Below are 72,089 nucleotides of genomic sequence, written 5' to 3'. Positions count from 1 at the left end.
AGTCGGAGGTTGTCCAGCACGGGTGGCCGACTGTTTTAGCATGGGCCGACATGTGTACCGGCGTCTGTTGCGACGAGAACTTCGTTTGTGGAAGTCGATGATGAAGTCGGAGTTGCTGGCGCGCTGGTCACACATCGCCACGCTGCATGGTGGTGATTGATTTAAGACCATTGATGGAGACATACGTACATGTCGACCACCGCTAGTACTCATTTAATTTCATCTTCCAATAGAGATAATTCGGTAGGGCTTTTACTAAATGATGATTCGATGATTTTTGCTCAATGCATGCTTGCATATGCGAACGGGCAGTTGATTAGGCCCTTTTCTACATGTTAGTGATAGTGCGACCTGAAACACCGAATGCAAGGCTGTCTCAAAATGAGGTAACCAAGAAGAAGAAACTAATTGTTAATCTAAATTGAAACACTCAAATGAATGAAACACTGAATGCAAGGCTTTCTCAAAATAATAAGGTAACCAAGAAGAAGAAACTAATTGTTAATCTAAATTGAAACACTCAAATGAATAATGAGGGAGGTACTTCATCGTGCAAGTGATGCTCAAATAGAATGTTTGACAAAAAACTACCACTTTAGGGGTTTCCGTCCCACAGAACTACCACTTTGTAAAAACCGACTGAAAACTATCAAAAATTTCTAATTTTGTGCCTAAAAACTACCACTTACTGTTAATGCCAAGTTTAGGCGATTTAAATGTGTTTATGACAGGTGAGGCCGTCTGTCAGGGTTGATGTGGCGAGGAAGTCAACTACGTTAAATTGACCCTGTATATAATACGTTATGACATGTGGGATCAATATGCCTGCGATGACCAGCGCCTGCGCTTGGAGGCTCGTTGGGCGGCGCCTGGCAGGGGCGGCTGCGACGGGGCCGGCGTGGGCAGCGGCGACCCTATGTAGCGGGGCACGAGCGGCGGGGCGACTGCGACGGGACCGGCGCGGGCAGCGGCGACCCTATGTAGCGGGGCACGAGCGGCGGGGCGGCTGCGACGGGGCCAGCGCGGGCAGCGGTGACCCTATGTAGCGGGGCACGAGCGGCGGCGACTGTGACGGGACCGACGGGGGCAGCGGCGACCCTATGTAGCGGGGCACGAGTGGCGGGGCGGCTGCGACGGGGCCGGCGCGGGCAGCGGCGACCCTATGTAGCGGGGCACGAGCGGCGGGGCGGCTGCGACGGGACCGGCGCGGGCAGCGGCGACCCTATGTAGCGGGGCACGAGCGGCGGGGCGACTACGACGGGGCCGGCGCGGGCAGCCGCGACCCTATGTAACGGGGCACGAGCGGCGGGGCGACTGCGACGGGGCCGGCGCGGGCAGCGGCGAACCTAGGTAGCGGGGCACGAGCGGCGGGGCGACTGCGACAGGGCCGGCGCGGGCAGCGGCAGTGCGAGGTAGCCGGGCACGAGCGACGGGGCGGCTGCGACGGGGTCGACACGATGTAGTCGGGCGCGAGCGGCGGGGCCCGCTGCTGCTGCGCGGTGCGCGATGCCGAGCCCTCGCTGCTGAGTTCTGCGACGGAGCGACCCCGCACGACATGCCGGAGCCGGGCACGAGCGGCGAGGCCAGCTGCTACTGCTGCGCGGGGCATGACGTCGGGCCCTCCCCGCTGAGCTCGGCGACGGAGCGACCCCGCAAGACGCGCCGGAGCCGCGCGAGGACGATGCAGGCGGATGCTGGGGCGAGGCACCCGACGCTGACACTCGTCGACGCCATGGGGTTGGGGCGCGGAACAGAGGAGGCGGAGGAGGTGAGGACGGACGCCCGCCTCGCCTCGCCTCACCTTGCCGGACCGGCGGACGCGGATTTTCCACATGCGAGCGCCGGCGGCGGAGGTGGCGCGCAGGTGCACACGAGGTGTTCGAGAAAATGCCACACATAGAGAGGAGGAGGAGGTTGATGCTGACGTGTGGGCCTCACCTGTATTAACGGTCAAAATGAACAGGTTTAAATCGCCTAAACTGGCCATTATCCAAAAGTGGCAGTTTTTAGGCACAAAGCTAGAAATTTTTGGTAGTTTTCGGTCAGTTTTTTAAAGTGGTGGTTCTGTGGGACGAAAACCCCCTAAAGTGGTTGTTTTTTGTCAAACACTCCTCAATAATATTTGGATGCCCATGTGCTCATTCTTTTTTTTTTGAGGGGCCCATGTGCTCATTCTGGTAGTACTGAGCTCCATGAAAGCATACGACACGGTGTTCATATTTAAGCGTGAAAAGAGAGACATGACAACAATTTGCAAAGCAACCATATTGAGAACCCGAGCTGGCCAAGAAGTAGAGCTTAATTGTTCATAGGTTCATATAAACATATATACCACATAGGTTCGTATCAACATATATACCAGTGGTATAGGTTTGTCTCAACATATATACCACGTACTCAATGCACACAAAGTTTTCTGCTCTACTGGAATTTCTTTGTCAATGTCGTTGAGACCCATAGACATCCTAGGACTAGGAACCATCAAGATACACAACGGCAAAGCTATGGCTTCCTATAGGAACTAACAACATTATCCTGGTCAACTGGAGATAGATTTGTTCACAAGTTCACAAACAACCCTACGCACATGGAAACGTTATTACAAACTTAGCTTATGGGATTAGGCAGAGGCTCGAGGGGAAACCAGAGGGCACAATGAAATTCAGGGGTGAGGAGTAGTGGGTAAGATAACATGTCAGGATAAAGATTAATCCGTAACAAAATGGTACGTGGGTATAGGATTACCGCGAAGGTCACGATCCTAGTGAATTTTTTAGGTAGGCAACTAAAATTTCCAAGTAGATGCATGAAAAGCTAGTACATTAGGTTCATAAAAAATAAGAAGTTAGTCTAAGTAGATTTTCCACATTTGAAGTGTAACCCAAAAGTGAGATCTGATTAGTAATCCACAAGTTAGTAACAAGCATTGGCTTTAATTAGACACAACAATTCCAAGATTACCGATTCAACAAAAGAAGACAAAAACTTTCAACTGCACTTCACTGATCCTACAACGATCAAATCACTGTCCATGTTAGGAAGATCTCCCTCAGCCAGGGTTCATATGCAAATTAAGAAGAAAATTAGTGGGGCATTAGCATGTTGTGGTGATTCTGAACATGAAGGTGTTTAGGTTCTAGCCAACCACCTACGGCCTAGGTGTGGACTTCCGGCAGTGGAGCTGGGGGCGCGCGGGAAGGGAACCTGAGACCTATGGTAGCCACGGGGAGCACTGGGACGGTAATGAGATGCGGTGTGTTGGAGACATCGCCAAGTTGGGTGGAATAAGATGGCCATGGCAGCCTCACGGTTGGTAGGTGAGCATGGGAAGTTGCAAGTGCTGGGTGTACATGAGGATGAATTCCTCACTGGCTGCAGGTTGTAGTGGAAGAGAGTCGAATAGGAAGGACCTGGTCGATTTTGTACATGACCAACATGAGTGTATCTCCTATGGGAAAACCGCAAATGCGTTAATCAGGTAACATATATAAATGTACCAGATACCTTTAACTTGGAAGTTGAGCACTAAGTTCAGCCTAGTTTACAAACTCTCAAGTGGTTACATAAGCACTTCTAATTTTGTGTCTGCTTGGGTCTAAGTTTGAACACCCTCAAATGGTTACATAGTTAATCTTCGGGTGAAGAGAATTGTGCGGTGATTTATGAAATGATGGTCAAAATCATTGTTTCTCGATCAATGATTATTGTTGCATAGCTCCGTTTCTACATTTTTGTGGTTGATTGACTTGGGACACCGAATGCAAATGCTTCCTATCCAAAGAAACTACGACATGAACGTGAATTGATACGAGTAAAATGTATTTATTGGGAAGTTATTGCACTGTGAGAGGGATGTTCACAATTACACAAGAATTCCCAATTGCCCATGTGTCCATTATGGAAGTATTGAATTGCATGAAAGCATCAATCACATGGCTACATATTGCACCTAAACGTGTTCCTATATAAGCATGGGGAGAGAGATATAACACTGATTCGCAAAAAAGCCACCGTCCATTGACCAAGGAGTAAAGCTTAGTAATTGCTACGTTCATATCATCATACAATATATTCAATGAGCACATGTTTTACACTTAGTTAGATTTGCTTTCCCAATGTTGTTGAAACCCACATACATCGTAGGACTAGGAACCATCAGTTTTTGGGATTGCGTGATCCTAGAACTGTGCACCAAGTAACATCGTCATGTGATGGTCAGATGAGATGGGCTTCTTCCAGATTTCATCCAGCCTATATAAGGCCCGGTAGGGAGCCCCTGATAGGTACCAAGCAACATTTGTGGAAAAAACTCCTATTTGATCTTGGGATCGACCTCTTGTAGACACAAACCCTAGTTCTCATGTTAGATCATCAATATAGACAAGAAGGAAGTGGGGTATTACCTCATTTCGAGGATTGAACCTAGCTAAATCATTCCTGTATGCACCATCTCGATCTCCGACATGTGCGCTATCTCCATATGGGTATTGTCGGGAAAATACCACGATAGAACGCAATTTAGAGACATTACAACCGAGCACTATTTTAGCCCTCTCGGGCCATCAACATTTTCGGTCGTATGATATGGGGTTGTGTGCATTTTTGGCCTTCAATTTCTCAGTAGTCCTGCCTGGGATTTCTATTGCACACCAAAAAGTGCTACAAAGGCTAGGCCGCTGCTCCCATAACAATTTTGTTGATCCGTTGTTCATTTGGCTGACTGGGCCTTTGCACTGTTGTATGTCATCTGACTTTTCATGTTGCTTTGCACGTTTTTTGAGTAACCGTTGCTTTGCACGTGAAGAAATGATTACCTCAAAAAACGTGAAGAAAAGGATACGCATCAAGAGTGCTCAGCCGCAGCCTGTAAAGCGAGCAGCTAGCGGCGTAGCCCTTGGGGCCTTCCCGGTTGTGTCATGTGACACTACAGGGCGTCGGGGGTGGGGGAGAATATCCAGTGATACCACACCCTAAATGCTCTCATGATACCATTTTAGAAAACTCAATTTTAAATGTTTCAATTTTTTTTGAAAAAATTCATGAACGTTCACAAGGAATGTGTCTACATCCCCTAAAATTTCAGCTTCAAATTTGAAATATACATTGAGAAACAAAAAAAGACAAATTCAGATGTGAATAGTGTCAATTTTGCTTTTGTCCTTTTGTGACACTATTCATGCTAGATTTGTCATTTTTGTCTCTCAATGTGTATTTTGAATTTGGATCTGTTTTTAGGGGTTGTAGTCACATACGTTGTGAACATTCACACAAAAAAATCAGAATTTTTTGAAACATATAAAACTAATTTTTTTAAGTTGGTATCATGGCACCATTTTAGGTGTGGTATCACCGGGGGGCGGCAAATCTGGCAGCACCATGAGTGTGGTAATGGGGCAGTGAATCATATCCTATCGATTGGAGTCCACTCGCTAGTGACTGAGAAAACAAATCATCGTCGCTACATGTCTTTAATGGCAATTGATATGCGCTAACTCGCCCGCGGCCGATTACTGCAGGCCAGTTACCATGTCGATTTTTGTTCTTACATCACCCCACACGCGTCCATATAGTCTCTGTCGTCTATCGCCCCGTTGTTCGTTACCCACTCCCTCCCTGGCTCCTTAATTCCACGATAGTCTCCGACAGCCATGGTTGATCGTCCATCTTGTGCGTTCTGCCAGTCTCCCCTCCCTCCTACCTCTCCTCTTCCCCAATTCTTTCTCCATGGAATTTAGGGACTCTTCTGCCCCCAATTCTTTGATCTGGTTTCTACCGGTACATGCTTGTGTTTACATACACTAATTGGATGTTCTGAGGCGGATACGTCAGATTGTCACGGGGGTTGCGATGGTCACCCTCGATTAGATCATGATATGGCGATTGTATGTGAGGAAGTAGTGGCATGTCTGAGTACGGTTGACCTGAATGTGAGCAGTGGTCCAGTTGTGTAGTTCAGATTGCGTTCTATGGTTTCAGAAAGCTTGTGCCAGGGTGTGACGAGTTTTGGTTTCAGTTGTAGCTGATGCTTATCAACTCAATCATCATTGAAATACATGTGATTATAACTCAAGCAAATATGACATTGTGGCCACCTCTACATAAGGAATGAATGCCTTAGATATTGTTATTATTTGTGCTCGGTTATATTTGGTTGGCTTCTCCCTGGCCGTAGATTCACACCCATCTTCCTACCTACCCTCTTCCACCCAATTAATTATGGGTTCTGATTGTTGTTTGAGCAAGTACAATAAAGTGACATAGGCGGGCTATAAGAATTTAAATATTATACTTTTTGCTTAGTTAGAGGAGAGAGACTAGGAAAGAGAAAGAAAGCGGGCTGTAGAATAAGAGTTGGCTATAGCACCAGATCCAAAACACTTTGTGAGATTGTAAGATGGGCCAACCATTAATAAAGTAGTACATATTTAAAACTTACTATTGTACATGCTGGCTACTAGGTTGGCTCTAAATGACGTGGCAACTCCTTATAACCGATTGTTGACTATATTGTTAACCATGCTCTTATATTTTATTGCCAATTTCATGCAGGTGGTGTCAGTGTATGGATTGTCGATTGTTTCTACTCAATTGGCTGAAGGAATCCTGTAGTTATTTCACAAAAAGAAGGAATTGTATAGTTTTCAATCTCCAATGGCTAATGGCCATTTAGTATAGAGTAATGCTACACCTACGAAAATTTGTTTACGCGATTAACGTAATTAGCCAGGTGGAGGATTAGGATTAGAGATTAGGGGAGAAAGGGGCCAACCCCTTGAAAATCAGAGGGGGAGAAGAGTTAGTTAGGAATATTACGTAAGAGTTTTCATAGGACTAAGTGGATGTAACATTTTTGGTTAGTATATATGTACGTGTACTCTTATGCCTCCTTCCCACCTCTTTTCCGTCCACTGGTTTTTGGATGTTCATGTGATGAAAGTTCTTAGTTCTCCGTTCAAGACCAGATACTCCTCTTTGGTTATGACTCCATGTATATTGCTAACATCTAAAAATTTAAAACAAGCACCAATTTTTTTGTTCTATTACCTCACTGTACCAATTATTTGTGGATTTATGTGAAATATATTCAATTGTATATTGACCAAAGCTAATATTCATGTGTCATATTAGTGACTTTACATATTACATGCGGAAACTATGTTTAATCTCAAAAAGTGCTAGTTGGATGATATTATTGTTTGTTAGAAAAAGACAACTAAACTCAGATGATTTAATTCATTCATCCTCTTGCAGCTTGGAATATTTTATCCTATTGATAATTTAATCCATCTTCTTTCAGCTTGGAATATTTGGCACACTAGCACCATGTTAAATAAGAAGCAACATCGTTTCACATTGAACAATCTTGCATCTTGCAGAGGAGGCAGTGGTCCATACGTTGAGCCTAACGAATAGTGGTTTCAGAGGAGTCATGAGTGGGCGGCGGTGAAGAGGAGGAGGAGGAGGGTGATACGTCTCCGCCGTATCTACAATTTTTTTATTGTTTCATGCAAATATTCTACAACTTTCATATACTTTTTGCAACATTTTATTTTATTTTTGGGACTAACATATTGATCTAGTGCCCAGTGTCTGTTCCTATTTTTGCATGTTTTTTGTTTCACAGAAAATCCATGTCAAACAAAGTTCAAATGCGATAAAGTTTTATAAAGATTTATTTTGGAATATATGTGTTTTTTGGGAAGAAGAATCAACACAAGACGGTGCCTGAGGGCCCCACAAGGGAACAAGGCGCGTCATAGGGGGTATGGCGCGCCGGGTTGCCTTGTGACTCCCTCCTAAGTCGGTTGGAGCCCTTATTTCGATGCAAGGAATCTTATATCGGGGAAAAATCATGTTAAAATTTCAGCCTGATCAAAGTTACGGATCTCCGGATATTTAAGAAACAATTTTCGGCCAGAAACAGAGACGCAAAGCAGAAGAGAAACAGAGGGAGATCCAATGTTGGAGGGGCTCCTGCCCTCCAGGAGCCATGGCGGCCAAGGACAAGAGGGTAAACCGTCCTCCCATCTAGGGGGAGGCCAAGCAAGAAGAAGGAGGAGGGGGATCTCTCCCCCTCTCTTTCGGTGGCGCCGGAGTGCTGCCGAGGGAATCATCGTGACGGCGATCTGCACCAACAACTTCGCCGCCGTCATCACCAACTCTCTCCCCCTCTATGCAATGGTGTAAAACCTCTTCTCCCCGTTGTAACCTCTACTTGAACATGGTGCTTTATGCCACATATTATTATCCAATGATGTGTTGCCATCCTATGATGTTTGAGTAGATTCTTCTTGTCCTACGGGTTAATTGTGGTATGGTGTGATTGATATGAATTGTATGTTGGTATATTGTTGTCCTATGGTGCCCTCTGTGTAGCGCAAGCGTGTGGAATTACCGCTGTAGTGTTTGCAATATGTTCATGATTCGCTTATAGTGGGTTGCGAGACTTACAGAAGCTTAAACCAGGGTAAAGGGGGTTGTTGTTGCGTATGGGAGTAAAGAGGACTTGTTACTTAATGCTGTGGTTGGGTGTTACCTTAATGATGTTTAGTAGTTGCGGATGCTTGCTAGAGTTCCAACCATAAGTGCATATGATCCAAGTACGGAAAGTGTGTTAGCATATGCCTCTCCCTCACTTCATATGATTGAAGGAAATATGCCCTAGAGGCAATAATAAAGTTGTTATTTATATTTCCTTATATCATGATAAATGTTTATTATTCATGCTAGAATTGTATTAACCGGAAACTTAGTACATGTGTGAATACATAGACAAATAGAGTGTCACTAGTATGCCTCTATTTTGAATGGCTCGTATCAAAGATGGTTAAGTTTCCAAACCATAGACATGTATTGTCATTTGATGAACGGGATCACATCATTAGAGAATGATGTGATTGACTTGACCCATCCGTTAGTTTAGCACGTTGATCGTTTAGTTTGTTGCTACTGCTTTCTCCATGACTTATACATGTTCCTATGACTATGAGATTATGCAACTCGCGAATACCAGAGGAACACTTAGTGTTCTATCAAACGTCACAACGTAACTGGGTGTTATAAAGATGCTCTACAGGTGTCTCCGATGGTGTTTGTTGAGTTGGCATAGATCGAGATTTGGATTTGTCACTCCGATTGTCGGAGAGGTATCTCTGGGCCCTCTCGGTAATGCACATCACTATGAGCCTTGCAAGCAATATGATTAATGAGTTAGTCATGGGATGATGCATTACGGAACGAGTAAAGAGACTTGCTAGTAACGAGATTGAACTAGGTATTGAGATACCGACGATCGAATCTCGGGCAAGTAACATACGATGACAAAGGGAACAACGTATGTTGTTATGCGGTTTGACCGATAAAGATCTTCGTAGAATATGTAGGAACCAATATGAGCATCCAGGTTCCGCTATTGGTTATTGACCGGAGATGAGTCTCGGTCATGTCTACATAGTTCTCGAACCCGTAGGGTCCGGACGCTTAACGTTCGATGACGATTGGTATTATGAGTTTATGTGTTTTGATGTACTGAAGGTTGTTCGGAGTCCCGGATTTGATCACAGACATGACGGGGAGTCTCTAAATGGTCGAGACATAAAGATCGATATATTGGATGACTATGTTTGGACATCGGAATGGTTCCGGGTGAGTTCGGGCATTTACCGGAGTACCGGGAGGTTACCGGAACTCCCCGGGGAGTATATGGGCCTTATTGGTACTTAGTGGGAGAGAGGAGGAGGCGGCCAAGGTGGGGGTGAGCCCCCCAAGCCCAATCCGAATTGGGGTGGGGGCCCGGCCTCCTTTCCTCCTCCCTCTCTCCTCCTTCCTTCCTCTCCTACTCCAACTAGGGAAGGGGGGGGGGGGAATCCTACTCCCGGTGGGAGTAGGACTCCCCCTTGGGCGCGCCATAGAGAGGGCCGGCCCTCCCCTCCTCCACTCCTTTATATATGGGGGAGGGGGGCACCCCATAGACACACAAGTTGATTGTTTAGCCGTGTGCGGTGCCCCCCTCCACAGATTTTCACCTCGGTCATATCGTTCCAGTGCTTAGGCGAAGCCCTGCGCCGGTAGCTTCATCATCACCGTCACCATGCCATCATGCTGACGAAACTCTCCCTCGACCTCAGCTGGATCTAGAGTTCGCGGGACGTCACCGAGCAGAACGTGTGCAGATCGCGGAGGTGCCGTACCTTCGGTGCTAGGATCGGTCGGATCGTGAAGACGTATGACTACATCAACCGCATTGTCATAACGCTTTCGCTTACGGTCTACGAGGGTACGTGGACAACACTCTCCCCTCTCGTTGCTATGCATCACCTAGATGGATCTTGCGTGTGCGTAGGATTATTTTTTTGAAATTACTGCGTTCCCCAACAGTGGCATCCGAGCCAGGTCTATGCGTAGATGTTATATGCACGAGTAGAACACAAAGAGTTGTGGGCGATAATAGTCATACTGCTTACCAGCATGTCATACTTTGATTCGACGGTATTGTTGGATGAAGCGGCCCAGACCTACATTACGCGGACGCTTACGGGAGACTGGTTCTACCGACATGCTTTGCACACAGGTGGCTGGCGGTTGTCAGTTTCTCCAACTTTAGTTGAATCGAGTGTGACTACGCCCGGTCCTTGTTGAAGGTTAAAACAGCACACTTGACGAAAAATCATTGTGGTTTTTGATGCGTAGGTAAGAACGGTTCTTGCTAAGCCCGTAGCAGCCACGTAAAACTTGCAACAACAAAGTAGAGGACGTCTAACTTGTTTTTGTAGGGCATGTTGTGATGTGATATGGTCAAGACATGATGCTAAATTTTATTGTATGAGATGATCATGTTTTGTAACATAGTTATCGGCAACTGGCTGGAGCCATATGGTTGTCGCTTTATTGTATGAAATGCAATCGCCATGTAATTGCTTTACTTTATCACTAAGCGGTAGCGATAGTCGTAGAAGCAATAGTTGGCGAGACGACAACGATGCTATGATGGAGATCAAGGTGTCGCGCCGGTGACGATGGTGATCATGATGGTGCTTTGGAGATGGAGATCAAAGGCACAAGATGATGATGGCCATATCATATCACTTATATTGATTGCATGTGATGTTTATCCTTTATGCATCTTATTTTGCGTAGTACGACGGTAGCTTTTTAAGATGACCTCTCACTAAATTTCAAGGTATAAGTGTTCTCCCTGAGTATGCACCGTTGCTACAGTTCATCGTGCCGAGACACCACGTGATGATCGGGTGTGATAAGCTCGACGTTCACATACAACGGGTGCAAGCCAGTTTTGCACATGCAGAATACTCGGGTTAAACTTGACGAGCCTAGCATATGCAGATATGGCCTCGGAACACTGAGACAGAAAGGTCGAGCGTGAATCATATAGTAGATATGATCAACATAGTGATGTTCACCATTGAAAACTACTCCATCTCACGTGATAACCGGACATGGTTTAGTTGATATGGATCACGTGATCAGTTAGATGATTAGAGGGATATCTATCTAAGTGGGAGTTCTTAAGTAATATGATTAATTGAACTCTAATTTATCATGAACTTAGTACCTGATAGTATTTTACATGTCTATGTTGTTGTAGATTAATGGCCCGTGCTGTTGTTCCGTTGAATTTTAATGCGTTCCTAGAGAAAGCTAAGTTAAAAGATGATGGTAGCAATTACACAGACTGGGTCCGTAACTTGAGGATTATCCTCATTGCTGCACAGAAGAATTACGTCCTGGAAGCACCGCTAGGTGCCAAACCCGCTGCAGGAGCAACACGAGATGTTATGAACGCCTGGCAGAGCAAAGCTGATGACTACTCGATAGTTCAGTGTGCTATGCTTTACGGCTTAGAACCGGGACTTCAACGACGTTTTGAACGTCATGGAGCATATGAGATGTTCCAGGAGTTGAAGTTAATATTTCAAGCAAATGCCCAGATTGAGAGATATGAAGTCTACAATAAGTTCTATAGCTGCAAAATGGAGGAGAATAGTTCTGTCAGTGAACATATACTCAGAATGTCTGGGTAACACAACCACTTGACTCAACTGGGAGTTAATCTTCCTGATGATAGTGTCATTGACAGAGTTCTTCAATCACTGCCACCAAGCTACAAGAGCTTCGTGATGAACTATAATATGCAAGGGATGGATAAGACAATTCCCGAGCTCTTCGCAATGCTAAAGGCTGCGGAGGTAGAAATCAAGAAGGAGCATCAAGTGTTGATGGTCAACAAGACCACCAGTTTAAAAAAAGGGTAAAGGGAAGAAGGGGAACTTCAAGAAGAACAGCAAGCAAGTTGCTGCTCAAGTGAAGAAGCCCAAGTCTGGACCTAAGCCGTGGCGGGATCTACGTGTGAAGCGGAATACATAGCTGCTTCGGAAGCAGCAAATGAAGGAGTCTGGATGAAGGAGTTCATATTCGATCTAGGTGTCATACCTAGTGCATCGGGTCCAATGAAAATCTTTTGTGACAATACTGGAGCAATTGCCTTGGCGAAGGAATCCAGATTTCACAAGAGAACCAAGCACATCAAGAGACCCTTCAACTCCATCTGTCATCAAGTGTCGGAAGGGGACCTAGAGATTTGCAAGATACATACGGATCTGAATGTTGCAGACCCGTTGACTAAGCCTCTCTCATGAGCAAAACATGATCAACACCAAGACTCCATGGGTGTTAGAATCATTACAATGTAATCTAGATTATTGACTCTAGTGCAAGTGGGAGAATGAAGGAAATATGCCCTAGAGGCAATAATAAAGTTGTTATTTATATTTCTTTATATCATGGTAAATGTTTATTATTCATGCTAGAATTGTATTAACCGGAAACTTAGTACATGTGTGAATACATAGACAAACAGAGTGTCACTAGTATGCCTCTGTTTTGACTAGGTTGTTAATCAAAGATGGTTAAGTTTCCTAACCATAGACATGTGTTTTCATTTGATGAATGGGATCACATCATTAGAGAATGATGTGATTGACTTGACCCATCCGTTAGCTTAGCATGTTGATCGTTTAGTTTGTTGCTATTGCTTTCTCCATGACTTATACATGTTCCTATGACTATGAGATTATGCAACTCCCGAATACTGGAGGAACACTTAGTGTGCTATCAAACGTCACAACGTAACTGGGTGATTATAAAGATGCTCTACATGTGTCTCTGATGGTGTTTGTTGAGTTGGCATAGATCGAGATTAGGATTTGTCACTCCGATTGTCGGAGAGGTATCTCTGGGCCCTCTCGGTAATGCACATCACTATGAGCCTTGCAAGAAATATGACTAACGAGTTAGTCACGAGAGGATGCATTACAGAATGAGTAAAGAGACTTTCCAGTAATGAGATTGAACTAGGTATTGAGATACCGACGGTCGAATCTCGGGCAAGTAACATACCGATGACAAAGGGAACAACGTATGTTGTTATGCGGTTTGACCGATAAAGATCTTCGTAGAATATGTAGGAACCAATATGAGCATCCAGGTTCCGTTATTGGTCATTGACTGGAGATGAGTCTCGGTCATGTCTACATAGTTCTCGAACCCGTAGGGTCCGCACGCTTAACGTCCGATGACGATTGGTATTATGAGTTTATGTGTTTTGATGTACCGAAGGTTGTTCGGAGTCTCGGATCTGATCACGGACATGACCGAGAGTATCGAAATGGTCGAGGCATAAAGATCGATATATTGGATGACTATGTTTGGACATCGGAATGGTTCCGGGTGAGTTCGGGCATTTACCGGAGTACCGGGAGGTTACCGGAACCCCCCGGGGAGTATATGGGCCTTATTGGGCCTTAGTGGGAGAGAGGAGGAGGCGGCCAAGGAGGCCCCCCCAAGCCCAATCCGAATTGGGGTGGGGGCCCGGCCCCCCTTTCCTTCTCCCTCTCTCCTCCTTCCTTCCTCTCCTACTCCAACTAGGGAAGGGGGAATCCTACTCCCGGTGGGAGTAGGACCCCCCCTTGGGCGCGCCATAGAAAGGGCCGGCCCTCCCCTCCTCCACTCCTTTATATACGGGGGAGGGGGGCGCCCCATAGACACACAAGTTGATTGTTTAGCCGTGTGCGGTGCCCCCTCCACAGATTTCCACCTTGGTCATATCGTTGCAGTGCTTAGGCAAAGCCCTGCGCCGGTGGCTTCATCATCACCGTCACCACGCCGTCGTGCTGACGAAACTCTCCCTCGACCTCAGCTGGATCTAGAGTTCGCGGGACGTCACCGAGCAGAACATGCGCAGATCGCGGAGGTGCCATACCTTCGGTGCTAGGATCAGTCGGATCGTGAAGACGTACGATTACATCAACCGCGTTGTCATAACGCTTCCGCTTACGGTCTACGAGGGTACGTGGACAACACTCTCCCCTCTTGTTGCTATGCATCACCTAGATGGATCTTGCGTGTGCGTAGGAATTTTTTTGAAATTACTGCGTTCCCCAACAAGGATATGTATCTATCATGTTATATTAAATTGCCTATGGACAATCTTTCTCTTTGTGTTACAAAAATCTCTCTACTAAAACAGACTAACTTTTATTATCTAGCTAAGTACTTCTAGTTTTATTCTTGCAAACTTATCCTATTACACCTACAAAGTAGGTTTATTCGTGTTCTAGGTAAAGGAAACGTTAAGTGTGTGTAGAGTTGTATCAGTGGTCGATAGAACTTGAGAGGATATAAATTCTACCTTTAGCTCCTCATTGGGTTCGACACTCTTACTTATCAAAAAAGGCTACAATTAATTCCCTATACTTGTGGATTATCAGAGGACGTCGACAATGATCAAAGTAGATGCCTTCGTGTACAATGAACAAATCAGCCGCCTTTGTGTAAAATCTGTTTGTTTGGTCATGTTATCTCCCATGTTCCTGGTTTGTCATGGAAAATATTTCCAACATAAGTATATTTTCTTATGTATGCAGGTGTATATCCATTTTGAAAATTATACCTTCCCAAATTTTTATTTTTAACCTTCCAATTTCACACCTACATATATTTGCAAAGTTTATATCATTCTATTGGACAAATAGATGGGCACGACAACGCGCGTCTGCATGATCTAGTGTTTTGTCAAAATCGGGTCACCAAAAGAAGAAGAAACAACATTGTTAATCCAAATCGATACGATCAAAATGAATTATAAGGGAGTTACTTCATTGAGGGAGTGATTATCAACAATAGAGGGATGTCCATGTGCTCATTACGGGAATATTGATCTCCATGGAAGAATACAACCATTGGTTGTTGCATGACATATTGTTCCTATTTAAGTGCGAAAGGAGAGATGGATCAACAATTTGTGAAGAAGCTATATTGGGAACCTAAGTCAACTAACAATAGAGTTTTTTGTTCCTAGGTTCATATCGACATATATACCACATACTTGATGCACACAAGTTTTGTGCTTAACTGGATTTACTTTTCAATGCCATTGAGACCCATAGACATCCTAGAATTGGGAAATGAACTACATGTTTCCGACTTCCTACATGAAGTAGCAATATTATCTTGGTCAAGTGGAGATAGACTTGTTCAAAATTTCACGAGCAATGCTACAAATACGGAGAAATTCCTATGGACTGGGCATATGGGATTAGGTGGAGGCTGGGGGTGGGTGGGTAGGGTGAGGATTAATGGGGAAGCTGACACATCAGGTTTGCAGATTAGTTTATCAAAAATCTGCTAGTATACGATTGTTGAGAATTTACCATCTTATTAATGTTTTTATGTAGGCAACTAAACATTTCTAGTAGATGCATGAGAAGCTAGTACATATGGTTCATCCAAAATAAAAATTAGGCTATAATTTATAATTCATATTTGAAGTGCATTTGAAAGGTGGGATCTGATAAGTAATCCACATGTTAGCAACATGCATTAGCTTTTACTAGACGCAATAATTCCAAGATTAATGATTCAACAAATAAAAAGTCAAAAACTTTCAACTTTGTTTCACAGATTCTATGGTGATCAAGTCACTCTCTACTTAGGCCAGAGCCCACTTTGGACAGGCATCATCAGGAAATTAAGCAAAATATTAGTGAGACATGGCCACGTGTGGCGATTCTAAACATGAAGGTGTTAAGGTGCTAGCCAAGCACCTACGGGGTGTGGGATTTTGGCAGTGTAGGTGTTGGGAAGGAGGCATGTATAGGCGAACATGGGACTTGCAATAGTCTCCTGGAGCACTAGGAACATTGGTGAGAAGCAGAGGCTTGGAGACATCACCATGTTGGGTGGCATGAGATGACCGTGGACTGGAGGCCTCGCGGTTACTAGGTGAGCACAGGGTGCTGCACTTACTGGGTGTAGATGAATTCCTCACCGATTCCAGGTTGCGGCGCAAGAGGCCCACTCGGAAGAACCAAAGAAGGGTGGTTAATGAGGAGGCAAAATGACCCACATGGTGCATCTATTGTTGGCAAATCAAAAATGATTTAATCAAACAAATGTGTGAATAACATACTTGGCGGTTGAGTAATGAGTTCAGTTTAGTGTGCAAACTCTCGAGTGGTTACATAAGCACTTGCAATTTTGTGTCCTCCTAGGCCTAAGTTTTAACACCCTCAAGCAGTTACATAGTTCAGAATTGTGAGAATAATATCCATGATCACCGTGAATCAAAGTTGGAGAGGCCTTGTCATAGCATCATTGGTAACCTCTGGAAACCCAATTCTAAATATTGGGATAGTGCTTGTTTTGATGATAACTTCAAGAACAAGATTTTAGAAATTCTTGTCATCAATGTTGATTGCAAATATGATTTGTTGGACTCATACTCTTAATGTTGTTTGCACCTCAAAAAGTGCATATACTTTTTTGTGCAGGAATCCCAAGTTAGATCTACACATCAAAGCTCTCTTATTACGGATCAAGAAGTAACCTTTCTCAACCAAGTCTGGAAAGAGAAAACAATGGCCCCAAGGGTGATTTTTTTGCTTGAGGCTTAATAGAAGGGCAATTGCACCAGGTATGAGAGCTTCCATATTTTCAAAAAATATTAATAAAATTGTTGTAGATGTGGCTAGGATGAAACATATTTGAGTCTCTTCTTTCTCTATAATTTCTCAAGAATGATTTGATTTTACTTTGGTTTGAAAACTGATAGGCTGAATTACAATCTTCACTCCATTGATATAGTCCTACAAATCTTATTTACACAGCATCCAGAGCTAAAGTTAAGCACTGCTTTTACTATTATTTGGAATATTTGGAAAGCTAGGAATGGTCTCCTTTTTGGAAAGAAAACTTGGAGCCCTATGCATGTAATCCATGTTACAAAGGTAATGCTAAATGCTGGTTTAATGGAGGATTGCATAGAGGACCTCTCCTGGTGAGGGAGTCCTGGACTAAGGGGTCCTCGGGCGTCCGGCCTGTTATCCATCGGGCTGGACTGGTGGGCTCTGAAGACATGAAGGTCAAAGACTATACCCGTGTTCAGATTGGACTCTACTTGGCGTGAAAGGCAAGCTAGGCGATCGATTATGAAGATTTCCTCGTATGTAACCGACCCCATGTAACCCTAGATCTCTCCGGTGCCTATATAAACCGGAGAGCATAGTCCGGATGAGGACATATTCATTACCATATACTCATAGGCTAGACTTCTAGGGTTTAGCCATTACGATCTCGTGGTAGATTAACTCTTGTAATACTCATAATCATCAAGATAAATCAAGCAGGAAGCAGGGTATTACCTCCATAGAGAGGGCCCGAACCTAGGTAAACATCGTGTCCCCCGTCTCCTGTTACCATCGATCCTAGACGCACAGTTCGGGACCCCCTACCCGAGATCCACCGGTTTTGACACCGACATTGGTGCTTTCATTGAGAGTTCCACTGTGCCGTCGACATAAGGCTCGATGTCCCCTTCAATCGTCGGTAATGGCGTCGTTCAGGGAGAAACCTTTCTCCCCGAACAAATCTTTGTGTTCGGCGGCTTCGTACTGCGGGCCAACTTGCTTGGCCATCTGGAGCAGATCGACAGCTACGCCCCTGGCCATCAGGTCAGATTTGGAAGCTTGAACTACGTCGCGGATATCCGTGGAGACTTGATCTTGGATGGATTTGAGACCGCGGCGATCACTCCCCTTCTCTCCGATGAACATGACTTAAATCTGTCATCGGAGCACACCCAGCAGATGGATCCTGTTGCTGCAACGGCCTCAGAACCGAAGCAGATCGTGCCCTCCGAGGTCATAAAGTCCGTGGCATTGGAGCCGCGCACGGACTCGACATCCTGCAATGCTTGCGTCAATGGAACTCCGGACTCGTCTCCGGCTACGCGTTCCGGATCAAGTGCGCCTGCGGACACCGAGCTGGATCGATTATCGATTTTCGAATTTAGCACCGCAGACATCTTCCAGCATTCGCCTTTGGGTGACGTACTAAATTCTTTGAAGAACTTGTCCTTGGAGGATGACTCACAGCCGAACTATGTTCGGTTCGAGCTAGAGGCGGACGACGAGGAATTTTGCTTCCCACCCGCCGCCCACTTCATAGCCACCGTCGACGACTTAACCGACGTGGTTGACTATTGCTCCGAAGACATCACCAGTATGGACGACGATGCCAACAACAAGCAAGGCCAAGACCCGCCATTCACTGGACGCTGGACGGCCACCTCTTCGTACGACGTGTACATGGTTGATACACCCAAAGGATCTGGCGACGACAAAGAAGAGCCGGATAAGAACAAACCCTTTGAGACGCAGTCCAAGCGCCGGCGCCCCAAACACCGTTCTAAGCCTCGTCGCTCAAAGGATGGCAACACTGGCACCGGAGAAAATAGTACTCCGGGCGACGCCGAAAACAATGAAGACCCTGTCGGCGCTGCATCCGAATAGGAGGAACATGACAACACGCAAGACAACCCTGATGAACAGGCCATAGAAGATAACTCGGAGGACGATAGTTACCATCCACCCTCCGAAGAGGAGACAAGCCTCGGCAACAAAGACTTCATTGTGCCGGAGGACCCTCTGGAGTAGGAGCGCTTTAAGCTTCAGCTCATAGCCATTGCAAGGAGCTTGAAAAAGAAACAGCAACAGCTTCAAGCCGAACAAGACCTGCTCGTCGACAGATGGACCGACGTCCTGACAGCCGAAGAATACGGCCTCAAGCGCCCAGCCAAGAGCTACCCGAAACGCAGACTGCTACCTCAATTCGATGAGGAGGCACCGGAACACATATCTCCCTCGCGTAATGCGGAACGACCACCGCGTGGTCGAGACAAGGCGGCTGACCGGCCACCCCGCGGTTGGGATAAAGCGGCAACTCAGGCCGAACAACAGCCTGCCCCACCACCCCGCAAAAATAAAGACGAAAGAGTTCGGGGTCACACGTACGACCTTCGGTAGACCCTGGACAGTAGAGCAGGACACACAAGATCGATCTACGGATCGCGAGGACGTGCCTCGAGGCACGAAGACGGCTACCTATTCGGACGTGATAAATCTAACCACGCCCGGGCCGAATGCCGCAGATGGACTCCATCTGAGCTACGCCGCGATGTGGCCTGGTACAGAGGTGCCGCACACCCTCTCTGCTTCACAGATGAGGTGCTGGATCATGAATTCCCCGAGGGATTCAAGCCCATCAATATCGAATCATACGACGGCACAACCGATCCCGCAGTATGGATCGAGGACTTTATTCTCCATATCCATATGGGTCGAGGAGATGATCTCCACGCCATTAAATACCCCCCGCTAAAGCTCAAAGGGCCAGCTCGGCACTGGCTTAATAGCCTGCCTGAAAACTCCATCGGCAGTTGGGAGGACTTGGAAGAGGCTTTCCTTGATAACTTCCAAGGAACTTATGTCCGGCCACCAGACGCCGATGACTTAAGCAACATAGTTCAACAACCCGGAGAATCAGCCAGAAAATTCTGGACTAGGTTCCTAACCAAAAAGAACCAGATTATCGACTGTCCGGATGCCGAAGCCCTAGCGGCCTTTAAGCATAGCATCCGGGACGAATGGCTCGCCCGCCACCTCGGCCAAGAAAAACCAAGGTCCATGGCAGCCCTCACGGCACTTATGACCCGCTTTTGCGCGGGAGAAGATAGTTGGCTGGCTCGCAGTACAAGCACGGCCAACGAAACAAGTCCCTCCGAGGCCAAAAACAGCACCGGCAAGCTCCGGCCCAACAGAAACAAATGCCAAAGCAATGGCGATAACACCAACGACACAACAGTTCATGCCGGATTCAGTGGCTCAAAGTCCGGCCAGCGAAAGAAGCCCTATAAAAGGAACAGCGGAAAACCATCCAGCTTGGACCGCATACTCGATCGTCCTTGCCAAATACACGGCACCCCAGACAAACCGGCCAACCATACTAACAGAGACTGCCGGGTCTTTAAACAAGCCAGCAAGGTAAATATCAGAAACAAAGAAGGGGAATCACAGAGCGAGGACGATGACGAAGAGCCCCGACAGCCGAATACCGGGGGGCAAAAGAAATTCCCCCCTCAAGTCAAAACGGTGAACATGATATACGCTACACATATTCCCAAAAGGGAGCGCAAGCGCGCACTCAGGGACGTCTATGCGGTAGAGCCCGTCGCCCCGAAATTTAATCCATGGTCATCATTCCCGATCACATTCGACCGCCGAGACCATCCAGTTAGCATCCGGCATGGTGGTTCAGCCACACTGGTCCTTTCATCGACGGATTCCACCTGACTCGAGTCCTAATGGACGGCGGTAGCAGCCTCAACCTGCTCTATCAGGATACAGTACGTAAAATGAGCATTGACCCCTCACGAGTCAAGCCCACGAAGACTACCTTTAAAGGAGTCATACCAGGCGTAGAGGCCCGTTGTACGGGCTCAATAACGCTGGAGGTCGTATTCGGTTCCCCCGATAACTTCCGAAGCGAAGAACTAATCTTCGATATCATCCCATTTCGCAGCGGCTATCACGCGCTGCTCGGACAAACCACATTCGCTAGATTCAACGCGGTGCCGCATTATGATTATCTCAAGCTCAAGATGCCCGGTCCACGTGGCGTCATTACAGTAAATGGAAACACGGAACGCTCCCTCCGTACAGAGGAGCGCACCGCCGCCCTAGCAGCAGAAGTACAGAGTGGCCTTCTCAAGCAACACCATAATCCAGTTGCCGAGCCCCTGGACATCATTAAGAGGGTCTGGACTACACTGTAGCAGGACAGCTGGGCTCGTCACGGGCCAAACTAGCAAATTCGGCCTCCGTCCCAGCCCAGACGAGGCAATGGTATTAGTACCGCGCGCATATAAGCTACGCACTAATGGGTACTGACGGAGGCACAACTCGCTCGCAATCCATAGTTTGGCTTGATAGACCCTAGGATTCGCACGCTTTTGCTTTTTCTTTGTACAGGTCTTCTTCTCTTTTTCAAGGGCTATACGGACGACCTGCTTGCAGAACACACCAAGCAGGCAAGGAGCTCTGGAGTACAAGGGAACCCCCAGGTGGTTTCTAATAAACGATTACCATACTTGTTTTACATACCCGCATGCAGATCGCCCTTGGTTACGACACTTTCAAATAGCCTTACTTGCTCATCGCATTACTTGTACAAAGTACGCCTTGACGTACTGATTACATCACAACGGTGAATAAATGGTGGCGTCAGCCCATTACTTCATTTTTTCTGTTCCCTCACCTCAGTATCTATTACTCATTGCACACGTACACCATGGTACGTACTAATACGCCAGGAGCTTAATTACACCCCGCATCACGGCAATAAAAGTCCGAACACTTTTACAGTATAGTTCGGCACCCCGAACTTATAACATTATATGCATCGGCTCCGAATCATGTCTTTGGTCAATAGTTGGGTTGCTCGGCTCCTGTGCTTACTACCTTACGTTCCGCTATATCGGCTAGGGTAGTAAAGGGAGAACTACTGCGATTGTGTCCCGGTTCTTCCGGACGAGCACCTCAGTAGAGAAAGCCGAAAACTGACTGTCATGGTGTGGCGAGAGCCGGTCAGCTGTTCGAGAGGTTCCAAATCGTTAGAGATTTTTCCCGCTTCTTGCGAAGAATCGGTTTCTCCGATTAGGCGTGTATAGTGCCCCTAATTCGGCCTTCCGAATACCAGGGCCTTCGCCAACTTTATCAATTGTCAAACTCCTATGGCTAAGTGGGGGCGATAAAGGCCGCATAGTCTGATTGCCTTGTTCGTTGCGCTAAACACCTCCTTTAAGGACCAGAATGTGGAGTAAAGAGTGTTTAGATTTATCCCAAACACCCCCGTACAATCTATGTGGGGGCAGAAGCCGACGGCTGGTCATCCCTCAGATTTAATAAACGGCCGCACAAGAGGTAAAATTTAAAATCATAAACATTATACTACATAACATCTTTATTCCATATTACAGGGCAAGATAATACACATGTTCTTATGGGAATATAATATCCTTCGAACATTGCTCCGCCGCAAGGCGGGACCCCTCCAGGACTCCATCAAAATAATGCTCGGGTCGACGATGCTCCTTGCCCTCCGGCGGTCCCTCGGTCATCAGCTTCTTGGCATCCAGCTTCGCCTAATGCGTCTTGACGTGGGAAAAGGCCATACGCGCACCTTCAATACAGACCGACCGCTTCACGGCTTTGAGCCGCGGACAAGCACCCACAAGCCGCTGCACAAGTCCGAAGTAGCTGCTGGGTACAGGATCGGCAGGCCACAGCTCGACCAACTGCTTTAGCTGGTCGCTGAAGGGCACCGGACGTTCGGATCCCAGATATTGGGACCAGAACAGCTTCTCCGTGGACATCCCTTCCTCGGCTCTATAATGCTCGGCCGCATCCGACACACTGTGCGGCAGACCTGTAAATGCCCCTGGAAAACCAAAATTCAGGATAAGTACAAAGGACGTTGCTTCCACACGCTTGCTCTGCATGGTGAAGAACTTACCCGCCGCAATCTTCTTGGCCATCTCAATTTCCTAGAGGGCGCTCTGGGCTTCGGCTCGCGCATCCTGAGCGCTCTGGCGAGCCTTCACCAATTCGGACTCTTGCGCCTTACAATCGCGCTCCAGGGCTCAAATCTCTCTATCGCGCCCTGGAGCTGTTGCTGCGCCTCACCAACCAGGGCCTCGTGCTTCTCGCGCAAGACACGCTCTTTGGCCGCTTTGTCCTCTGCCTTGGCTAGCACCTTCTTCAAGGTTGCCACCTCGGCCGTGGCCCCTAATAAAGTTTATGACACTTTAGCCCAGTCGGACTATTCATTTCTTTTCAAAATATACCCACAGGTTACTGCATACCTTGGCTATCCTCCAACTGCTTCTTCGCGCGGCCGAGCTCCTCCTCGGCCGGCTCCAATTTCTGCTTCAGTCCGGAGACCTCCGCAGCATGAGTAGTGGCAGCCTGCAGCGATACCTGCTTATTCACATAGACAACTCATGTTAGACTCCTGCGATTTTTTGATCCTCTGTTCGGCTTTTCTTCCCGAACACCAAACAGAGTATCAGGGGCTACTGTCTTTACTGTGATATTTTTCCTATAATCACATTACTTACCTCAAAGCCCGTTAGAAGGCTAGTGCAGGCTTCGGCCAGTCCGCTTTTAACGGACTGAACCTTCTCTATTACCGTGTCCATAAGGACACGATGTTCATCCATGATAGAGGAGCCTCGTAGCGCCTCCAGCAGATTATCCGGTGCCTCTGGTTGGACAGAGGTCACCGGTGGAACACGCACACCCCCTCCTGGTGGGGAACGCCGTTCGCTGGACCCCGGAGCCGTATAGATTTCCGAAACGGTATCCGGCTGAGGGCCGAAGGGAACTCGGGCCCCATCACCAGTCCCCATGGGGGCTTTTTCCCCCATGTGTCCGGCGTCCGAGGAGTCATCCTGGGGCGTCACCCCGATATCTCCGGAACCTCCCCCGGCCTGGGAAAGTCTTTTTGGACACCGCCTCGTCATCACCCTTGGGTGAGATGGAATGAGCAGGTGGCGGAGACATGCTAGCCATCTCTTCCGTGTCCAGCGAATCCTCTATCGAGGATCGCGGAGAGCCATCGCGCGCCGGACTGCAAGGACAAAGTTTACAATATGTTAATATTACAAACCGAAAAAGCCAAACGTTTGCGAATTCTGGTACTTACGAAGCGGCCTGAGGCTTGGTCCGTCGAGGTCGTTCCGGACTGCTGTCAACATCCCACGCGGAGTTATCCGCGAGGGAGACTTTAACCCTCTTAGGCGCTTTCGCCTCCGGGCTTGTGGGGGCCGCTCTCTTCTTCCTCCCCGCGTCAGGTGGGGAGTCGTTTTCTTCTTCCTCTTCATCGCCGTCGTCAGCGGACGAAGAGGAAGTCTCACTTCCGGAAGTCTCGTCCGGAGTGCTTCTCCGGCGAAGGCCCTTCTTGGCCCCTTGGGCCGCCTTCTTAGCCGCCTTCTCCAGCACCTCATAAGGTGCAGGGAACATCATCTTCTCCAATAATGGAAATTCTTGGTCCTCGGGCAGCGGAGCCAGACAGTTAATCTCCTCGGCCAACTTAATCCAGGCCTGAAAATAGGGGAAGGAAGCTTAAATTTCCTCTCAAAATATGCTAGTAGGGGATACTCCTTGAAAACATTAAGGGAACTAACCGGGTTGGGCTGGCGCTTTAAGCTAAGCCCGCGGTCTTCGGTCGTAGGCGGTGGCGTCTCGCCGGCCTTGAAGAGCACCTTCCAGATTTCTTCGTGCGTCGTGCCGAAGAGCTCCAGTAGCGTCTGCTGCTTGGCCGGCTCGAACTCCCACAAATTACAAGTTCGGCGTTGGCACGGAAGGACCCGACGAACAAGCATGACCTGGACCACGTTGACAAGCTTGATTTTCCTTTCTATCATGTTCTGGATGCACGTCTGGAGCCTAGTCAGCTCGTCCGAGGGGCCCCAGGTTAGGCCCCTCTCTTGCCAGGAGGTGAGCCGCATCGGGATTCCGGATCAGAATTCGGGGTCCCCCAACCAGTCAGCATCGCGCGGCTCGGTGATGTAGAACCACCCCGATTGCCACCCCTTCACCGTCTCCGCAAACGAACCTTCGGGCCAGGTGACGTTGGGCATCTTGCCCACCATAGCGCCTCCGCACTCTGCTTGTTGACCGCGCACTACTTTTGGCCTCACATTGAAGGTCTTCAGCCACAGGCCGAAGTGAGGCGGGATGCGCAGAAAAGCCTCACAAACGACAATAAACGCCGAAATGTTGAGGATGAATTTGGGGGCTAGGTCATGAAAATCCAGCCCATAGTAAAACATCAACCCGCGGACGAATGGGTGAAGAGGGAACCCAAGCCCTCAGACGAAATGTGTAAGAAACACAACCCTCTCGTGGGGCTCGGGAGTGGGGACGATCTGTCCCTTGGCCGGGAGTCGATGAGCGATCTCTTTGGCCAGATATCCGGCCTCCCGGAGCTCCTTGATATCCTTCTTCTTGATAGAAGAGGCCATCCACTTACCTCCAGCTCCGGATCCGGACATCTCTGAAGTACTTTCTCGAACGAGGGAAAGGCTAAAGCTTGGGCGCTGGAGCTCAAGGACGGAAGGGCTGAGGAAGAGAAAGGGCGTGGGTGAAAGAAGGGAATCCTTACCCCCTTTATAGAGGCCGCGAATGTCAAGTGCCTTCCCACTCGCCTTAAACTTGCCTGTTCCCAATGACTGTGCAAATGGCGCGGTTGGGTTACCCATGCCCGCATTGATGAGGATCCCGCAATAAGCGGACACGATCTCTGCTTCGACAGGACGTGCCAAATAGCAACCGCATCTCGAAACGTGGGGTGGCAGATGAAAAATGGTTCGAGATTATAACCGGACAGACGTGGCGTCATGTTATAAAAAACTGTCAGCAGATTAGACTCGTGCAAGTATTATATTCTCTCTGCGGTTGTGTGTGGAATGCGTGTTAGGTCCAGATACAATCATCGCGTCCGAAGACTATCTTGGAGTTCGGAAGAAGGGGAACCCGCCTTACAATGCCGAAGAAAATCTGCGCACCGGACTCCCCGTCATTGAAGCCAGGTTCAGGGGATACTGAGGGAGTCCTGGACTAAGGGGTCCTCGGGCGTCCGGCCTGTTATCCATCGGGCCGGACTGGTGGGCTGTGAAGACATGAAGGCCGAAGACTATACCCGTGTCCGGATTGGACTCTACTTGGCGTGAAAGGCAAGCTAGGCGATCGATTATGAAGATTTCCTCCTATGTAACCGACCCCATGTAACCCTAGATCTCTCCGGTGCCTATATAAACCGGAGAGCATAGTCCGGATGAGGACATATTCATTACCATATACTCATAGGCTAGAATTCTAGGGTTTAGCCATTACGATCTCCTGGTAGATCAACTCTTGTAATACTCATAGTCATAGAGATCAATCAAGCAGGAAGTAGGGTATTACCTCCATAGAGATGGCCCGAACCTGGGTAAACATCGTGTCCCCCGTCTCCTGTTACCATCGATCATAGACGCACAGTTCAGGACCCCCTACCCGAGATCCGCTGGTTTTGACACTGACACCTGGTCTTAACCTATCCATACCGTTCCCAAATGCAAATTCTTCTGTTTTGCTTGCAGGTCTTAAATTATATGTCGATGCACCTTTTAACCCTAAGTAGACAACAAATGAAGCCTTTCTTGGAGTACTTCTAAGGAATGAGATCAGTGGCCGTACAATATTTATACAAGCTACCGATGACCCACAAGTATAGGGGATCAATTGTAGCTCTTTTCGATAAGTAAGAGTATCGAACCCAACGAGGAGCAGAAGGAAATGACAAGTAGTTTTCAGTATGGTAATATCTGCAAGTGCTGAAATTGTAAGTAGCAGAGTAGTTTGATAGCAAGATAATTTGTAACGAGCAAGTAATGATAGTAGCAATAAGTATGCAACAAGGTAGCCCAATCCTTTTGAGGCAAAGGACAGGCCAAAACGGTCTCTTATGATAAGCAAAGCGTTCTTGAGGGTACACGGGAATTTCATCTAGTCACTTTCATCATGTTGGTTCGATTTGTGTTCGCTACTTTGATATGTGAGTGGAACAGTGCTTAGGTGCCGTTCTTACTTGAACAAACCTCCTACTTATGATTAACCCTCCCACAAGCATCCACAACTACGAGAAAAGTATTAAGAATAAATTCTAACCATAACATTAAAGTTTTGGGTCCAAACGGTCCCTTATGGAATAACGCATAAACTGGGGTTAAGCTTCTGTCACTCTCGCAACCCACCATCTATTTACTACTCCACAATGCATTCCCTTAGGCCCAAATATGATGAAGTGTCATGTAGTCGACGTTCACATGACACCACTAAGGGAATCACAACATACATACTATCAAAATATTGAACACATATCAAGTTCACATGATTACTCGCAACATGATTTCTCCCGTGACCTCAAGAACAAAAGTAACTACTCACAAATGATAAACATGTTCATGATCAGAGGAGTATTAAATAGCATAATGGATCTGAACATATAATCTTCCACCAAATAAACCCTATAGCAATCAACTACAAGATGTAACCAACACTACTAGTCACCCACAAGCACCAATCTATAGGTCCGGTAACAAGATTGAACACAAGAGATGAAGTAGGGTTTGAGATGAGATGGTGCTGTTGAAGATGTTGATGGAGATTGCCCTCCCCAAGATGGGAGAGTTGTTGGTGATGATGATGACGATGATTTCCCCCTCCGGGAGGGAAGTTCCCCCGGCGGAATCGCTCCACCGGAGGGCAAAAGTGCTCCTACCCAAGTTCCGCCTCGAGACGGCGGCACTCCGTCCCGAAAGCCTGCTCCTTTTTTTCTAGGTAAAAATGACTTATATACCAGAAGATGGGCACCGGAGGTGGGCCGAGGAGGGCACAACCCACCAGGGCGTGCCTGGGCTCCCTGGCGCGCCCAGGTGGGTTGTGCCCACCTGGTGGGCCCCCTCTGGTAGTTATTTGCTCCAGTATTTCTTATATATTCCATAAAAAATCTCCGTAAAGTTTCAGCTCATTTGGAGTTGTGCAGAATAGGTAGCCTGACGTAGCTTTTTCAGGTCTAGATTTCCAGCTGCCGGAATTCTCCCTCTTTGTGTGTGCCTTGCAATTTATGAGAGAAAAGGCATTAGAATTACTCCAAAAAGCATTATTATGGATGAAAACATTATAAATAACAGTAAGAAAACATGATGCAAAATGGACGTATCAGCTACCTCCACTAGAGTATATTCTTTTTCACAGGTCGAAGCATTAGGACTTCTATTGGCAACCGTGATTGTGAAAGCATTGAACTGGTATTTGGTTCTATTATTCTCTTATTGCAGTAATCTAGTACAAGCGATGGAAGACAAAGACTTAATCCAACCACCGGGGCATTGGAGGATTAGGTTGATTTCAGCTGAGTTCTCCAGCATGGTCTTTGACATTGAATCTTGCAAGGTCAAGCATATTGAGAGAATCCAAAATACCCTAGCTCATTCTCTTGCAAAGAAAGATTCCTTGAATAAATCTACTTATCCTTGCAACTTCTTTTGTAGCAACTCTGCTAGATATAACTATAAAATGGCCTTTCAAGCCATCTCTTTTCCTATGAAAAAACTATTATCTGTGCACTGTTTCGGTTGTTAGTAAAGAAAATTTAGCCCTCTTTTGAGGATTTGTGTTGCCAAAAAAATTACTATATCAATTGATGGTGAAATTCATTTTTGGTCGATCGGTGATTATGGTTTCTTAGGCATCTTTCTTTATTTTAATGAATGAACTACTTGGCACAGCGAATGAAAATGCTTTCTACTAAAATAAAGTACACCATGAAGGTGAGTTGGTGTGAGCAAATTTTTTTATTGGGGAGTTACTGCTCCAGGGGAGATATTCTCACAACTACACAAGAATGCCCAATTCATGTGTTCATTATGACAATATTGAATTGCATGAAAGCATCCATCAAATGGCTATATATTGCACAACACAGGGTTCCTATTTAACATGGGAAGAGAGATAGAACAATGATTCACAAAGAAGCCATTGCACATCGACCGAGGAGCAGAGCTTAGTCGTTGGTAGGTTCATTTCGGCATACCAGATGTTCAATGCACACATGTTTTACACTTGGTTAGAAATATGTTTCCAATGTTTGAAATCCACGTCAATCCTACGAATGGGAACCATCAGGATTTGCAATTGCACGATCCTCAAACTACTCACCAACTAGCATCATCATATGAAGGTGAGAAGGAGAAGGGATTCTTTGAGAATTCACTGTCCTAGAGTTTAGTTGTTGTCTCAGTGTGAAGGAGATGCAGAATTGTTGTCTTGCCTTCATGTTCTTTGTCTCAGAGTGAGTTGGAGTGCATCTACCAATGACACAACTAGAATTGGGTTGTGTGATGGCAATCCATGCCAGAGATCAGGTCTAGGAATGGCTACCTAGTTGAGTAGGTGACCAAAGTCATGCATGCATGAAGTTGGCAATGTTAATGTCGTCCATTATTGGAAGCGCTGCATCCTTTAGCTCAAGCTCTGCGTAGTGGGGACATACGAATTAATTCTGGCCAAACCCAAGCTGGTACTTGTATCGCACCTTAGTGGTGCAAAATATAAACTCATGATGACATAATGAAAACCCCGTTTGACTCGAAATAAAAAATATTGCTAGAAGATGACAAGCTAGTAAATTGGGGTTCGTTCTGAACCTTTTTTAATTGGTCGATGCTATGCAAGAACAAATCTTAGTTGCACAATGGTTACAGATCATATGCTAACTTTTGAGGAGGTTTATTGAACATTACAAATCAGACAATATGTTTTAACATGCATGAGAATACAAAAGTGTAAGCACATTAAGAAAGGTGTGGATAAATCACTCCGGAAAAAGAACATGTTGATAACAAGCATTATCTTTTATTAGTAGTAACATTTCCAATTTAACTCTTTCATAAGTATATATGCAAAGTTCCTTATAGAGTGGCACATGGTTGCGAATCCTGCTGATTATTGGCATCTATGTTTTTATCATCTGTTGAGTTTTTATGAGAATTTGATGTAACTAACCATTTTGTGAACATTTCTTATGTGAAACAAAGAAATATCGCTTGTGTATAAACGCAAGTACCAAGTTCAGGTACCCCAAAAAATATGCATGAACAACTTGAGGTTAGACAACTTTTGTATTGCTGTCATTAGAAAAAGTGATAAATTTAACGACTATAATTTTGATTTCTATATAATTTTGATTTCTATCTCCAGAATATAGGAAGGTCAAATGCAATTGTATCACAACATTGTTCTAGGTCCACATTAGGACAACAATCTGAAACATGAGAAAACAAATAAGGATCAGTCTTCAGAGCATGAGTGACAAAACACAAAAAACAACACGCGCGCGCTCGTTCCATATTTTAGATTACAAAAAATTATCCTCTCTCGAAATTTGTTCTAGAAAATATTCAGAGCACAAAAAGAGTTGCGACAAGCAGAATGAAAACTTTAGGTCACACACATCAAAGTTCAGTACCTAACTGATAAGTATGAGTACATGAAGAATCAATAACAATGTAGATCAAGCAAAGTTTGATCCACAGCAAGGCCTTGAAGTTGGTCGTGGGGTTCTTGCCAGTGCGAAGAAGGCCGTGTAGGTGACAATGTCAACAACCTTTGGGCTAGCATGGTGGAATACTCGAGCTTGGACACACTCGGACTCATCTCCCCGCTCCCAAACCACATGCATGCACAACCCAGAAGCAACTAAACGTGTTCAATCCCTTTCACTAGTTCAATGGCGATTAGCTCACCATTCACTTGGTCCACAATCCATCCTTCAGCCAGGGCTCATCCTACGGATCAATAAGCACCAATCTTACGAGAACTTAGCAACTTAGGACTCGGTTGGTGGCCTGCATTAGGTCTAACCAGGCCCGTGTGATGTAGTTTTGGTTTATTTGGTTGCCTGCCTTGCACCTAAATATTGGCCCGCACGTTATTTAAATCACCTTCGGGCCTGGCTAAGTAGGAACGCTCGAATCAGATGTTTTTTCATAGGCAGGCCTGATCGATGCAACCCGAGACAAGTGGGCATCGGAGGCTGAATGTTAGGAGCCACGCTCGAAATGTTGTGTTGTTTCCTGAAGCGCGGCCATAACTACGCTCACCCTCCTCTCACCGCTATCTCTCCACTCTCACACCAGCGGCGTCGAGCACAAGATCTGGATGGTGAGCACCAGAATGAAGAACTGGACGGTGAGCACTGGCGTTGACCACCGGCTTCAGCGCCTCATTTGAAGCCGTTCGACAATGGCGGTAAGCCATTTGTCTCCGATGGAACCGAATTATACCATACTTGCATTTGATTCATGCATCGCGCACTAGGCATCTAATCTGCCTACCGGGTTCCATTTAGGCTTATCCAATTAGGGATTTAAGCCATTCGAACGAGATTGAGTACGATTTTCACATGGGGGAGGGGATAACTCGAGCTTACATCCTAGACGTGGTTAGCCTGGATGCGCTTGGAGTGGCGGTAGCCTTGAGTCTTTTAATCATCGACCTCCAAGGGCAGTGTACGGGTGCCTGGCTCAGGCGCCCTGACAACCATCTCCACCGCTTAGGCTTTGCTAGCTTATCGAGGCTCGACTGATTCGCCCTTCACAGCATTCACCATCTCCTCCTCCTCCTCATCCTCTAGAATGATGGCGGTCGACGCCACCGCGACGGCCGACTGGTCATCAGGAGCCTTGACAAGCCTGTACTTGGTCCACCTAACCAGGATAGACCGACTCTCACCTTTGGCGGGGTCAAATATCAGCCTCTTCAACTCCATCTTCATCGCCTTCAACAGCAAAACATCTGCCCCTTTACGCATCTTGTCCATGCTCTTGAACTGAGAGCCCTCCTCCATGGTCTTCGCGAACTTGGGGCTATCACCAAGTGAGCACCCAAGGAGAAATGCCCTCCATCCAGGGTCGTTGGGGAAGGGGTTCATGGCTGTGGAGTTGTGGTGGTGGTGGTGGTGGTGTGTGTGTGTGTGTGTGTGTGTGTGAGAGAGAGAGAGAGAGAGAGAGAGAGAGAGAGAAATAGGGACTCTGAAAAATGATAATATCAAGGTGGTTGTGTTCTTATGGTAATGGTGAAATTGGACGAATATGATCAGGGAGGAAGGTAACCATAGAGATTAATGATGTTGTGCGTCTTACTCTAAAAAATAAACATTGATTGCACTTTTTATTTTGAATGAAGCACTGAAGGGTGGGGTGCTATTATCAGGAACCACAAAGGTGTGGTAAAAAGTTGAGGTGCTGGAAAATTGGAGAATTCCTAAATTCTTTCCACGCCGACATCATGGCTGCGTTATGGGTTGCCCAACTAGAAGCAGCAAGAGGCTTCAAATCTGTGTGCTTTGAAACTGACAAAATACGTTGTTGTTGCAAGGGATGAGCATCGAAGAGTTCGACCAGTCACCTGCTTGCTTAGCGCTGGTGGAACTAAAGAAATGCTTAAAGCAAAACTCTGAAGTTGCTTCATTTTGGCTAGGAAGAACCTTAATAAAGTTAGGGGAGCACTCTGAACAGCCTTGCAGACTGATCATGTAATTTCTGTTGTAATGAACATAGTGTGTGAACCTAAGTCAGTACGATCACTTCATTGAGGGAATGATGTTGAGCAATACATGGATGCCCATGTGCCCATTATGGAAGTACTAAACTTCAAGAAAACATCCATTCCATGGTTGTTGCAACACACGATGCTCCTATTTAAGCGTGAGAAGAGAGATGGAACAATAGTTCACAAACAAATCATATTGGGCACCTGAGGCAACCAAAGAGTAGAGCCCAGTCATTCTTAAGTTTATGCATGCACAAAAATTTGTGCTCAATTGGAATTCCTCTGTGAGTGTCATTGATACCCATAGATATGCTAGGACTGGGAACCAGCAGGATATGCAGTTGCAAAGCTCTGGTGTCTTGCATGGAGTAACAACACCATCATGGTCAAATGGAGAAGGACCCATTCAGTAATTCGCTATCCTAGTGTTTCTTTTCCAGTGGGCAACTAAAAATGGTTGGGCAAACTGGTACATCTGCTCCTCCTGATTCTAGGAATTAGTCGATTAGTAGATAGTCGATAGTTGAAGTGTAACCGGAAGGTGTGATACGATTAGGACTCCACATGTTAATAAAAAACATTTTCTGTGCAATGTTACTTAGCTTTTATTAGACGTAGCAATTCCAAGATTGCTAATTCAGCAACGAAAGAAGTCAAAAGCCTTCAACTCTGCCTCATCATACCAACAGCGATCAACTCACTGTCCAACCTAGAGCCCCATTCGTCTGGTGCTCGTCTGACAAATAAGCAAAAAATTAGTGAGTTCATGGCCTGGTGTAAGATGAATGTGTGCACGTGCTAGCAAAGCCACACGCGGGTGAGGCTGTGGGCTTTCGGTGGTTGAGGCGCGGGGATGGGGGTGGCATAAGAGAACATGTTGGGTGCACATGTGGCCAACTAAACGAAAAGAAGTAAAGTAACAGACAACTTCAGTCACAGTGTAATCCAAATTTCCCATAAAACCTCCGGACCAAACGCCTTGTTTCGCACGATACATTATTTGAACAGACACGTCTTTCCTGATGTAGCTTCCGTATAGATGTACTAGTACTCAGTATGGCGGAACGCCGGGGTTGTTGCCGGCAGGGAAGTACCTGCAAACAGCCACGGTGTCGCGGCTGTTCCGGCAGGTGCGGCGGGCGCAGCCGAGGACTTGCGTGGTGTTCCACACCACCTGCGTGTAGGACCAGCATACCTTGCCGGGCGCGCACGCGTTGGCGCGGTGGTCGTACCACTGCCGCTGGGACACCCACGAGCCAGTGACGGCGGCGCCATCGTTGTACCCACTGCCCCAGTAGGTGTTCTGCCCGTAGACCGGCGGGGTTTCCCACTTCAGTGGCTCCAGCTTGCAGCGGATACCAAGCCGGCCCGCGTATCTATTGGCGTCCACCTCCAGCGACGGGTCCCACGTCAGGGGTGCCACGCCGACCTCGCGGCGCGCGTCGTTGTGCGCCTGCAGGAACTGCGTCGCCGTGCGCACGCTAGGGGCCGCGACGGCGACGCCGTTGTTGTTGATGAGGGCGAAGGCGAGACCAGTGCAAGCAACAAGATGGCGAGGCAGATGGAAGGAGACATGGTCATATGTTGCATCTGTGACTCTGAGCTCAGTTGATTTGGTGAGGTTTTAGAGGAATTGGCATGCTTATATAGGACAACACGAGGGGTTAACTTGCAGAAGCGTTTTGGATGGAAGTGTGCTGCGTATGCGTCAGTTTGGACTTCGGAGAATTAACATGAAGCGTTCATCTCCGAAATTAATCGCAAATTCACTGCTACCGAGAATTAACATGATACGACTTCCTTTATATTGCACAACTGACCTTCCTTCGGTAACAAAAAAAAAGTGAGGACAATTGAAATACTAAGAGCCTCTTCGGAAATGGTCTGGCTCCTTCAAATCCTTGACTCCGGCTCCTCCTCCTGAAATGCTGCTCCTTGTAAAAAATAGCCCTAGGAAAGAACTGTTCGACCCACAGCTCCGCTCATGATTCACTCGCGGTGGGTGGATCAAACAGATACGAGCGAGTCATGTGGCCACTCTGAACCTTTTTCACTTGGTGGCGGCAGTTCCTTTGTAAATTTTATCAACTCCATGATTTTGAAGATCTAAGATGTGGGAAACAGCCGCTCCGCATAACCGCACTGCAACCGGCTCCACTCCGCGTTTTCAGCTCCGTGGAGCTTGAGCGTTCGGCGCCGCTCCACCATCTCCGGGATTGAAGTTGAGGAGCAGAGAGAAACCGAACACACCCTAAATTTGATCGGCCGTTTCGGAGTGGTAATTAAGGGCATCTCTAGCAGACCCTCTAAACATTAATCCCGCATCCTACTCTCTATCCTTAAAAAGCTGTATCTTTTAAAGAATTAATCTTTTCTTCACCTAGCAGATCCCCAAACACTTAGTCCTAAAAATATATATTTTCATAACATATTTTATTCAAAACTTGATCTATGATACAAATCAAATATAATGTTGCGCATTAATAACCATTGCTGCCGATCCAGAGTGGAATTACTAAGAATGCAATAGTTTCTCTAGCTAATTGCTGACACTAAGAACATCATCAACGCAATGGCTCGCCCAAGAAGAACCATTGCTATTGATCCAAGGAGTATGAACCAAATCATTATAGAAGTTAGGAGTGCACGGTGAAGGTTTTTAAATTTCCTTCTCTAGGCTTGCATCTCACAGATTTGGACTTGCTTCTTGCATGATTCTATCAGCGCATCATCTAGCTTCTCGATACTAGTAGTCTAGCATCTAGTTTATGTAAAGCTTTATCCATATCCATGTGCTGCAAGAGAATCCTCTCTGTGTGTGTAATGTTCTGAGCAACGGGAATCGTATACCAAATTGCAAACATGGAGGGGTTTTGTGTTATGCCTTGCCGATTTCGGATGGCATCACCACCGGTGGTGTGCGATTTGTGGGCAGACTCGATGAAGAAGCTGCTGCAACGCGATGATTCGCCGAAATGCATAGGCCACGACGGAGTCCTCATGGCCGAGCTAATAGGAATGGTGGAGAGATCAGCAATGATGGCAGTGAAGAAGGCCCATTCCGATGTCGTCGACCGGCGTGGGCTCAAACACGGGGCTACTACTGCTTTCCGAAGCTCATGTGACTTAATTTGTGACCATCGATAGACTGAAGCTTTGCGAAGATGTCGGCAACGAATCGGGTTGATTTTGGCACCATCGACGAAAGAGAAGGGGATGGTAGGGCTGTGAGAGGGGGGCTGCACATACTGATTCCGACATCCAGGGCTCTTTGGCGGCGCGGCTAGATGCCGAGAGGGGCAGCGCGATATCCCAATTTTTGCCGAGAGTTGCCCTTCTTGGAGCAAAAACTAGCTACATGGTGCCTTTTTGGGATAAAAAACTATAATTTTGAAGGATTAATGTTTGAGGGATATGCTAGCTAAGGGTTAATACCCCAAACCAATTTCCCCCCTTAAATATGACTTTTGGGGCATCTCAGACCTAAGGACATCTCCAAGGCTATCTTTAAACGAATAGTCTCAAATGTCCACGAACACATCCAAGGCTACCCCATCCCCTAATTCAGACAGTTCAAACTCGCAAATTTGAGGAACACAAGGACAAAAATGTATAGGAAATAAGTTGGGACACCAAGTGTAACCATGGAACAACTTAAGGGTCTAAAACATTTTGTTTCATCTTTTAATAAATTTGGTAAACAAAGTTGCATAAGAAACATGTTGAGCACCAAACAAAATGACAAAGTCTTCTTGCTTCCACGAGAGTTGGCCTTTTTGTTTTTTGGGGATGAGCAACCCCTTGATCTGTTAGCTCCAACACCCACGAACATGCCTTTAGCGTACATGCTCTGTGTGTGTTGTAATCTCATATTGTCACTCTTCTTTTATCAATGAAAAGATACACAATCTTTGCGTATTCGCAAAAAAAGTCTTCTTGCTTCTTGCCAAGTAAAGTACACCCTCTTTATGTAAAGTTGCGACTTCCAAAACCTGTCATGAAAAAACAGAGGAGGGGAAAAGCAAGCAAAAAGAGTTGGCTTGGAAAAACTGAGAAGGACTGAGGGGCACAGAAATAGAAATCTGTAAAATAAACTACACCATGAAGGTGAGCTGGTGTGAGAAAAATGTGTTTATCAGGAAGTTACTGCTCCAGGGGAGGGATGCTCATAACCATACAAGAATGCCCAAACGCCCATGTGTTCATTATGACAATATTGAATTTCATGAAAGCATCCATCAAATAGCTATATATTGCACAACATAGGGTTCCTATTTAACATGGGAAGAGAGATAGAACAATGATTCACAAAGAAGCCGTTGCACATCGACGGAGGAGTAGAGCTTACTCGTTGGTAGGTTCATTTTGGTATACCAGATATTCAACGCACACATGTTTTACACTTGGTTAGAAATATGTTTCCGATGTTTGAAATCCGAGTCAATCATATGAATGGGAACCATCGGGATTAGCGATTGCATGATCCTCAAACAACTCACCAAGTAACCTCGTCATATGAAGGTGAGACGGAGAAGAGATTCTTTTAGAATTCACCGTCCTAGAGTTCAATTGTTGTCTCAGTGTGAAGGAGAGGCAGAATTGTTGTCTTGCCTTCATGTTCTCTATCTCGGAGTGAGTTGGAGTGCATCTACAAATGACACAACTAGAGATGGGTTGTGTCATGTCGAGCCATGCCGGGGACCAGGTCTAGGAATGGCTACCTATCTGAGTAGGTGACCAAAGTCATGCATGAAGTTGGCAATGTTAATGTCGTCCATTATAGGAAGCGCTGCATCCTTCAGCTCAAGCTCTAGGCAATGGGGACATACGAATTAGTTCTGGCCAAACCCAAGCTGGCACTTGTATCACACCTTATTGGTGCAAAATGTAAACCCATGATGACATAATGAAAACCCCATTTGAATAAAAAAATTGCTAGAAGATGACAAGCTAGTAAATTGGGGTTCACTTTGAACCTTCTATTTTTAATTGATCGATGCTATGCAAGAACAACTCTTTGTTTCACAATGGTTACATATCATATGCTAACTTTTGAGGAGGTTTATTGAACATTACAAATCAGACAATATGTTTTAACATGCATGAGAATACAAAAGTGTAAGAACATTAAGAAAGGTGTGGATAAATCACTCTGAAACAAGAACATGTTGATATCAAGCATTAGCTTTTAGCCTTTTATCAGTAGCAACAATTCCAATTTAACTCTTTCATAAGTATATATGCAAAGTTGAGTGGCACAGGGTTGTGGATCCTGCTGATTATCCACAGTCATGTGGCATCTATGTTTCCGCCCATCTGTCACATTTTTATGATAATTTGATGTAACTAACCATTTTGTGAACATTTCTTAAGTGAATCAAAGAAATACCGCTTGTGTATAAACGCAAGTACCAAGTTTAGGTACCCAAAAAGATATGCATGAACAACTTGAGGTGAGACAACTTTTGTATCACTGTCATTAGAAAAAGTGATAAATTTAATGACTATAATTTTGATTTCTATCTCTAGAGAGTAAATAGCATAAAACTACCACTTTTCGTCCTACGGTTCCAAAAAACCACCACTTTTTTGTTTGTGACTGATACCTACCACTTTTCTCGTCGGCTGTCTCAAAAAACCCAAATCGCCCGTTGCTAGCGTTTTTAACCGTTTTCTGACGGTCCGGGCCCGCCTGTCAGGCCACATCAGCGCCGCGCGTGACGGCGAGGCCGTTAACGGCCGTTATTCGGACCGACCGGTGCGGTCGGACCGCACCCGCTCGCTCGCTGCCGTTCTCTCTCTGTCGGCAGCATCTCTCTCTCGCTCCTCGTTCCCCCCGTGCTCTCTGTCTCCCCCGACGATGGCGGCGGCGAAGAAGAAGGACGACGGCGAGCCTAGGCCGACAGCCAGCGGCGAGGGCGGTGCTCACTCCGAGGTCAACAAGTGGCTAGGCAGCGCAAGTTTCCTGACCCAGCGCTCGTCTGGGCCACCGACGCAGGAGGTCCAGATGTCGCCGGCGTTCCGCGCGGCCAGGGCAGTGGCCAAATGCATCCACGCGGATCCAGAAGGCGGGCACCAGTGGGCCTCCTCACTTGGTGGCGTGGAGTAATTTATGAATTGTTTTAATTATTTTTCTTAGTTTATTTATGAACTAGGGTTAGGATTTGTTTCTTATATTGTTAATGAATTAGTTCTTTGGTATATTATTATGTATACATTGTACTCAATATATGAATTAGGGTTTAGGTTTGGATGATATGTTGTGCAAGTGAAACTGTTGCATACTTTTGAACTTGAAAGTCTGAAGAAATCTGAATGTGTTGTTTCTTTTTTTTTGCATAGTTTGGATGATGAAGTATGGGAATTGAGGCTGCATTTTCAGGGTAGAGACAACATGGAAAGGAAGTTTTCCTTATCAGAAATGAATTACCTGTTTTTGTTAGCACTTATTGAACTTGAGGGCTATGGGTTGGATGCCTATCTGTCATATGTTAAGGATGAGGGTAAGGGGCTGGAGGGGATTGAGGTTTTGGACAGTGATGAGAAGGTGGAGGAGATGCTAGATTTGTTTGCTGAGAAGAAAATATTGAACATAACAGTGAGAGAGGCTAGTGACCCAAATCCAGCAGATGCAAACATGGACCACACCTTGCTTGAAGAGCAGATTCCAATTAGTCAAGTTGGTGATCCCATTGTTTATAGTGTTTCCCAGGTGTCCTTTTCCCTGTCTCAAATTCTTCACACCCCCACTTGTGCCTGTTGATCCATATTTTAACACACAACAAAGTTGTAATTTCAACAAGGGAAAAGAGGCAGTGGAAATTGAAGGCATTGAAGCAGAAGATCAAGATGAAGATGAGTTGGACAAATCCTCTTCAGATTTTGAGTTTTTCAGGGGTGATTACAGAGGGAAGAAAATTTCATACAAGTCTTGGGCTAGGGGAGAAGATGAAGGTGGTGAAGGAACAAGTCAGCACTACAGGGAAGAGGAAGAGATGGCTGAGCATTATTTTGGGGGTGCTTCTGAACCCTCAGAGTTTTGGCAGGAGCCAAATGGTTCTGAAGAAGATGATGAAGAAGAAGTTTCAGATCATGTGAAAACTGTGGCACAGAAGATACCTGTGAGGAAACAAGGCCCAACAAGCAGATCACACAGTGAGCCAGATCACAAAAAGTTTGAAGATTTCGTGCCAGAAGCTGATGAGTTCTGCTTTCCAGGTGATGAAGGCATTTCTGATGAAGAAGATGATGCACCTAGGTTGCCTTGTGGCAGCAAGAGAAAATTGAAGAAGAAGAAGGAGAGAATATGGTATGATTCCTCTAGGCCTGATGCACATGAACAGTTTAGGATTCATTTCTGCTTTCTGAATGTGGTAGAGTTCAGAGAAGCATTGGGAAATTACCATGTTAGGACACTTAGGAACTTTGAGTACCATAGGAATGATCCAAGTAGGATCATAGCCTGGTGCTCAGATAGAAAGCATGGTTGTGAGTTTTATATTACTGCTTCTAAGATTGCCCATGAGTCAACCTTTAGCATCAAGAAGATGAATCTTGATCACACCTGTGGAGCAAGTGGAGAGAACACAAAGGTTACCATGAAGTGGGTTGCAAAGGCTGTTGAGGATACTGTAAGATCCAATCCTGGTGCAGGTGTTGAGACTATACTGAGTTATACAAAAAAGAAATTTGGAGTACATGTTCCAAAAAGTTTGGCCTACAGGGCAAGGAGGAAAGTAGTTGATGTTGTGCAAGGGGATCACAAGACACAATACTGCAGGTTAAGAGACTATCTGTAGTGTGTTTTGGACACAAACCCTGGTAGTAGGTGTGTTGTGACAACAAAGGAATTTGAACTCCACCCAGCACCTACCCCAAGGTTTCATTACATGTTTTATTGTCTGTTTGCTTGTAAGGAGGGGTTCCTAAATGGTTGCAGGCCTTTCATAGGTAAATCTAGTCTGTATAGTGCTTAAATAGGGATTGCATTACATGTTGCTGCTTACTAATGGCTTAAAATGCAGGTCTTGATGGATGCTTCATCAAACTAAGCACTGGGCAGCAAATCCTGGCAGCAACAGGGAGGGATGGCAACAACAACATCTTCCCTATTGCATTTGGTGTTGTTGATATGGAGGAGACATATAGTTGGACTTGGTTTCTTACACAGTTAAGGACAGTAATTGGTAGTGGCAACAAGTTTGGGCCCTACACAATTATGTCAGACAGGCAAAAGGTACAACTACTCTTCATGATTTGACTGATTTTCCTTTCACTATGTACTGCTTTTCCTTGCACTATGTACTGCTTTTCCTTTCTCTACTTACTTCACTAGTTATTAATACAAAATCAATGAACAGGGTCTGCTCAATGCAATAGAGGATGTATTTCCTGATTCCCCTCAAAGATTTTGTTTAAGACACATATATGCCAACTTCCAATCAACTGGGTTTAGAGGGGATGAATTGAAAAAACATCTAGACCAGGCTGCATATTCTTTCACTAAGCATGGGCAGGATCTGGGCATGGAAGCATTGAAGAAAGAGAGTGAGGAGGCATGGAAGTGGTTGTCCAACATACCAGTCCATACTTGGGCCAGGCATAGAATGGATACTATATGCAAGACAGACCTTGTTGTAAACAATCTTAGTGAAGTTTTCAACAGGATGATTCTGGATGTTAGGAACAAGCCCATAAGGACAATGCTTGAAGGAATGAGGACAAAACTCATGATCAAGTTTCAGAAGATTAGGGAGAAGACAGAGACATGTAAGTGGGATATCACACCCACTTACTCTGAGATATTGGAGGAAGCTAAGAAGTGGGCAAAATATTGTGATGCATATATGGCTGGACCAGGAATTTGGCAAGTTACAAGTAGTTCAGAAAAGACCTACTGTGTAAACCTAAACAACTACACTTGTGACTGGAGGAGGTGGGATATGACAGCTGTTCCATGTAGTCATGCTATAGCAGCAATGCAGAAGGTGAAGCTACACCCTGAAGATTTTGTCCATGAGTTCTTCAAGAAGCCCCTCTACTGTGAAACCTACAAGCATATTATATACCCTATTCCAGGCCCTGATTGTTGGCCACACACCATGGGGGATGACATATCTCCTCCAGTATTCAAAGAAAAGAAGGGTAAAAAGCAGACAGCTAGGAGGAAAGGACATTTTGAGGTGCCTGCCAAGAAGGATACATCAAGAATTGGGACAGTGACCTGTAGCAATTGCAATATGCAAGGTCACAGATATACCACTTGTGGTGTTCCACTGAAACCCAAACTGCAGATGAGAAAGAATAATCACCAGGTATACTTATTGATAAAGAAACTTCTGTTTCATAGGCTAGGTGGTTTAATTATAATTTGCTTTGTTAAATGTGCAGGAGAATAGGTCAGACTACTCTTCATCTACCAGAGCTTCTACAGGTGTGGTTGCACCCCCACCCCACCCCCACCACCACCATCAGCACCATCAGCACCAGCCATAGCTAGGAAGAGGCCTGCAACAGCCACAACTACTCCAGGACCAGCAAAGAGGAACAAGGGAGCTGCTTCTGCTACTCCAGCACTAGCCACATCAGCACCTGCCAAGAAGACCAAAGCAACCAAGAAGACAGGGGCTCCTAGCACATCTTCACCAGCCAAGAACACAAGGTCATCCATTGCTTCTCCAGCAAAGAACACCAGAGCATCAACAGCTAGCAGAGGGTACACAGTTTTCAATGCTCCAAGGCAAGCTGCCAACTCTGAGATGGAGATTGGGTCCAAGAGGGTTAGGAAGCCAACTGGAAAGTGGAAGGCATATTTCATAGCTAGTGGTAACTACTGAAGATTCCAACATTCGAGAAAGTTGTCTTGTTGTATGAGTGCTGAAACCTAAGTGTTTGCAACCTTAAACCTATGTATTTGCTTGCTGAAACTTGAGTGTTAGCATTATGAAACCTATGTATTTGCTTCCTGAAACCTGAGTGTTTGCATTTATGAAACCTGTGTATTTGCTTGCTGAAACCTAAGTGGTTGCATTATGAAACCTGAGTGTTTATGACTTCTGGGTAGATTTAGACAACACTGATGCAAAAATTGATTCATTTATTCAAACATTCATAGATTCCACCATCCAAACTTTCTTTCATACAAAGAGTTGTACAGAAATGGAAGGGATACATAGCTCAGACTCTCATTCATACTTAAAAAAACTACTACCAACAACTCTCAATCGTAACGAGCGAAGAAACGACACCACTTTGCTCTGGTAGAAGGGTGAGGAGCGAGTACTGCCTGTCTCCTAGCCCACCTGATGATCTTCCCTGAGCTCTTGCGCCTGCCGCCAGGGACAAGAACTGTGAACTCATCTGAGTTGCACTTCTCCAAGATCTTCTCTGCCAGCCTCCTCTTGAACTCCAGCTCCCACTCCACTGCCTGCACTGCAGGGCGAGCCCTTTGCCTCCTCACATCCACTGCCTGCACTACCTCCTCTTCCTCATCTGTCACCTCCCCAAGCTCTGGATCCATCTAGGGTTTCTAGAGGTGGGGTGTGGCGGCTGTGTTCTGGAGGGAGGAGGGTGGGTGGAGTAGGCTATTTATGAGCAGTGGAGGGTGGGTGGAGTAGGCCTAGGTTTGTAAATATAACTGGGCCACAAAGCCCAGGTACAAAGCACTAATAAACATAACTACCTTTTAAACATAAAAAGACACATAGCATACTCCAGCAGTGCTTATCACTGACTCCATAACATAGCAGAAGAGGTTCAAATACAGGCAGAACAGTCATTACAACTTAGTTCATAACTTAGCATTAAAGGTTCTAGTAGCATAACTACAGTTCTTAACATTGGCATAGACATAGACTAGAGTAGCTTCACATTCCCCAAAATGTACACCCCATATCTTCACATCAGATGGTTAGGCCACATACTTATAAAGGCCTTGGATGTACTTCACCATCTGCAGAACACACTTCATGAATCAAGGATGGCCTTGATTTTCTCAAGTTTCTCCTTGCTTGCATGCCCATCACTCAGCAGCTCATTCACCACATGCTCAAGCTTGGCCTTCTCTATCTTAAGCAAATCTCTCTCCTGTTCAACCTCCTTCTTTGCCTTCCTGGTATTCTTGATAATGTCAGCTTGACTCTGTAAAATGCACCTTTGTTCCTTGGCAAGTTTGAGCTTCTCCATCTGAACCTCCAACCTAGCTCTCTCTTCTACCTCTTTCTTCTTCTTCTTCTCAAATTCTTCCTCCTCAACTGCCTTCTGGTTATCCATGTGGCCTACCCTACCATCCTGCCAATCAAACATCTTGGATACATCTTGGACAAGCTTTGTGTACTCAATGCACAGCTTGTCATTTTCAGTCTTAAGCTTGGCCAAATGCTTCTCATACTTCTGCTTATCAACTACCCTGCCACAATTCTGTTCATGGTACATGTCCCACAGCCTGGACAAGCAATTCTGAAGAATTGGATGCCAGGGCTTGTCAACCCACTCAATAACACCACAGTTAACACCTTCACTCTGCATTTGGAAATTGAAATATACATCACTAAGTGCACTCAAATTCGTAACAACAAATCATATGAGACTAAGAAACTAAAGGTGAGGCTTAAGTAAACTGAATATGTTGTTCAATATAACTCAAACTATAACTGAAACCCAACCTGCTTGTACAAGTACATTCACAGATATATGCTTCCTATACATAAGCATTTTTGATAACCATATCCCTCAATACCTTAATACAAGGCATATTGCAGTTCATCCTAAATAATACAGTGTAGGTTCAGAAGAGCAACTTGTCAACATAATACTGTGTGGGTTCAGAACAGCAACTTGTCATCCTTGTAAATACATGTGTGGGTTCAGAAGAAAATGATTCCAATTAAGGTACTATACCTGCTGCACTGGACAACCATAGAAACGCCTTCCAGTTAAGGTTCCTTCAAATGCAACACACTTAATTGGCCTCATGTGGTGCATCATGCAGGTGGGTTCAGAAAGCTCCAGCTGGCCACAGAAAAGAGGCCCCACGGTGGTGTCAGGGATCTCCTGCATGAACACATGAACAAAATCACCTTAGCTCACGGAACCAGACATAGATCACAAATTAAATCCCCAATCCAGCAAGAACCCTAACCCAAACCCTAGTTTTCAAGCATACATAAACATAGCTCAAACAGCAACCATAACCCTGCCTACTAAATAACAGTAAACAAAGCTTACCCTAGCTCACCAAGATGAACACTAACCTAATCTAGCTCCTAGATGAACCCTAACCCTAGCTCAGCAGATTGAAAAACTTACCCAAAGAGCCATGTCCATGCTTGTGATGTCGCACTCATCCTCTGAGCTCGTATCCCCATCATTCCAGGAAGGCATGGCGGCGGTGGAGCTTCCACAGCGCAAGTCACCGCCGGCGTCCAAGAGCAGAGAGGAGAGGAGAGTGAGAGCGAGAGAGAGATGAGTGCGGGCAGGGGAGCAGAGTGAGAGCAGAGTGAGAGGGAGGGAGACGACTTAATGAGCGGTCCGACCGCACCGGCTCGGTCCGAGTAACGGCCGTTAACGGCCTCGCCGTCACGCGCGGCGCTGACGTGGCCTGACAGGCGGGCCCGGACCGTCAGAAAACGGTTAAAAACGCTAGCAACGGGCGATTTGGGTTTTTGATACAGCCGACGAGAAAACTGGTAGGTATCAGTCACAAACAAAAAAGTGGTGGTTTTTTGGAACCATAGGACGAAAAGTGGTAGTTTTATGCTATTTACTCATCTCCAGAATATAGGAAGGTCAAATGCAATTGTATCACAACATTGTTCTAGGTCCACATTAGGACAACAATCTGAAACATGAGAAAACAAATAAGGATCAGTCTTCAGAGCATGAGTGACAAAACACAAAAAACAACACGCGCGCTCTCGTTCCATATTTTATATTACAAAAAATTATTCTCTCTCGAAATTTTTTCTAGAAAATATCCAGAGCACAAAAAGAGTTGCGACAAGCAGAATGAAAACTTTAGGTCACACACATCAAAGTTCAGTACCTAACTGATAAGTATGAGTACATGAAGAATCAATAACAGTGTAGATCAAGCAAAGTTTGATCCACAACAAGGCCTTGAAGTTGGTCGTGGGGTTCTTGCCAGTGCGAAGAAGGCCATGTAGATGACAATGTCAACAACCTTTGGGCTAGCATGGTGGAAAATTCGAGCTTGGACACACTTGGCCTCATCTCCCCGCTCCCAAACCACATGCATGCCTAATCCAGAAGCAACTAAACTTGTTCAATCCCCTTCACTAGTTCAATGGCGATCAGCTCACCATTCACTTGGTCCACAATCCATCCTTTAGCCGGGTCTCATCCTACAGATCAATAAGCACCAATCTTACGAGAACTTAGCAACTTAGGACTCGTTTGGTAGCCTGCATTAGGTCTAACCAGGCCCGCGTGATGCAGTTTTGGTTTTTTTGGTTGCCTGCCTTGCACCTAAATATCGGCCCGCACGATATTTGAATCACCTTCGGGCCTGGCAGAGTAGGAACGCTCGAATCAGATGTTTTTTCATAGTCAGGCCCGGCCGATGCAACCTGAGACATGTGGGCATCGGAGGCTGAATGTTAGGAGCCACGCTCGAAATGTTGTGTTGTTTCCTGAAGCGCGGCCATAACTACGCTCACCCTCCTCTCACCGCTATCTCTCCACTCTCACACCAGCGGCGGCGAGCACAAGATCTGGATGGTGAGCACCAGAATGAAGAACTGGACGGTGAGCACTGGCGTTGACCACCGGCTTCAGCGCCTCATTGGAAGCCGTTCGACAATGGCGGTAAGCCATTTGTCTCCGATGGAACCGAATTATACCATACTTGCATTTGATTTATGCATCGCGCACTAGGCATCTAATCTGCCTACCGGGTTCCATTTAGGCTTATCCAATTAGGGATTTAAGCCATTCGAACGAGATTGAGTACGATTTTCACATGGGGGAGGGGATAACTCGAGCTGACATCCTAGACGCGGTTAGCCTGGATGCGCTTGGAGTGGCGGTAGCCTTGAGTCTTTTAATCATCGACCTCCAAGGGCAGTGTACGGGTGCCTGGCTCAGGCGCCCTGACAACCATCTCCACCGCTTAGGCTTTGCTAGCTTATCGAGGCTCGACTGATTCGCCATTCACGACATTCACCATCTCCTCCTCCTCCTCCTCCTCCTCTAGAATGATGGCGGTTGACGCCACCGCGACGGCCGACTGGTCATCAGGAGCCTTGACAAGCCTGTACTTGGTCCATCTGACCTGGATAAACCGACTCTCATCTTTGGCGGGGTCAAATATCAGCCTCTTCAACTCCATCTTCATCGCCTTCAATGGCAAAACATCTGCCTCTTTACGCATCTTGTCCATGCTCTTGAACTGAGAGCCCTCCTCCATGGTCTTCGCGAACTTGGGGCTATCACCAAGTGAGCACCCAAGGAGAAATGCCCTCCATCCAGGGTCGTTGGGGAAGGGGTTCATGGCTGTGGAGTTGTGGTGGTGGTGGTGGTGGTGTGTGTGTGTGTGTGTGTGTGAGAGAGAGAGAGAGAGAAATAGGGACTCTGAAAAATGATAATATCAAGGTGGTTGTGTTCTTATGGTAATGGTGAAATTGGAGGAATATGATGAGGAAGGAAGGTAAACATAGAGATTAATGATGTTGTGCGTCTTACTCTGAAAAATAAACATTGATTGCACCTTTTATTTTGAATGAAGCACTGAAGGGTGGGGTGCTATTATCAGGAACCACAAAGGTGTGGTAAAAACTTGAGGTGCTAGAAAATTGGAGAATTCCTAAATTCCTTCCGCGCCGACATCATGGCTGCGTTATGGGTTGCCCAACTAGAAGCAGCAAGAGGGTTCAAATCTGTGTGCTTTGAAACTGAAAATACGTTGTTGTTGCAAGGGATGAGCATCGAAGAGTTCGACCAGTCACCTGCTTGCTTGGCGCTGGCGGAACTAAAGAAATGCTCAAAGCAAAACTCTGAAGTTGCTTCATTTTGGCTAGGAAGAACCTTAATAAAGTTAGGGGAGCACTCTGAACAGCCTTGCAGACTGATCATGTAACTTCTGTTGTAATGAACATAGTCTGTGAACCTAAGTCAGTACGATCACTTCATTGAGGGAATGATGTTGAGCAATACATGAATGCCCATGTGCCCATTATGGAAGTACTGAACTTCAAGAAAGCATCCATTCCATGTTGTTGCAACACATGATGCTCCTATTTAAGCGTGAGAAGAGAGATGGAACAATAGTTGACAAACAAACCATATTGGGCACCTGAGCCAACCAAAGAGTAGAGCCCAGTCATTCTTAGGTTCATACATGCACAATTTTTTTTGCTCAATTGGAATTCCTCTGTCTGTGTCATTGATACCCATAGACATGCTAGGACTGGGAACCATCAGGATATACAGTTGCAAAGCTCTGGTGTCTTGCATGGAGTAACAATACCATCATGGTTAAATGGAGAAGGACCCATTCAGTAATTTGCTATCCTAGTGTTTCTTTTCCAGTGGGCAACTAAAAATGGTTGGGCAAACTGGTACATCTGCTCCTCCTGATTCTAGGAATTAGTCAATTAGTAGATAGTTGATAGTTGAAGTGTAACCGAAAGGTGTGATACGATTAGGACTCCGCATGTTAATAAAAAACATTTTCTGTGCAATGTTACTTAGCTTTTATTAGACGTAGCAATTCCAAGATTGCTAATTCAGCAACGAAAGAAGTCAAAAGCCTTCAACTCTGCCTCATCATACCAACAGCGATCAACTCACTGTCCAACCTAGAGCCCCATTCGTCTGGTGCTCGTCTGACAAATAAGCAAAAAATTAGTGAGTTCATGGCCTGGTGTAAGATGAATGTGTGCACGTGCTAGCAAAGCCACACGCGGGTGAGGCTGTGGGCTTTCAGTGGTTGAGGCGCGGGGATGGGGGTGGCATAAGAGAACATGTTGGGTGCACATGTGGCCAACTAAACAAAAATAAGTACAGTAACAGACAGCTTCAGTCACAGTGTAATCCAAATTTCCCATTTCTTATAACCATAAGACGCCGGACCAAACGCCTTGTTTCGCACCGTACATTATTTGAACAGACACATCTTTCCTGACGTAGCTTCCGTATAGATGTGCTCAGTATGGCGGAACGCCGCGGTAGTTGCCGGGAGGGAAGTATCTGCAAACAGCCACGGTATCGCGGCTGCTCCGGCAGGTGCGGCGGGCGCAGCCGAGCTCTCGCGTGGTGTTCCACACCACCTGCGTGTAGGACCCGCATACCTTGCCGGGCGCGCACGTGTTGGCGCGGTGATCGTACGACTGCCGCTCGTACACCCACGAGCCAGTGACGGCGGCGCCATCGTTGTACCCACTGCCCCAGTAGCTGTTCTGCCCGTAGATATGCGGGGCGTCCCACTTCAGCGGCTCCAGCTTGCAGCGGATACCAAGCCGGCCCGCGTATCTCTCGGCGTCCTGCTCCAGCGTCGAGTTCCACGTCAGGGGTGCCACGCCGACCTCGCGGCGCGCGTCGTTGTGCGCCTGCAGGAACTGCGTCACCGTGGGCACGCTAGGGGCGGCGACGGCGGCGCCATTGTTGCTAGTGCCGGGGATGCTGGCTGCTGCCGGCGAGGGCGAGACCAGTGCGAGGAACAGGATGGCGACGCATACGAATGGAGACATTGTCTTCTGCCGCATCTGTGACTGTGAGATCAGTTAATTTGGTGAAGTTCATAGAGGAATTGACGTGCTTATATAGAACAACAGGGGGTTAACTTGCAGAAGCGTATGCGTCAGTTTGGAATTCGGAGAATTAACATGAAGCGCTCATCTGCGAGTAATTAATGGCATTCACTGCAAGTACCGATAATTAACAGGTTAGCCGTTTTGCATGTATACATATGACATTTTTTTTTTGAAAAAACAATATCGATTATCAAATAGAGATAATGGTTATATCATCTATAAGGAGAGATACAATAATTTTCATGGGCTCCTCGATACAATCCCTAGTCATGAAACCTTTTGCTAACCTAACAAGCTCATGAGCTACTTTGTCCGCTTCTCTATTACAATGCTCAAAACTGGTAAGAGAAAAATCACAAGTCATAAAAAAGCAATCCTCAATAATTGCAGCCACCGCTCCTGCAGTGCGACCTCCGTTCTTCATTGTGTTTTATGTTATCAGAATTAATAATGAGACGATTGCAACCCGTCTTTTGTACCAGTACTAGGCCAAACCTAAATGCTAACGCTTCCGCTGTCAGAGCATCCGCGCAACAATCGATCATGCAGTTTCTACACTGGTAGAGAATAGGCCTTTAGTCCCGGTTCGCAAAGGCCATTAATCCCGGCTGTGCAACCGGGACTAAATATGCGCGACTAAAGCCCCCCCTTTAGTCGCGCCTCTTACGAACCGCGACTAAAGGCCCGTCCACGTGGGCGCCAGGAGTCCGTCGGGGCGGAGGACCTTTAGTCCCGGTTCTCGTGGCTAACCGGGACTAAAGGCCTCCTCCGCAGGTTTAGGGTTTTAGCCCCCCTAAACCTGGTTTCTTTTTAATTTGTAGTGTTTTATTTCTTTTATATTTTATTTTGTGTTTTATTTTAATTTTGATGAAGTTTCAGTACACATATTCTACGCTACTATATACATGCATATGAAATTTCAAACAAGAAGAATTCAAAAGGAATATATAATATATATTCAATCTCGGGTGACCATATACAACTTCGAACAAGTTTCCATACACAATTAGGATGGATGACCATATACAACTTCGAACAAGTTTCAATCTCGGGTATGCATATAAATTTCTTCGTCCTCGGTATAGTGTTCTCCTTTAGGATTGATGACTCCCCTCATGAAAAATCCTGCTAATTCATCTTGAATTGGTCGGAAGCGAGCTTCTGGACTAAGCCTCCTCCGCAAGTTATCCGTCGCCTTCCGCACGCTATCCGATGCCTTCCGCTCAGAGGTGTGTCTCCGGATGTTCTCACAAACATAGTATCCACATAGATTGGTCTCCGGTGGCTGCTTATCCACATTAACTAACCTTCTAAAATCTAGCTCATGTTTGAATTCACCGACAATTTCTTCTGAGAACCGTCTCCAAACCCTACAGGGCAAAGAAAATTAAATGAACAAGGGAGTTATTAGTTACTTGATATTAGGAAATGAACGAAAGAGACCGATCGATATAGAGCTCAAATGATTGAAAATAATTACTTTTGCAGCATTTTTCTCATGTCGGCCCAACGCTCTGGATCTGAATCCATAGAGTCCATGATTAGAACTCTGGAGGTGTGAAGTTCAATATTTAGCAGAATCCAGTGGAACCTGCGGACACGTTACATGCACAGTCATGCATAACTCATCGATTAGACATACCATGCATGGAGTAAACAAAAGAGAATGGGCACAAGAGAGAAACACTCACCCAAAATGGTAAGGAAATAGAATATGACTTTTGAGTTGATGCTTTCTAAGAAACTTGTACAAGTCTTTCTCCACGTCTTCAGGGTGATTTTGTAACACATGTCCATTAACGATATGTGGGTCAATGAACCCAACATCATGGATGTTTCTTATTTTGCATTCCCAAATCTTCAATCTGCATAATAGCGTACGCAACAATATAGTTAGGACAATATATATATATATATATATATATATATATATATATATATATATATATATATATATATATATATATATATAGTGCAGGCAATGAAGAACGAGATGAGGTAGAAATAAATCACTTACAGAACGTAGCAACTCAGCATAGATTTGTCGAGGTCGCGCAGATTGAACAGCTGGAACAATTCACTCATATGAACTTGTACAGAGTACCGTTTGGTGTGATGCTCCTCTGTAACATCCGCATAAACATATTCTTTGTCGGCCCATGTTATGAATTGCTTGTACCAACGTAGCAGATTTCGCATTTGTGGTGGTAGACTCTTTTCCCGCGCAGGCTCGACGAGAGGCCCATTCCGCACATATTGTAATGCTATCTCACATACTGGCGCATCCTCAAGGCCTAAGAAGGCACGAAGAGTCAAACCCATCTCGGACGCTTGTTTCATGGCACTCGCTACAGTCAATCCAAGTGCTGCCGCTGCTGCTATGATCTCGGGGTCCTCTTCCGGACCGGCTTTCACTATGAGCGGGGGGATCGATTGTTTATTCTGCATCCCGAGCTGGTCAACTTGTTTCCTGCTTTTTTTACTTTCTTCTTTCTCCTCCTTCAATATTTTTGCTTGCCTACGAAGTTCATGTCCATAGTCGTCAGGCATATTCAGCTCGGCTTGGGACGGTGTCGTCAAAAAATCCTTAGCCCACTTATTTTGCTTCTCAGTGAATACTTGCTTGGGCTCAGGCTCTTTTTTCGCCTTCGTATCCGCCTTCCATTTCTCATAATGAGCAGACGCGGCCAATTTGGTTTCAGCTTCACTAAGTTCCCAAGGCCTTGGGAGGAGAGGCTTCAGTGATGGCTCCGGTACCCTTGTGGTCTTAGGTACATAAGGGTCCGGGTTAATAGTCCAGGAGCGGGTTTCCTTGCTGTCCGCCTGCTTCTGCTTCTTCGCCGGAGGTGGATTGGGGGGCGTCGTACCCACCGGAGGAGGATTGGGGGGCGTCGTACCCGCCGGAGGTTGTGGATCGGGGGACGGCGTCGAATGGCGTGAAGGAGGTGTAGGTGAACCACGACGACCACCACCACCGCCACCACCACCACCACCATCGGAGGGGGGTGGACTTGTTAGCCTTGGCGCCTCGCCTGGAAACACTATGTACTTCTTTTTCCATAGAATGATCTGGCGCTTGACATCTCCAAGTCTTCTCTCCCCTTCGGGTGTAGCTTTGTCAATCTCCAGGTCCTCAAACTCTTGGACTATGTCTTCCACCGTGACACGAGCATAGCCATATGCAATGGGGTTGTTGTGGTGGAGTGCTCCAGGTGTACAGGGTAAAGCACTGCCGGTAGCTACCTTCGTGGAAACGTTCCCCACGGGATAATGCAGATCACATTCTTTCATCTCCTTTACATCATCCACGGGGTAGTGAGGCTCCGGTGCACGAATCTCGATCATCGGTGCATTAGCACCAGGCGGGGCATCCGTGGAAGCCACGCTGCTTCTCCGCTGCTGGCTTCCGCGATCCGCTTCATGATCTTCATGCGGCCCTACAGCCGATTTTTCTTTTACTAGTTCATGCATGGTCTGCTTCAACTCATGGAGTTCCGATGCAAACTTCGCCAGAAGATCTGCATCCCGGTCCGTATTTCTCTTACGGCTTCTGTAACAGTACGGGTCATTGTCCTGGGAAAACCCTACTTTCCACGGAACTCTGCCTTTGCCTCGTACACATCCTCCGTGTTCATCATTCCCGAGGGCTGTTGTCAGTGCGTCTTTCTCTCTGTTGAACTTGATCAAGCCCTCTTGAGCTTGGGTCATTGCGTCAATAAGGGCTTGGGTGGGAGCAAACTTTTTCTTCCGGTGAACACACACCCCTGTCTCCGGGTCTAGCGATCCCCCATGCCCGTACCACCAGCTTTTGGCCCTTGGGTCCCATCCCTCTGTACCTAGAGGGATTCCTCGCACCCTCAGGTCCTCCTCCATCTTCTGCCACTTAGGCTCCGAAAGGCGGTATCCTCCTGGCCCCATAATATGATGGAACTTTTTCTTACTCGCATTATCCTTATTTTTTTGATATTTCCTTGAAATGCTCCGATTTCTTTTGCCTCACGAATTCTGGCCAATCATCTTTCAGTTTCTCATGTTGTCCATTGAAATCCGGAGTCTTGCCCTTGTTGACATAGTCACGGGTTAAATTTTTCTTGAAGTTCCGGAATGCTTCGCCCATCTTCTGAAGAGCGAACTCTTTAACTAGCCTCCTCCTCTCACATCCACCCGAAACCTCGTTACCGAATTCATCGACTTTGTTGTATTCCGGAGGTAGAATGAAATGTTCCATAAGCTTTCTGCAGCAATCCTTTTTCGTTCTCTTGTCGACAAAACTGAAACCAAGACGTGCCTTCTTTGGCTCCTTCCATTCCTGGACGGTGATCGGGACGTTGTCTCTAACAACGACTCCGCATTGGTTGATAAACTTTGAGGTGTGCTGTAGGGGCTTGCCGGTTTCACTGACAAAATCGATGGCATATGTTTCTCATATTTTCATCGCCTTGGATTTGCCACGCTTTGTCGTACTCGATCCGGCCGAGGGCTAAAAAAAGAAAGAGAGTCGCGCGCGTTAATACATATGTATTCACATTTCAGTAAGTTTGTATCACGAGAGGCTCAATGTATATATATACCTCGCCGGAGGTGGTTGCTACTTGCAATTCAAGATCGTCGTTTGTTGACGGTTGACCTCCGTCGACAATGTCCGTTCCTTCACCTTCTTGATCATCGACAATGTCTGTTCCACCGTCAAGGTTCAGAAAAGAAGAGACTACATCCTCTTCTTGCTCATATTCTGAGCCCGGCACATAAGGAATCTCGTTGTTTATGATGCCCATTAAATAACGTTCAGCCTCCGGATCCCTAAGCGGCTCGGCTCTATCGTCCGCCATATGTCACTCCTGCATGTAGTAAAAATTAATTAACTATAAAGGAATTAAAAAATAAGATTAAGGGGACATAGAGGAGGAGGAATAAAAAAATAAGATTATTGAGCACTAATTTGCATAGAAGTTTTTGTTTGAGCACTGCCAAGTATTTTGTTTTTCCTTTTCTTTTTCCTTTTCTTCTTCCTTTTCTTCTTCCTTTTCTTCTTCCTTTTCTTTTTTCCTTTTCTTCTTCCTTTTCTTTTTCCTTTTCTTATTTTGTTTTTCCTTTTCTTCTTCCTTTTCTTTTTTCCTTTTCTTTCTTCCTTTTCTTTTTCCTTTTCTTATTTTGTTTTTCCTTTTCTTCTTCCTTTTCTTTTTCCTTTTCTTTTTCCTTTTCTTCTTCCTTTTCTTATTTTCTTTTTCCTTTTCTTTTTCCTTTTCTTATTTAGTTTTTCCTGTTCTTATTTTCTTTTTCCTTTTCTTCTTCCTTTTCTTTTTCCTTTTCTTATTTTCTTTTTCCTTTTCTTCTTCCTTTTCTTTTTCCTTTTCTTCTTCCTTTTCTTCTTCCTTTTCTTTGTTTGAGGAGGACGGCAGGCGGCGGCGGGCGGCGGAGGACGGCAGGCGGCGGCGGGAGGCGGAGGACGGCAGGCAGGCGGCGGCGGGCGGCGGGCAGGGCAGGGGCAGGGGCAGCGGTGGCGGCGGCGGGCGGCGGCGGCGGCTCGCACGGGGAAGGGCAGGGGTGGCGGCGGCGCGCAGGGGCAGGGCAGGGGCGGCGGCGGCGCGCAGGGCAGGGGCGGCGGCGGCAGTGCAGGGCAAGGGCGGCGGCGTAGGGCAGGGGAAGTGGGGAGCGGTGGAGCTCACTGGGGGCAGGGCGCCGGCGTCGGGGCAGGGCGTCGGCGTCGATCGGCGTCGGGGCAGCAGCCTGGCGGCGTCGGCGTCGGGGCAGGGCGTCGGCGTCGAGAGGAGAATAGGAGGTGGGGGAAAATTTACTAAGTGCTGTATATATAGACAGAGCATTAGTCTCGGTTGGGGACGCCAACCGCGACTAAAGGTACCCTTTAGTCCCGGTTGGGGACACCAACCGCGACTAAAGGTACCCTTTAGTCGCGGTTGGTGTCCCCAACCGGGACTAAAGGTTCTTTCGCGCCGCTTTCGTTCCCGCGCGGAAAGAGCCTTTAGTCGCGGTTCGTGTCACGAACCGCGACTGAAGATCCTTTTTCATATACTTTTTAGAAAATAGAAATAATATATCAAAAAATTCAGAAAAATAAAACTAATTCATTTTAAAATCTTAAAAATAGAAATAATATATCAAAAAATTCAGAAAAATAAAACTAATTCATTTTAAAATCTTAAAATAGAAATAATATATCAAAAAATTCAAAAAATAAAACTAATTCATTTTAAAATCTTAAAAATAGAAATAATATATCAAAAAATCCAGAAAAATAAAACTAATTCATTTTAAAATCTTAAAAATAGAAATAATATATCAAAAAATTCAGAAAAATAAAACTAATTCATTTTAAAATCTTAAAAATAGAAATAATATATCAAAAAATTCAGAAAAATAAAACTAATTCATTTTAAAATCTTAAAAATAGAAATAATATATCAAAAAATCCAGAAAAATAAAACTAATTCATTTTAAAATCTTAAAAATAGAAATAATATATCAAAAAATTCAGAAAAATAAAATTAATTCATTTTAAAATCTTAAAAATAGAAATAATATATCAAAAAATTCAATAAATTAAAACTAATTCATTTTAAAATCTTAAAAATACAAATAATATATCAAATACAAATCATCCGGATTCGCCATCGTACGTTTTAATTCCCATGATCCATTCAACAAAGTTTGGTACAATAAATTATTACACATCAATTCTTCCCTTGTGTCCCTGCTTGCTTACGATTGTGCCGTATCCATGGAGCATCCTCATCATTTAACTTAATGCTTGGGTCAGTGTTCACTTTGAAGGGCGGAATTTCACCAAACATATTATAATCTTCTGACATGTATGTCTTGTCCTCCACTCCCACGATGTTTCTTTTCCCTGAAAGAACAATGTGGCGCTTTGGATCATCGCATGATGTACTGATCGTTTTCTTATCTTTCCGTTTCCTCGGTTTGCTACTCATGTCCTTCAAATAAAAAACCTGAGCGACATCTTTGGCAAGGACGAATGGTTCGTCAAGGTAACCAAGATTGTTGAAATCCACCATTGTCATTCCGTATTGCTCGTCCACCTTTACCCCACCTCCTGTTAGCTTGAACCATTTGCACCGGAACAAAGGGACCTTAAAGGAGGGTCCATAGTCAAGTTCCCATATCTCCTCTATGTAACCATAATATGTGACCTTTTGCCCATTCTCGGTTGCTGCATCAAAGCGGACACCACTGTTTTGGTTGGTGCTCTTTTTATCTTGGGCGATGGTGTAAAATGTATTCCCATTTATCTCGTACCCTTGGAAAGTCGTTATAGTCGAAGATGGTGTCTTGGCCAACATGTACAGCTGATCTCCAACATCATTGTCATTCATTAAATGTTTTCGCAACCAACTGCCGAAAGTCTCCATGTGGGCCTTTCTAATCCAGGATTCAGGCTTCCCCGGGTTGTCCGAGCGTAAAATATTCTTGTGTTGCTCGAAGTACGGAGCCACCAAGCTGGAATTTTGCAGAACTGTGTGGTGTGCTTCAGTCATAGAATGACCGTCCATACATATCGTTGATTTCCTTCCGATCGTGCCTTTTCCACTTAGTCTCCCCTCGTGCCGCGATTGAGGAATACCAATCGGCTTAAGGTCAGGAACATAGTCAATACAGAACTCAATTACCTCCTCATTTCCATAGCCCTTGACGATGCTTCCTTCTGGCCTAGCACGGTTACGAACATATTTCTTTAATACTCCCATGAACCTCTCAAAGGGGAACATATTGTGTAGAAATACAGGACCGAGAATGGAAATCTCTTCGACTAGGTGGAGCAGGAGGTGCGTCATAATATCGAAGAAGGATGGTGGGAACACCAACTCGAAACTGACAAGGCATTGGACCACATCGTTCTGTAACCGTGGTAGATCTTCTGGATTGATTACCTTCTGAGAGATTGCATTGAGGAATGCACATAGCTTCACAATGGCTACTCGAACATTTTCCGGTAGGAGCCCCCTCAAAGCAATCGGAAGCAATTGCGTCATAATCACGTGGCAGTCGTGAGACTTCAGGTTTAGGAACTTTTTCTCCGCCATGTTTATTATTCCCTTTATATTCGACGAGAAGCCAGACGGGACCTTCATACTGCTCAGGCATTCAAAAAAAATGACCTTCTCTTCTTTGGTAAGAGCGTAGCTGGCACGACCTTGAAACCATTCCGGATGCCGGTCATCTGGGTCTTTCAAAAGTTGCTGGTCCTGCCGTGCTTCCTTTGTATCATTTGTCTTCCCATACACGCCCAAGAAGCTTAGCAGGTTCACGCAAATATTCTTCGTAACATGCATCACGTCGATTGCAGAGCGGACATCTAGGACTTTCCAATATTCTAGCTCCCAAAATATAGATTTCTTCTTCCACATGGGTGCGTGCCCGTCAACTCCCCGCGGAACTGATTGTCCGCCAGGACCCTTTCCAAAGATGACTTTCAAATCCTTGACCATATCAAATATCTCAGCACCAGTACGTTCCGCAGGCTTCGGCCGGTGATCTGCCTTGCCGTTGAAATGCTTGCCTTTCTTTCTTACGTTATGATTTCGGGGAAGAAATCGACGATGACCCAGGTACACGTTCTTCTTACAATTACCCAAACGTACACTTTCAGTCTCATGTAAGCAGTGCGTGCATGCATTGTATCCCTTATTTGTCTGTCCCGAAAGGTTACTGAGAGCAGGCCAATCGTTGATGGTTACAAAAAGCAACGCTCGTAGGTCAAATTCCTCTCCTTTGTGCTCATCCCAGACACGTACACCAGGTCTGCCCCACAACTGTAAAAGTTCATCAACTAATGGCCTTAGGTACACATCGATGTCGTTCCCGGGTTGCTTTGGACCTTGGATGAGCACTGGCATCATAATGAACTTCCGCTTCATGCACAACCAAGGAGGAAGGTTGTAGATGCATAGAGTCACGGGCCAGGTGCTATGGCTGGAGCTCTGCTCGCCAAAAGGATTCATGCCATCAGTACTTAGACCAAATCTTATGTTCCTTGCGTCAGCTGCAAAATCTTTGAACACTCTGTCGATCTTTCTCCATTGCGTTCCATCAGCGGTGTGTCTCAACTCCCCGTCGGACTTACGGTCCTCTTTGTGCCATCGCAACGACTTGGCATGCTTTTTGTTCCTGAACAGACGTTTCAACCGTGGTATTATAGGAGCATACCACATCACCTTGGCGGGAACCCTCTTCCTGGGTTTCTCGCCCTCAACATCGTCACCAGGGTCATCGCCTCTGATCTTATAACGCAATGCAGTGCATACAGGGCATTCATTCAAATTCTCGTATTCACCGCGGTAGAGGATGCAGTCGTTAATGCATGCATGTATCTTCAGAACCTCTAAACCTAGAGGGCAGACAACCTTCTTTGCTTCGTACGTACTGGCGGGCAACTCGTTATTCTTCGGAAACATATTCTTCAACATTTTCAGCAAATTTTCAAATGATGAGTCAGCTACACCTTCCTGTGCCTTCCATTTTAGCAAATCCAGTGTGCAGCCCAGCTTTTTCAGACTATTATCGCATCCTGGGTACAACGACTTTTTGTGATCCTCTAACATGCGATCCAAATTCTCCCTCTCCTTGTCAGTTTCGCAGCGTCTCCGTGCATCAGCAATGGTCCGACCAAGATCATCAGCGGGCTCATCATGTGCCTCTTCTTCACCTTCACCTAACCCTTCCCCACCTTCAGCATCATCCTCCATGAAAGTATCACCGAAATGATCATGATAGTTGTCATCGATATCATCCCCTTCTTCATCTTCTTCCATTCTAACCCCTCTTTCTCCATGCTTGGTCCAACAATTATAGCTTCGCATGAAACCGTGCCGAAGCAGGTGCATGTGAACGTCTCTTGAGGAGGAGTAACCCTTCTGATTCTTACAGACAGCACATGGACAGATAATAAAACCTCGCTGCTTGTTCGCATTTGCCACTACGAGGAAATCTTTCAAACCCGTAGTGAACTCGCCGGAGAGTCGGGGACCGTACATCCATTGCCGATTCATCTGCATTATTATTATATAAAGTATATAATTAACCATCATGCATTTGTTAAACTAACTAGCTAGAAATAATACAAATTAAACAATGAACTACACACATGCATATTTTATCAATGACACATGAAAGGTTCAAGTTGCTAACCGCGATCGCGGAGGAAAAATAAATGAGAAAGCTCAAGTGTGGCTCGGACACTTCATATCATGTTTGTTTCATGCTCTCGGGCATTTCATCGAACACCTTGTGTGCATAGGAGGAACCAAAAGCAAACCCACCACCCCCCTTCTGAATTGTGGCTAAGTGAAGTGAGCTGAGTCCTATATATAGGGATGGGCCTTTAGTCCCGGCTGGCCTGGCCAACCGCGACTAAAGGCCTTCGGGCCAGCCTGAGGACCTTTAGTCCCGGTTGGCCAGGCCAACCGGGACTAAAGCCCCTCCCGTCCGCCAGCTGTCGACCGAGCGCGCTGGGCCCAGATAGTTGGTCGCGGGTCTCCTCCCGAACCGCGACTAAAGACCCCTTTTGTTGCGGTTCGATTATTTTAGGGACTAATGGGGGCGTATGGAAGCCTATTTTTCTACTAGTGCTACCTGCAATGAAATTTCCTTTATCATTCCGGATAACCGCACCAGTTGTGCCCTTTAGTTGAACATGATCAAAAAAAGCGTCGACATTCAATTTAACAAAACCCATAGAAGGTCTGCTCCATCCTCCATTCTTCCTTGATGCCTTGCATGTACATACGACTTCCTTCTCCCTACTAAAAAAATGTGAGGACACTTCTTATCAGACCTTCTTCCTTTCATAAACAAAAAAATGTGAGGACAAATGAAATAAATTTGTTACCGTGTCCAGTATTTCTTAAATATTCCATTTCTCGTAATAGGCTTTTGCCGAGTAGGGCATTTTGGAAACCGCGCTCCAAGGAGGCCTTAATTTTGAAAAATTCAAAATTCAAAAATTTTAGTTAAAAAAACTGAAAAAAAATACACATGTATACAAGGATCAAGGATGTAATGTGTACTTGTGCAAAATTTCAAGTTAAGGTCTCCATGGAGCTCGGCCCCCATTTGGCATTTTCGGCTTTCGCATCACTTTATAAATAAAGTCAACAACACGTTCATACAATAAGTTCAAATGCCGTAAAGCAAAATAGCTATCGGATTCAGGGCTTCGTAGACCCTTGAGAGATTCGAACTCTGGGGTATGCACGAAGGACTCTCTCTCCCCAGCCTGCCTACCCAACGATTCCACGGTCTAGCTTGATGAACCCGAAGAACACGAGACACAGAGGTTTATACTGGTTCGGGCCACCGTGTGGCGTAATACCCTACTCCAGTGTGGTGGTGATGGATTGCGTCGAGGGCTAAGGATGAACTAATACAATGGCGAACAACCTCAGGAGGAGAGGTGTTCTTGAGCTCTATCAGCTGGTGAGATAGTCTTGGTGGAATGGATCCAGTCCAAGGTCCGTTGCCTCCTATGGTGGTGGCTAGCCCTATTTATAGAGGCCCCGGTCCTCTTCCCAAATGTAGGCGAGAAGGGATCCCACAACGGCCAATTTTGAAGGGAGACAGCTAGTACAAGCTATCATGACAAAAGTAGTCTTCGCCTGCCAAAGGCTCTGGTGGTGACCGCTACCTCTTGAGCATGAGTTGGTTATCCTTTGAAGAGAAAAGTGTGATGCAGCAAAGTAGCGTAAGTATTTCCCTCAGTTTTTGAGAACCAATGTATCAATCCAGTAGGAGACTACACGCAAATCCCTCGTACCTGCACAAACAAATAAGAACCTTGCAACCAATGCGATAAAGGGGTTGTCAATCCTTCACGGCCACTTGCAAAAATGAGATCTGATAGAGACAATAAGATAAATATTTTGGACACGACGATTCGGTGCCCGAGCTCAGATGCTCCCGAAATCGCCGGCGTCCGTTCCTCACTTGGGATGCGAAAAAATTAATCTATCCCGTCTGACGCGCGATAGGGAAAAAGGGGGAATACGATGTAGTAATACAGTATGAAACAGTGCATCTTTCCTGGGCCCAGATCGTATCAAGGGAACGGAGGACGCGCATGTGCGTTCTGGTCCGTGGACCAGAACGTTGTCATCTCAACCGAGCGACGGATCAGAACGGAGGAAACCCTCGTCACTCCTCTCTTCCCCCAAACCCCACTATCCTCTTTCTGCTAGAATGGTAGGACCTTGCGGCAGCGATCAATCTACACCAGCAGCCACGTGATGGAAGAGGCTGGTCTCGATTTCCTGCTCGATGCCGTCGACAGGTTAGTTCTGAAGATCTATAAATTTTGGGGATTTGTTTTGGAAGCAACCATACACCCATACCGGTGGAAGAAAGCTGACGGCGGGCATGTCCGTCGGCCGTTGCCGTCTTGTTTCAGGTTCCCGCCCCGGGAGGAGTTCGCGGGCAGATCCGGTTCCTCTGGCCTTGTGACCGAGAAGCGAAGCCCACAGCGCCGTCCCTGCGGACTCAAATACCGGGTCTGGTTGCGGGCAACAGGTCGGCGGCGATGGCCCTTATAGGGGGGAGTGCGCCGGCGTCCAGATGCTTCTCCAACTCGGTCGGCACGGTCAACTGATAGAGTCATCCCCGAGACCCCTGGTTGGACAAATAGGTCAGAACCCAAATCCTCCCGCTGTTGAACTGTATTTGTTCGGACCGTCTGTACGTTTTTCTGTATTACAAATATGCTTGACACAATTCAGTTTAGTTTTGAAACCATTCACCAAAATCAGAGTAAATAGCATAAAACTACTAGTTTACAGGCTATAGTTCCAAAAAGCTACCACTTTTTAATTATTCTCAGAAACCTACCAGTCGCGCGGACCGCTGTTTCAAAAAACCCAAAACGCCCGTGACTAGCGATTGAACCGTTTTTCTGACCGTCTGGACCCACATGTCAGGCCACCTGGCCACGCGCGCTCACGGCGCGGCCGTTGACGGCCGTTAGTCCTCGCGGCCCGGTCGGAATGAAGCAGGGTAAATTCCCCACCATGCTCCCACTCGCTGCTCACTCACTCCCCTGCTCGCTCTCTCCCCTGCTCCCACTCCCCCACTCCAGTACGAGCTCGCCGCCGCTCGCCGTCTTTGAGGTCGGTCGCCGTCGACTTCCTTGCTGCCATGCCTTCCTGGAACGACGAGGAAACGAGCTCGGAGGAGGAGTGCGAGGTCGTCAGCATGGACATGGGACTTATGGTAAGTTCTTTGCCACCTAGGGTTAGGGTTAGGTGCTAGTAGGCCTAGGCTACCGCCATGGATCTTGCTAAGTGTAGTGTTGCTGTTGTAGGATTCTTGTTCAATAGTGAGGCTGGGGTTTGATTGTAGGATTGATGTAAGCTAGGGTTCATCTCTGTACAGTGTTAGGGTTCATGCTGAGTTGGGGATATTTTTAGCGTTGAATGAACTGTGCAAGTTGATTCTGGTGTTGAGTGCAGATTGAAACTAGTGTTTGCTGGTTATTTTGGTTGCAGGAGGAACCAGACACCACTGTGGAGCCCCTTTTCTGTGGCCAACTTGAGATTGCTCATCCCAAGTGCATTCTGCATCAATTGAGGCCTATTAAGCATGTTGCTTTTGAAGGGCCTGTAACAGGAAGGCGTTTCTATGGCTGCCCAGTCCAGGTTAGATGCCAATAAACTTTTCTGCTATGTATGTTCACTGATGTTTGATATGATGCAGCACTTTGTTTGATATGACAGTCACATATGTAATAACTTATCATATCTTATTTATGTTATTCATTGTTAGAAATTATGAAGTCTATACAAGTTAATCATGGAACTGAAATAAGTTCCTAGTCCATTTGTAATAACTTATCACATTTATAAATGCAGGAAAATGGTGTGAATTGTGGTGTTGTAGAGTGGGTTGATGGGCCTTGGCCAACTGTTCTTCAGAGATGTCTGTGCAAGCTATAGGAGATGTTCCATGAGTAGAACTTTGGAAGGGTACAGGACAAGCAGAAGTTTGAGAAGGAGTTGGCCAGGCTTAAGAGTGAACATGAAAGGGAGTTGTCCAAGCTTAGGACTGAAAATGACAAGCTTTGCATCGAGTACACCAAGCTTGTTGATGATGTATCCAAGATGTTTGATTGGCAGGATGATAGGGTGGACAAGAAGGTGTACCAGAAACAAGTGGAGGAGGAAGAACTTGAGAAGAAGAAGAAGGAGCTAGAGGAGAAAGCTATGTTGGAGGTGCAGATGGAAAAGCTCAAACTTGCAAAAGAGCAGAGGTGCATTTTGCAGAGCCAAGCTGATATCATCAAGAACACCAGGAAGGCTATGAAGGCCGTTGAAGTTGACAGAGATGTTCTTAAGAAGGAGAAGGCAAAGCTTGAGCTTGTTGTTGCTGAGCTGCTGAAAGAAGGGTATGGCAGCAAGGAGAAGTTAGAGCAAATCAAGGCCATCCTTGAGTCTTGAACTTGTTGTGATATGTTGGTGAAGTAAGTACATCCAAAGGCCTTTATATAAGGATGTGGCCTGGCATGACTGCAAGTGATTATGGGTGTACATTTTGGGGGAATGTGAAGTTTAACCTAGTGTAAGAACCTTATTTCCTATGTTGTTAAGTTGTAATGGATCACCTATGCTATTAAGTGTTGTAATGGATCTCCTATGCTATTAAGTAGTGGAAATGGATCTCTGATGCTACTAAGTTGTGGAAATGGATCTTGTATGCTATTAAGTGTTCAACTTGATCTTCTATCTTTTATATGTTATTTGTTAGCCTACATACCCAATTTCTGTGGGTAATTGGGCTTAGTGGCCCACTATTCTCTGACCAAATGCAACCCTAGGCCTACTAAACCCAACCCCATCCATCTGTCAATATAAACCCCTCCCCACCCCCACCCTTTCCCAGTGACTCCACCAGCCGCCACCCAAAATAAACCCTACAGATGGATCCTGACATGGGAGATGTCACAGAGGAGGAGGGGGAGGTTGTGGAGGTTAGGACAGCAGCAGCAGCACAGAGGAGGAGGAGGCGCAGGCAGAGGGCACTAGAGGCGGCCCAGGATGAGCAGCAAGAGGAGTTCAACCGCCGACTCTCCGAGAAGGTACTAGAGAAGTGCAATGATGAAGAACTGGAGCTGGTTTTCACTGGTGGCAGGGGAAGGTCATTCATGAAGATCATTAGGTGGGCAAGGGTGAGGGCAGTCATGGCTCCTCATCCAGCAACTAGGGCCAAGTGGGTCCGTTTCTTCGAGCGCTATGACTGATATGTCAATCTCATCTCATCCATCTACATATCTTTCCATGTTGGTGTTCTATGTAAGATCAGGTGTACTATGTAAGATCTACTCTATTCTATGTAATAACTGGTGTTTGATGCTATTCTGAACCAATGAATCTATGTATTTTTGCTACTGTCAATGAAATTATGCAGTGGATATGAAATGTACTGACTGAATTAACTGACAGAAGATACACTGTCTGAAATGTACTGACTAAATCAACACAGGAATGACAGTCTGAATGAACACACTGCATAGTAGTTATTACAAACCATGGTAGTTCAACTGACTGAATATCTTTGAAACAAAATAAAGTTTAGTCATTACAGACCATAGTACACCCAAATCCATCCATAGGAACTCAAATGCCAAATGAACTCAAGTTACCCAAATCCAAGAGCTAGTTACCACTTGCATAAAAATAGTCTTTCAGCCTCCCACTTGGCTTCCTGATCCTCTTTGACCCCTCCTGGACAACAGTTGAATTTGATTGCCTTGGTGCAATGAAAGTTCTTCTCTGGGCACTTGAAGATCTAGTGTTCTTAGTAGGAGAAGAAGTCTTAGTCCTGCTCCTCTTAGCTGGTGGTGCTTGTGTTGTAGCTGCTGGAATAGTTGAAGCAGCCCTTTTTCTTGCCCTAGAAGTAGCAACTGGAGCTGGTGAAGGTGCAGAAGGTGTAGCTCTTGCTGTAATAGTTGAAGCAGCCCTTTTTCTTGCCCTAGAAGTAGCAACTGGAGCTGGTGAAGGTGCAGAAGGTGTAGCTCTTGCTATAGCTGGTCTTGCTTCAGGTGCAGTAGCTTGTCTTGGAGAACCAGCTTGAGAGTAATTGGCTCTATTTTCCTACACAATTAAGAAACATTGTAAGAAAATGAACAATGAAATGAAACAATGAAATGAAATGAGACATGGCCTGAAATGAGCTGGTGCTTGTTCATCCTCATCTGAAACTTAGGCTTCAAAGGGTCACCACAGTTGCTGAACCTATGCCCTTGCTTCTTGCAGTTGCTACATGTGACAGTACCAATTCTTGAGGTATCCTTTTTTGCTGGCACCTCAAATACACCTTTCCTCCTGGCAGTTTGCTTTTTGCCCTTCTTTTCTTTGAACACTGGTGGAGATATGTCATGTCCAGGTGTATGAGGCCAGTGGTCAGGACCTGGAACTGGGAAAATTATATGTTTGTATGTTTCATAGTACATGGGCTTTTTGAAGAAGTCATTGACAAAGTCTTCAGGATGTAGCCTCACTTTCTGCATTGCAGCAATGGAATGACTGCAAGGCACAACAGTCATGTCCCACCTCCTACAGTCACATGTTTGGTTGTTGAAGTTAACACAATATGTGTTCTCAGAGCTACTAGTCACCTGCCAGATGCCTGGACCTGCCATGTATGCATCACAGTACTTAGCCCACTTCTTGCCTTCTTCTAAAATTTTCGAGTAGGTTGGTGTGATCTCCCATCTACATGACTCTGTTTTCTCTCTGGTTTTCTGAAACTTGATCATCAACTTTGTTCTTATGCCCTCCAGCATAGTCCTGATTGGCTTGTTCCTAACATCCGATATCATTCTGTTGAAAACTTCACTGAGGTTGTTAACAACCAGGTCAGTTTTGCAAACAGTATCCATTTTATATCTTGCCCATGTATGGTCTGGTATCTGTGACAACCACTGCCAAGCTTCAAAACTTTCTTTCTTCAAATTTTCCATCCCTTTTTCATGACCACTCTTAGTGAAGGAATAGGCAGCCTAATCTAAGTGTTTCTTGAGTTCCTCCCCTCTAAAACCAGCAGATTGAAAGTTGGCATATATATGTCTAAGACAGAACCTCTGTGGGGAGTCAGGGAATACATCATTGATTGCATTCAACAATCCTTGTTAATTATGAATTAATGATGGCTTAGAATGATGGATAAGTATGATGGTAAGTTTAAAGTGTGGTTGTCATGAGTACTGGAGCACATACCTTTTGCCTGTCAGACATAATTGTGTACTTGCCAAACTTGTTCCCACTTCCAATAACAGTTCTCAGCTGTGTGAGAAACCATGTCCAGCTGTCTGTGTCTTCCTTGTCAACAACACCAAATGCAATGGGGAAGATGTTGTTGTTCCCATCCCTGCCAGTAGCTGCCAATATTTGTTGTCCAGTGCTGAGCTTGATGAAGCAACCATCTAAACCTGAAAATATGATCACCTTAGTTGTAAATAGCATGAATGCAACCATCTTAGATATATGTGTAAGGATCATGTACCTATAAATGGCCTGCATCCATTGAGAAAGCCCTCTTTGCATGCAAAAAGGCAGTAGAACATGTAGTGGAACCTGGGGGTAGGAGCTGGATTTTCTAGGTCCTCTTTGGTTGTCACTATGCATCTACTGCCTGGATTAGTATCTAGCACACACTGTAGATAGTCCCTTAGTCTGTGATATTGGAGTCTGTGATCTCCTTACACAACTTCAACTGCTTGCCTCCTTGCCCTATATGCCAAGCTTTTAGGCACATGAACTCCAAATGTTTTCTTTGTGTATGACATAATTGTCTCAACACCGGCTCCAGGGTTTGATCTAATGGTATCCTCACAAACCTTGGCAACCCAGTTTACTGTAACCTTGGTACTCTCTCCACTTGCTCCACAAGTGTGATCCAAATTCATCTTCTTGATGCTGAAAGTAGACTCATTAGCTATTCTAGAGGCCACTATATAAAACTGACAACCTTGCTTTCTATCAGAGCACCAAGCAATAACCCTAGTTGGTTCATTTCTGTGATACTCAAAATTCCTAAGTGTCCTGACATGGAAATTTCTTAGTGCTTCTCTGAACTCCACAACATTTAGGAAGCACAAATGCAATGCAAACTGCTCATGTGCATCAGGGACTGATGGATCATACCACCTCCTCTCCTTCCTCTTCTTCAACCTTCTCTTCCTACCAGAAGGCAACCTTGGAACTTCTTCTTCATCACTAAGACCAAAATCACCTGGAAAGCAGTATTCATCAGGTTCAGGCACCCAATCTTCAAACTTGGTGTGTTCAGGCTCACCGTGTGACTTGCTAGTTGGGCCTGGTTACATGATTAAGCTTCTTTGCTCCTTTCTCTGGTACAACTGAGGGTTCTTCATGTTCAGAAAGGATTTGGTCTTCCTCCCAAAACTCAGATGGTTCTGAGTTTGCTCCACAATAGTGATCTGCAGGTTCTTCCTCTCCCCTATTCTTATGGCTTGTCCCTGCCTCATCTTCACCCCTACACCAAGCCTTGTATGATATATTCTGCCCTTTGTAATCACCCCTAAAAAACTCAAAATCTGAAGAGGATTTGTCCATCTCATCTTCATCTTCATCTTCATCATGTTCTACTTCTACATCTTCTTCTTCTTCCACAACATTTTTCCCCTTGTTGAAATTACAACTATGTTGTGTGTTAAGATATGGTTCCTCAGGGATTGCTGGTGCCAAAGTTGCATTATGGAGTGGATACAGGACACCTTGTTGGGAAACACTATAAACAACAGGTTCACCAACATGATCAATGGGGATCTGCTCCTCAAGCATGATGTGATCCATGTTAACATCTGCTGGGCTTGGATCAGTAGGCTTTCTGACAGTGATGTTCAGGATCTTCTTATCAACAAACAAGTCAAGCATTTCCTCTAATGCCTCTTCACTATCCAGGACCTCTACCCCCTCCAAGCCCTCTCCCTCTTCCTTTACATAAGTCAGACAAGCATCCATTCCATAACCCTCCAACTCAGCCAATGCTAATATGGTCAGATAACTAATGTCTGAAGAAACTGAATACTTTCTCTCCATGTTATCTGTTCCTTGAAAATGTAGCCTCATGTCCCAAATCTCATCATCTAAGCTGTAGGATTAAATTGACAAATAATTAATCTTTAACTCACTAAAACTTAAAACAATGACCAAATGTACCGAACATTACTGAACTTTCTACTAATTACAGTGAATGCACTGACCAAATGAACTAACCAAATGCACTTTCTTCTGCAGTGACTTAACCAATAAAATAAAGTACCATGCTAAGAACAAACAATTACTAACCCTAGTTCTAAAATGAACTAAAGGACCCAGAAATTTGTAATTTGAACTAAAAGTATGAAGGGCCCAGAAATTTCTTACCTCACTCCACCAAAGGATGAAGCCCAAGTGTGGCCGCCATCTGGATCAGCGTGGATGGACTTCGCCACTGCCCTAGCCGCGCGGACTGCCGGATCTGAGCTCGCCAGATCGAACTCAGCCGCGGGCGGTGGTGGCTGCTGCAACCGCTGTGCCGGGAAGCTCGAGCTGCCTCGCCCTCGGGCCACCTCTGGATGTCCACCGCCCTCCTGGCCAGTGACGCCTTGGCTCAATAGCTCGCCGCCGACGGCATTTGGCTGCGCCGCCGCCATCGCCAACCTAGGTCACTGCGGGGGAGAGGGGAGAGGAGGGGGAGACTGAGAGAGAGTGCGCCCCGACCAGCTCCTTTCGTTCCGACCGGACCGCGAGGGCTAACGGCCGTCAACGGCCGCGCCGTGAGCGCGCGTGGCCAGGTGGCCTGACATGTGGGTCCAGACGGTCAGAAAAACGGTTCAATCGCTAGTCACGTGCGTTTTGGGTTTTTTGAAACAGCGGTCCGCGCGACTGGTAGGTTTCTGAGAAAAATTAAAAAGTGGTAGCTTTTTGGAACTATAGCCTGTAAACTAGTAGTTTTATGCTATTTACTCACCAAAATCACTATATGAGCTGGTTAGCTGAAGCCTGGTAGCTGATCCTAAGTAATACTTGGTTTAACTGGAAGAACACAGCCATTGCAATGTTGGCATTGCTGGACTAAAACTACTAGACTGAATTTGTACATTTGGCCAATTCAGGTTACGGCTCGGTAGTGCACCACCAGACCGGACACCTTGTCCCTCTCGGATGAGTGCTCTGGAGCAATCGATTCGCAAGTACGCAGAGGACACACAGTGGCGGCGGCCGCCCAGATCCGGAGTCAAGCAGGCAAGCCACACAGGGAAGGTGTTGTTCCATCTCTCTGATGGCTCCTGGCCATATTGTCATCGGCGTCCTAGCAGATCAGAGCTAGTTGGCAACAAAGCTCCGCCGCACACATAGGGAAGGTGTTGCTCCATCTCTCTGATGGCTCCTGGCCATATTTTCATCGGCGTCCTAGCAGATCGGAGCTAGTTGGCAACAAAGCTCCGCCGCACACACAGGGAAGGTGTTGCTCCATCTCTCTGATGGCTCCTGGCCATATTGTCATCGGCGGCCTAGCAGATCAGAGCTAGTTGGCACAAAGCTCCGCCCAACAGTGTGCTGCTCGCAGCCTCCCCGTCTGAGACTCCAGCCGTTTCTGCTCCGGTGCTCCCCCCTGGGCTGAATGCGAGGTGGAAAAACACATCGACGGCCAGGATGAACCAAAAAGGTTCATAACGAGGGGCACGATCGTCTTTGTTGGCCCCGCGTATAGCCGTCGAGGAGCCCTGGGAGGCCCGTACGGGCCCGGTTAGATCGTATGCCCGACCGTATACGTACTTGAATATGGCGGCGTTTCGTGCACGCGTGGAGCCGCCCGCGTGTGGGGCAGCACGTGTCACGGGTAGATTCCAAAACCGTCCCATCATATAAATGTGGACGGCAACCACCTCCGGCCGCATCGCCCACCATTCCCCCCGACCGCATCGCCTCCCTCTCCCCACTCCCCACTCCCCACTCCCTCTCCTCTCCAACCTCCTCGTCTCCCTCACCGCATCCTCTCCATCGCCATGGCGGACGCAGGAGGCGAGCGCCCCGATTGGGGCACAGATCTGGTGGAGCAGGCGCGGCAGGTCGCTGCAGGCACCTTTGTGAGGGGACGTGCCGGCGTCCAGCGCGGTCCTCCCCCCACTGCAGATCTGGAGAAGGCGGGGGCGGGCTGCAGCGGCGCAGTCTAGCCAGATGCGCCCGCTCTGGCGATCTCCGGCGAGGCGCAGAAGGTGGAGGCGGGCTCTGGCGAGGCGCGAAGGTGGAGGCGGCTTGGCAGGCGCACGAGGTGGAGAAGGTGGAGGCCGGCTCTGGCGAGGAGCAGGCGGAGCAGAAGGTATCTGCTTATCACTTTAATGTGGTAGTTTTTAGATTGTAGGGTTTCTGGCCAGAAGGTTTTTTGGTTAGATTTGTTGGATGTAGGGTTTTCTCTGCATTAGGGTTTTTGTGTATTTGATTCGTGCAAGAATGATGGACCTCATATGATTATTAGATTAGGTTAGAAGTAGCCGGATTGAGGGATGGTTTTTTTCCAGATGCTTATTAGATTAGTAGTGGAATTGTTGCAATTCTTTAGGTGTTTGGCTTGAGGATTAGATGATGGATTATTCAAATATATACTTCTCTATTGGTTTGGGTTGGTGCCTCCTTTAGTTCTTTGGCTTGATGATTAATTAAATGGATGCTTAGTTCTAGGGATTATGCCTGTCATAGTTGCAATTCTTAGATGCTTGATTGATGCATGTTGTCATAGTTGCAGTTCTTTGATGCTTGATTGATGCCTGTCAGGCAGAGGCTATGAGATGGGTTGTGCATGTCCTTGTATTTTTGGAAAATGTCTACCTGAGGTGATTAGATGGTGCATTAGTTTGGTTGTAAATATAGTGAAGGATGTGCTCATGTAATGGGTGTTGTCATGTTAATCAAAAAGAGCTTCTCAAGGGCTGGATTTGTTTGTGTTGGATTGGGGCTTCTGAAGGAGATGGGAAGGGGCAGTCTATGCTTATTTAGTTTGGGTTAGTAGTGGAATTTTGCCGTTGCTTCAGAGATATTTACAGCATTGAACATCCTCTCCAATGCCGTTGCTTCAGAGATAAAAGCATCTTGGGGTTTTTTCAGATGCTTATTAGATTAGTAGTGGAATTTTTGCTTGTTAGATTTTAATTAGTATGAGGTTGAATACCTTATTTAAGGGGGAATTTAAGGTCAGATAGACGTCATATGATTATTAGATCTGTAGTTCAATGCTGCAGACATATATGATTATTTGATTTGATCTGTGGTTCAATGATACTGGATGGAAACATATTTGATTTGGAATGCATTAATTTTGATGTGCCAATGAATTGATTTAGATGATACAAGATTCATCTATAGTATAATTTGTTGTTGTTTAGGTAAGTAGTGAAATTTTAGATGTTTGTTGGAGATGTATGCATTTATAGTTGAAGTTGTACCTAATTAACTACTGCATTATGTTAATATGTGTAGGAGCTTTGCTGCATTATCCCAAAAACAGTAATTTGTGCATATTAAAATTTGTAGTTGGCTTCTGTAATTAGTAGCAATGGATGTAATTTTATATTTAGGGGGCTAAGAGATAACTCACTTTACAATTGCAGAAGGGTGGCCTCAAAAAACAGTAACATGGCCTTGAAATATTGTCCTTGCCCAAAATTTTATAAACCAAATGTTGTAGGCAGGCCCATTGTCCAGCCTCATAAAATTAACCTGGCCAGAGA

The 72,089-nt window shown here is 45.9% G+C and overlaps 1 protein-coding gene and 1 pseudogene across 1 annotated transcript; both read right to left on the bottom strand.

The window, feature by feature from the left end:
- Window positions 1–33,621: 33,621 nt before the first annotated feature.
- Window positions 33,622–34,151, bottom strand: LOC123055911 (pathogenesis-related protein PRMS-like; annotated as a pseudogene).
- A 14,582-nt stretch (window positions 34,152–48,733) lies between these two features.
- LOC123055910 (pathogenesis-related protein PRMS-like) lies at window positions 48,734–49,313 on the bottom strand. Its single transcript, XM_044479722.1, has one exon. It carries the CDS (start codon window positions 49,289–49,291, stop codon window positions 48,734–48,736), a length of 558 nt encoding a protein of 185 aa, XP_044335657.1. The 5' UTR covers window positions 49,292–49,313.
- Between the last annotated feature and the right edge of the window lie 22,776 nt (window positions 49,314–72,089).

Source organism: Triticum aestivum, chromosome 2D (assembly GCF_018294505.1).
Source record: "Triticum aestivum cultivar Chinese Spring chromosome 2D, IWGSC CS RefSeq v2.1, whole genome shotgun sequence".
Lineage (NCBI taxonomy): Eukaryota > Viridiplantae > Streptophyta > Magnoliopsida > Poales > Poaceae > Triticum > Triticum aestivum.
Note: the sequence above shows the minus strand (reverse complement) of the source record. Positions and strands in the feature narration are given on the sequence as shown.

What these genes read in the sequence shown, in the direction of transcription:
- LOC123055910 (XM_044479722.1), bottom strand. Translation starts at nt 49,291, where the DNA reads ATGCGGCAGAAGACAATGTCTCCATTCGTATGCGTCGCCATCCTGTTC.